General features: G+C 54.1%; 1 protein-coding gene across 1 annotated transcript; it reads left to right on the top strand.

The window, feature by feature from the left end:
- Positions 1–390: 390 nt before the first annotated feature.
- ZNF16 (zinc finger protein 16) lies at positions 391–44,119 on the top strand. Its single transcript, XM_055116165.2, has 3 exons — positions 391–584; positions 27,719–27,923; positions 41,939–44,119. The coding sequence occupies exons 2-3, from the start codon at positions 27,728–27,730 to the stop codon at positions 43,762–43,764; spliced, it is 2,022 nt and encodes a 673-aa protein (XP_054972140.1). The 5' UTR covers positions 391–584; positions 27,719–27,727; the 3' UTR covers positions 43,765–44,119.
- The last annotated feature ends 10,831 nt before the right edge of the window (positions 44,120–54,950 follow it).

The raw sequence follows: 54,950 nt of genomic DNA, 5'->3' as shown, positions 1-54,950 counted from the left end.
CCAAGTGCTGGAATTACAGGCGTGGGACACCGTACCCAGCCTTATTTGTATTCTTTATGTCCAAGTGTACAATTCATTCCCGTATTAGAAATAATCCATGCACAATCTCACGAAAACATATTATCTACTGAAGGAATTTGAATTCTTCCATTTATCTATCTAATCACTTACTGATTGAATGATTCAGTTCTTCCAAAAAACGTATCCTTAGGTTTTTAGCAAACTACCATCTGTTCCCATTCTGGGGGCCTGTATATTAAAATCTCCCACTACAACAGTATATCTCATTCTCTCTGCATTTCTATTAGTGTCCCCTTTTCTTCAGTTGCCGCCTTGTTCAGTGCACGGGTCAACTCTGAAAAAAAGGGGAACAGAAGGGTCTCTGGCCTCAGGGCTAGCGGGACCAGGTCTGGGGCTGAACCACAGAGTCGCCCCGGCCTCCCGCCATCTAGAGAGGCTACGCTGTCCCAGATAGAACGAGCAGCGGGCCGGAATTCGGGGCGGGACTTCCGGGGGTCAGCCGGCGTTGGCTGAGACGTCTTCGTGCCACGGTGCTGCCTCCCTTCCAAGCGCGACCCGTTGAGGTTAGTTCCGCGAAGCTCCACGCCTCGGACCCTGCGTCTGGTTGTCCCTGATGCCCCCGTGGTTGGGGGGCCCAGGGGCCTCTCAGGGCTCAGACGGGGCGGGCAGCGAGATGGGGACCCCGGGCGGGGGCGGAGCCGCGCGGGGGGTTGTGGGAGCGCGGGGGGGGGCGGGGCGGGGGCAGCTTGGCCTGGGCTGGAGGTCAGAGCCTCTGGGGGCTGCCTCCGGTAGGGGGTCTCCGGAGAGACCCCGGGGTAAGGTCGCCGCGAGGGGCTGAGCCAGGACTCCGCCCACAGGCTGGTGGCGTTCCCGCCTGTCGGTGCCACCATTCGAGCTCGGGCGGAGCGACGGGGTGAAGGGGTGGCCTGCCCTTCCACACCTGTGGGATATCTCATCAGGTGGGACGAGAGACTGAGAAAAGAAATAAGACAAAGTATAGAGAAACAACAGTGGGCCCAGGAGAGCGGCACTCGGCACACTAAGGACCTGCACCAGCACCGGTCTCTGAGGGCTCTTAGTTTTTATTGATGATTATTTTCATTATCTCAGCAAGAGGAATGCAGTAGGAGAGCAGGGTGATAATAGGGAGAAGGTCAGCAAAAAAAGCATGTGAGCAAAAGAATCTGTGTCATAATTAAGTTTAAGGGGAGGTACTATGACTGGACGTGCACGTAAGCCAGATTTGTTTCTCTCCACCCAAACATCTCAGTGGAGTAAAGAAGAACAAGGCAGCATTGCTGCCAACATGTCTCACCTCCCACCATAGGGCGGTTTTTCTCCTAGCTCAGAATTGAACAAATGTACAATCGGGTTTTATACCGAGACATTCAGTTCCCAGGGGCAGGCAGGAGACAGTGGCCTTCCTCTATCTCAACTGCAAGAGGCTTTTCTCTTTTACTAATCCACCTCAGCACAGACCCTTTACGGGTGTTGGGCTGGGGGACGGTCAGGTCTTTCTCATCCCACGAGGCCACTTTTCAGACTATCACATGGGGAGAAACCTTGGACAATACCCGGCTTTCCAAGGCAGAGGTCCCTGCGGCTTATCGCAGAGCATTGTGCCCCTGGTTTATTGAGACTGGAGAATGGCGATGACTTTTACCAAGCATCTGCTTGTAAACATTTTGTTAACAAGGCACATCTTGCACAGCCCTAGATCCCTTAAACCTTGATTCCTACAACACATGTTTTTGTGAGCTCAAAGTTGGGGCAAAGTGGCTGGGGCAAAGTTACAAATTAACAGCATCTCAGCAAAGCATTTGTTCAAGGTACAGGTCAAAATGGAGTTTCTTATGTCTTCCCTTTCTACACAGACACAGTAACAGTCTGATCTTTCTTTTCCCTACATGGGGCAGCAGTGCGATGGGGTGGTTCCCAGCGCATGGGAGACAGGGTGGGTTCGCGGTTCCTGGTGTTCCATGAGAAGTCAGAGATGCACTGAGCAGAGCTGGGGGAGAAAGGGGGTTTCGCTCAGCCTCAGATGTCCTGCCTGGGAGGCCCAGTCAGTAGTGGGGTCGCTCTGCGTGTGGAGGAGGAACTCTGGGAGGGGAGGAGAGTTTGGGCCGGTTCTTCCCCACGGGGGAGGGTGCTGAGGGATCGGCCAGGGCCCATCCTGTGGCTGCTTGCTCTGGGAGGGTGGTGGCTGGCTCTTCCAGTTGTGTGACTCCTAAAGAGCGGGCTTAGCCTTTAGCCAGGAGACTCCACTTCCAAGCTTGTTCAGGCTGTTGGCCGAATCTGTTTTTCTTGAGGTTGGTCCTCAGAAGTGCTGGCTGCCAGCCTGAGTGGTCCTTAGCTCTCCGAGGTCCTTCCATGTGGCCCTCAGATCTTTCTCAGGCTTTTAAGGGCTCATTTGATTAGATTGAGTCCACCAGGGTAATTCATGTCCATAACCTTAATTCCCTCTGCAAAGTCCCTTTTGGTATGTAGTGTAACATAAGCACAAATTCCAGGGATTAGGATATGGACCTGGGGGAGAGGGGGCATTTATTTTGTGTCCTGGTAAGCAAGATCCCACACATAATGAAGTGAGAAAAATAAGGTGTGAAGCCATAGCATAGTTGGGTGTAATTTATCATTAAAAGGCAAACATATGTTTATATATTTGCTGTGTAAACCTAGATTAATCTGGAACAGTACACTAGAAACAAGGGAAACTGTGTGGCTGTTTGGGGAATTTTTCACCATAAATCCTTTTTACCTTTTAAATTTTGAGGTGACTATGCCCCTATTCAGAGACAATGAGAATTTAAAGTATTTTTAAATAAAATGAACTAAATAAATATTGCAGATTATTACGTCACCACTTGGATGGGGAGAGGTTTCCCTCGAGGAAACTGGGCATCTGCACTGTAAGGGCAGGCAGATGCAGTCACAGAGGGCCTTGTCACCCCCATCGCCCATGTCTCCTCCATTTCTGCTGCCACGTGGTAGGCACCTTAGTGCTGTACCTGCTTTGAGTCTCATCTCCCACCATTCCTCTGAGCACCCTGCCAAGTTAATCTTGAGATATTAGTTTTGTCTCTCCTGACACAGAAATGTGGCCAGTGTTTCATCTTCATCTGGCAGCCAAGGCCCCTTATCATTGGTCCATAGTAACCATCCCTGTGAGCTCTGTTCATATCTCCTTGCCTTCTCTCTCTAGCTTTTCCCTACACTTGTCCTCTGACCTTTTCACCCAGACCGCTAGTTGTGCATATTCCTCCTTGATGGTGATCCGAGTCCAGGAGCACCACCCCGCCCTTCTTTCCTCCCCACATGGCCTGCGGGTGACACCCGCCATCACGCTGACTCCCCGCACCACATGGCCTGCGGGTGACACCCGCCATCACGCTGACTCCCCGCACCACATGGCCTGCGGGTGACACCCGCCATCACGCTGACTCCCCGCACCACATGGCCTGCGGGTGACACCCGCCATCACGCTGACTCCCCGCACCACATGGCCTGCGGGTGACACCCGCCATCACGCTGACTCCCCGCACCACATGGCCTGCGGGTGACACCCGCCATCACGCTGACTCCCCGCACCACATGGCCTGCGGGTGACACCCGCCATCACGCTGACTCCCCGCACCACATGGCCTGCGGGTGACACCCGCCATCACGCTGACTCCCCGCACCACATGGCCTGCGGGTGACACCCGCCATGACGCTGACTCCCCGCACCACATGGCCTGCGGGTGACACCCGCCATGACGCTGACTCCCCGCACCACATGGCCTGCGGGTGACACCCGCCATCACGCTGACTCCCCGCACCACATGGCCTGCGGGTGACACCCGCCATGACGCTGACTCCCCGCACCACATGGCCTGCGGGTGACACCCGCCATCACGCTGACTCCCCGCACCACATGGCCTGCGGGTGACACCCGCCATGACGCTGACTCCCCGCACCACATGGCCTGCGGGTGACACCCGCCATGACGCTGACTCCCCGCACCACATGGCCTGCGGGTGACACCCGCCATCACGCTGACTCCCCGCACCACATGGCCTGCGGGTGACACCCGCCATCACGCTGACTCCCCGCACCACATGGCCTGCGGGTGACACCCGCCATCACGTTGACTCCCTGCACCACATGGCCTGCGGGTGACACCCGCCATCACGTTGACTCCCTGTACCACATGGCCTGCGGGTGACACCCACCATCACGCTGACTCCCTGCACCATCCTTCTGCCACCTTTCTTCACATCCCCTTTGCAGATCTCCTTGACCACACCCTCATTCTCAGCTGGTGCTCATGAAGGACAGAAGAGTCAATGTCAGTACAATGTGAGTGAAGGGCTGAGGTATATCAGTGCTCCCAGTGGGCACCCGGGCAGGGTATGGTGCATTTACACAGTGAGGGGGTGGGGGAATCAGTAACGTGGTCCATGTGAAGAGCCCGTCATGCCTCCACATGGGAGTGTCCTCTCTCCTGCTCACAGGGAGTAGTTAGGACTGGAGATGAGCCCAAGTTTGTGAATCTTAACAAGGGTGTTGATGCCTCAAGACTGGACATAATCACCAAGGAAGTTGGTGGCAGTGCAGAAGTGCACACTGGGGTGCCAACATGAAATGGGGAATGAGAGGCTAGGAGGGAGTAGCTGGTGCAAGTAAAGATGGGAACACCTGCTGTGGATGCTGCCAGGATGGTGCAACTCAGATAGAACTGACCACTAGGATTGGTAGGCGTTGACACATCCTGATGACATGTGGGGCTGCAGCACAGGCTGCCCCTGGCTGTTCACCCTTTGGAGCTGCTGTTCTCCCACTCTAGGTGGGTCTGGCGTGCCCAGCTTCAGAGCATTGTGAATGTCAGCAACAAGGAGTGAGAAGAGTGGTCACAGCAGGATACAGGCCCACAGCAGGACACAGGCCCACAGCAGGACACAGGCCCCACAGCAGGACACAGGCCCACAGCAGGATACAGGCCCACAGCAGGGTACAGACCCACAGCAGCGTACAGCATGGTACAGGCCCCACAGCAGTACACAGGCCCACAGCAGGATACAGGCCCACAGCAGGACACAGGCCCAACAGCAGGACACAGGCCCAACAGCAGGATACAGGCCCACAGCAGGACACAGCCCCACAGCAGGACACAGGCCCAACAGCAGGACACAGGCCCAACAGCAGGATACAGGCCCACAGCAGGACACAGCCCCACAGCAGGATACACGCCCAGCAGCAGGACACAGGCCAAACAGCAGGACACAGGCCCAACAGCAGGATACAGGCCCACAGCAGGACACAGGCCCAACAGCAGGACACAGGCCCAACAGCAGGATACAGGCCCACAGCAGGACACAGCCCCACAGCAGGACACAGGCCCACAGCAGGATACAGGCCCGCAGCAGGGTACAGGCCCCACAGCAGGACACAGGCCCAACAGCAGGATACAGGCCCACAGCAGGACACAGCCCCACAGCAGGATACACGCCCAGCAGCAGGACACAGGCCAAACAGCAGGACACAGGCCCAACAGCAGGATACAGGCCCACAGCAGGACACAGGCCCAACAGCAGGACACAGGCCCAACAGCAGGATACAGGCCCACAGCAGGACACAGCCCCACAGCAGGACACAGGCCCACAGCAGGATACAGGCCCGCAGCAGGGTACAGGCCCCACAGCAGGACACAGGCCCAACAGCAGGACACAGCCCCACAGCAGGACACAGGCCCACAGCAGGGTACAGTAGGGTACAGGCCCACAGCAGGGTACAGACCCAACAGCAGGGCACAGCCCCACAGCAGGACACAGGCCCACAGCAGGACACAGACCCACAGCACGGTACAGGCCCACAGTAGGACACAGGCCCAACAGCAGTACACAGGCCCCACAGCAGGACACAGGCCCCACAGCAGGACACAGACCCAACAGCAGGATACAGGCCCACAGCAGGACACAGCCCCACAGCAGGACACAGGCCCAACAGCAGGACACAGGCCCAACAGCAGGATACAGGCCCACAGCAGGACACAGCCCCACAGCAGGATACAGGCCCAGCAGCAGGACACAGGCCCAACAGCAGGATACAGGCCCACAGCAGGACACAGCCCCACAGCAGGACACAGGCCCACAGCAGGACACAGTCGCAACAGCAGTACACAGTCCCCACAGCAGGACACAGTCCCCACAGCAGGACACAGACCCAACAGCAGGATACAGGCCCACAGCAGGACACAGCCCCACAGCAGGACACAGGCCCACAGCAGGACACAGTCGCAACAGCAGTACACAGTCCCCACAGCAGGACACAGTCCCCACAGCAGGACACAGACCCAACAGCAGGATACAGGCCCACAGCAGGACACAGGCCCAACAGCAGGACACAGGCCCAACAGCAGGACACAAGTCCACAGCAGGACACAGGCCCAACAGCAGGACACAGGCCCACAGCAGGACACAGGCCCACAGCAGGACACAGGCCCAACCCCAGGACACAGCCCCACAGCAGGACACAGGCCGACAGCAGGACACAGGCCCATAAGCAGGAAACAGGCCCACAGCAGGACACAGGCCCAACAGCAGGACACAGGCCCACAGCAGGACACAAACCCCACAGCAGGACATAGGCCCACAGGAGGACACAGGCCCACAGCAGGGTACAGTAGGGTACAGGCCCACAGCAGGACACAGGCCCAACAGCAGGACATAGGCCCACAGCAGGACACAGGCCCACAGCAGGGTACAGTAGGGTACAGGCCCACAGCAGGACACAGGCCCAACAGCAGGACACAGGCCCAACAGCAGGATACAGGCTCACAGCAGGACACAGCCCCACAGCAGGACACAGGCCCAACAGCAGGACACAGGCCCAACAGCAGGATACAGGCCCACAGCAGGACCCAGCCCCACAGCAGGACACAGGCCCAACAGCAGGACACAGGCCCAACAGCAGGACACAGGCCCAACAGCAGGACACAGGCCCACAGCAGGACACAGCCCCACAGCAGGACACAGGCCCAACAGCAGGACACAGGCTCACAGCACGGTACAGGCCCACAGCAGGACACAGGCCCAACAGCAGTACACAGGCCCCACAGCAGGACACAGACCCAACAGCAGGATACAGGCCCACAGCAGGACACAGGCCCACAGCAGGACACAGCCCCACAGCAGGACACAGGCCCACAGCAGGATACAGGCCCAACAGCAAGACACAGGCCCACAGCAGGACACAGACCCAACAGCAGGACACAGACCCAACAGCAGGACACACACCCAACAGCAGGATACAGACCCACAGCACGGTACAGGGCCACAGCAGGGTACAGTAGGGTACAGGCCCACAGCAGGACACAGCCCCACAGCAGGACACAGGCCCAACAGCAGGATACAGGCGCACAGCAGGACACAGCCCCACAGCAGGACACAGGCCCACAGCAGGACACAGGCCCAACAGCAGGACACAGGCCCACAGCAGGACACAGGCCCAACAGCAGGACACAGGCCCAACAGCAGGACACAGGCCCAACAGCAGCGTACAGCACGGTACAGGCCCACAGCAGGACACAGGCCCACAGCAGGATACAGGCCCACAGCAGGACACAGGCCCAACAGCAGGACACAGGCCCACAGCAGGACTCAGGCCCAACAGCAGGACACAGGCCCAACAGCAGGACACAGGCCCAACAGCAGGACACAGGCCCACAGCAGGACACAGGCCCAACAGCAGGATACAGGCCCACAGCAGGACACAGGCCCACAGCAGGACAAAGGCCCACAGCAGGATACAGGCCCACAGCAGGACACAGGCCCAACAGCAGGACACAGGCCCAACAGCAGGACACAGGCCCAACAGCAGGACACAGGCCCACAGCAGGACACAGGCCCAACAGCAGGACACAGGCCCAACAGCAGGACACATGCCTAACAGCAGGACACAGGCCCACAGCAGGACACAGGCCCAACAGCAGGATACAGGCCCACAGCAGGACACAGGCCCAACAGCAGGACACAGGCCCAACAGCAGAACACAGGCCCCACAGCAGGACATAGGCCCACAGGAGGACACAGGCCCACAGCAGGGTACAGTAGGGTACAGGCCCACAGCAGGACACAGGCCCAACAGCAGGACACAGGCCCAACAGCAGGATACAGGCCCACAGCAGGACACAGTCCCACAGCAGGACACAGGCCCAACAGCAGGACACAGGCCCAACAGCAGAATATAGGCCCACAGCAGGACACAGTCCCACAGCAGGACACAGGCCCACAGCAGGACACAGGCCCACAGCAGGACACAGGCCCACAGCAGGACACAGCCCCACAGCAGGACACAGGCCCAACAGCAGGACACAGGCCCAACAGCAGGACACAGGCCCAACAGCAAGACACAGGCCCACAGCAGGACACAGACCCAACAGCAGGACACAGACCCAACAGCAGGACACACACCCAACAGCAGGATACAGACCCACAGCACGGTACAGGGCCACAGCAGGGTACAGTAGGGTACAGGCCCACAGCAGGACACAGCCCCACAGCAGGACACAGGCCCAACAGCAGGATACAGGCGCACAGCAGGACACAGCCCCACAGCAGGACACAGGCCCACAGCAGGACACAGGCCCAACAGCAGGACACAGGCCCACAGCAGGACACAGGCCCAACAGCAGGACACAGGCCCAACAGCAGGACACAGGCCCAACAGCAGCATACAGCACGGTACAGGCCCACAGCAGGACACAGGCCCACAGCAGGATACAGGCCCACAGCAGGACACAGGCCCAACAGCAGGACACAGGCCCACAGCAGGACTCAGGCCCAACAGCAGGACACAGGCCCAACAGCAGGACACAGGCCCAACAGCAGGACACAGGCCCACAGCAGGACACAGGCCCAACAGCAGGATACAGGCCCACAGCAGGACACAGGCCCACAGCAGGACAAAGGCCCACAGCAGGATACAGGCCCACAGGACACAGGCCCAACAGCAGGACACAGGCCCAACAGCAGGACACAGGCCCAACAGCAGGACACAGGCCCACAGCAGGACACAGGCCCAACAGCAGGACACAGGCACAACAGCAGGACACAGGCCCAACAGCAGGACACAGGCCCACAGCAGGACACAGGCCCAACAGCAGGATACAGGCCCACAGCAGGACACAGGCCCAACAGCAGGACACAGGCCCAACAGCAGGACACAGGCCCCACAGCAGGACATAGGCCCACAGGAGGACACAGGCCCACAGCAGGGTACAGTAGGGTACAGGCCCACAGCAGGACACAGGCCCAACAGCAGGACACAGGCCCAACAGCAGGATACAGGCCCACAGCAGGACACAGTCCCACAGCAGGACACAGGCCCAACAGCAGGACACAGGCCCAACAGCAGAATATAGGCCCACAGCAGGACACAGTCCCACAGCAGGACACAGTCCCACAGCAGGACACAGGCCCACAGCAGGACACAGGCCCACAGCAGGACACAGCCCCACAGCAGGACACAGGCCCAACAGCAGGACACAGGCCCAACAGCAGGACACAGGCCCAACAGCAGGACACAGGCCCACAGCAGGACACAGCCCCACAGCAGGACACAGGCCCAACAGCAGGACACAGGCCCAACAGCAGGACACAGGCCCACAGCAGGACACAGCCCCACAGCAGGACACAGGCCCAACAGCAGGACACAGGCCCCACAGCAGGACACAGGCCCACAGCAGGGTACAGGCCCACAGCAGGACATAGCCCCACAGCAGGACACAGGCCCACAGCAGGGTACAGTAGGGTACCGGCCCACAGCAGGGTACAGGCCCAACAGCAGGGCACAGCCCCACAGCAGGACACAGGCCCACAGCAGGACACAGACCCACAGCACGGTACAGGCCCACAGTAGGACACAGGCCCAACAGCAGTACACAGGCCCCACAGCAGGACACAGGCCCAACAGCAGGACACAGGCCCACAGCAGGACACAGGCCCACAGCAGGACACAGGCCCCACAGCAGGACACAGGCCCACAGCAGGAAACAGCCCCACAGCGGGACACAGCCCCTCAGCAGGACACAGGCCCAACAGCAGGACACAGGCCCACAGCAGGACACAGCCCCACAGCAGGACACAGGCCCCACAGCAGGACACAGGCCCCACAGCAGGACACAGGCCCACAGCAGGATACAGGCCCACAGCAGGGTACAGGCCCACAGCAGCGTAGAGCACGGTACAGGCCCCACAGCAGGACACAGGCCCAACAGCAGGACACAAGCCTAACAGCAGGACACAGGCCCAACAGCAGGATACAGGCCCACAGCACGACACAGCCCCACAGCAGGACACAGGCCCAACAGCAGGACACAGGCCCACAGCAGGACACAGCCCCACAGCAGGACACAGGCCCAACAGCAGGACACAGGCCCACACCAGGACACAGCCCCATAGCAGGACACAGGCCCACAGCAGGACACAGCCCCACAGCAGGACACAGGCCCACAGCAGGACACAGCCCCACAGCAGGACACAGGCCCACAGCAGGGTACAGGCCCACAGCAGGACATAGCCCCACAGCAGGACACAGGCCCACAGCAGGGTACAGTAGGGTACAGGCCCACAGCAGGACACAGGCCCAACAGCAGGACATAGGCCCACAGCAGGACACAGGCCCACAGCAGGGTACAGTAGGGTACAGGCCCACAGCAGGACACAGGCCCAACAGCAGGACACAGGCCCAACAGCAGGATACAGGCTCACAGCAGGACCCAGCCCCACAGCAGGACACAGGCCCAACAGCAGGACACAGGCCCAACAGCAGGATACAGGCCCACAGCAGGACCCAGCCCCACAGCAGGACACAGGCCCAACAGCAGGACACAGGCCCAACAGCAGGACACAGGCCCACAGCAGGACACAGCCCCACAGCAGGACACAGGCCCAACAGCAGGACACAGGCTCACAGCACGGTACAGGCCCACAGCAGGACACAGGCCCAACAGCAGTACACAGGCCCCACAGCAGGACACAGACCCAACAGCAGGATACAGGCCCACAGCAGGACACAGCCCCACAGCAGGACACAGGCCCAACAGCAGGACACAGGCCCAACAGCAGGACACAGGCCCACAGCAGGACACAGCCCCACAGCAGGACACAGGCCCAACAGCAGGACACAGGCCCAACAGCAGGACACAGGCCCACAGCAGGACACAGCCCCACAGCAGGACACAGGCCCAACAGCAGGACACAGGCCCCACAGCAGGACACAGGCCCACAGCAGGGTACAGGCCCACAGCAGGACATAGCCCCACAGCAGGACACAGGCCCACAGCAGGGTACAGTAGGGTACAGGCCCACAGCAGGGTACAAGCCCAACAGCAGGGCACAGCCCCACAGCAGGACACAGGCCCACAGCAGGACACAGACCCACAGCACGGTACAGGCCCACAGTAGGACACAGGCCCAACAGCAGTACACAGGCCCCACAGCAGGACACAGACCCAACAGCAGGATACAGGCCCACAGCAGGACACAGCCCCACAGCAGGACACAGGCCCAACAGCAGGACACAGACCCAACAGCAGGATACAGGCCCACAGCAGGACACAGCCCCACAGCAGGACACAGGCCCAACAGCAGGACACAGACTCAAAGCACGGTACAGGCCCACAGCAGGACACAGGCCCAACAGCAGTACACAGGCCCCACAGCAGGACACAGACCCAACAGCAGGATACAGGCCCACAGCAGGACACAGCCCCACAGCAGGACACAGCCCCACAGCAGGACACAGGCCCCACAGCAGGACACAGGCCCACTGCAGGATACAGGCCCACAGCAGGGTACAGGCCCACAGCAGCGTACAGCACGGTACAGGCCCCACAGCAGGACACAGGCCCACAGCAGGGTACAGGCCCACAGCAGGACACAGGCCCAACAGCAGGACACAGGCCCAACAGCAGGACACAGGCCCACAGCAGGACACAGCCCCACAGCAGGACACAGGCCCAACAGCAGGACACAGGCCCAACAGCAGGACACAGGCCCACAGCAGGATACAGGCCCACAGCAGGGTACAGACCCACAGCAGCGTACAGCACGGTACAGGCCCCACAGCAGGACACAGGCCCACAGCAGGATACAGGCCTACAGCAGGACACAGGCCCAACAGCAGGACACAGGCCCAACAGCAGGATACAGCCCCACAGCAGGACACAGCCCCACAGCAGGACACAGGCCCAACAGCAGGACACAGGCCCAACAGCAGGATACAGGCCCACAGCAGGACACAGCCCCACAGCAGGACACAGGCCCACAGCAGGACACAGGCGCAACAGCAGTACACAGTCCCCACAGGAGGACACAGACCCAACAGCAGGATACAGGCCCACAGCAGGACACAGGCCCACAGCAGGACACAGGCCCAACAGAAGGACACAGGCCCAACAGCAGGATACAGGCCCACAGCGGGACACAGCCCCACAGCGGGACACAGGCCCACAGCGGGACACAGGCCCAACAGCGGGACACAGGCCCACAGCGGGACACAGGCCCAACAGCAGGACACAAGTCCACAGCAGGACACAGGCCCAACAGCAGGACACAGGCCCACAGCAGGACACAGGCCCAACACCAGGACACAGGCCCAACACCAGGACACAGCCCCACAGCAGGACACAGCCCCACAGCAGGACACAGGCCCACAGCAGGACACAGGCCCATAAGCAGGACACAGGCCCAACAGCAGGACACAGGCCCACAGCAGGACACAGGCCTAACAGCAGGACACAGGCCCACAGCAGGACACAAGCCCCACAGCAGGACATAGACCCACAGGAGGACACAGGCCCACAGCAGGGTACAGTAGGGTACAGGCCCACAGCAGGACACAGGCCCAACAGCAGGACATAAGCCCACAGCAGGACACAGGCCCACAGCAGGGTACAGTACGGTACAGGCCCACAGCAGGACACAGGCCCAACAGCAGGATACAGGCCCACAGCAGGACACAGCCCCACAGCAGGACACAGGCCCAACAGCAGGACACAGGCCCAACAGCAGGATACAGGCCCACAGCAGGACCCAGCCCCACAGCAGGACACAGGCCCAACAGCAGGACACAGGCCCAACAGCAGGATACAGGCCCACAGCAGGACACAGCCCCACAGCAGGACACAGGCCCAACAGCAGGACACAGGCTCAAAGCACGGTACAGGCCCACAACAGGACACAGGCCCCACAGCAGTACACAGGCCCCACAGCAGGACACAGACCCAACAGCAGGATACAGGCCCACAGCAGGACACAGCCCCACAGCAGGACACAGGCCCACAGCAGGATACAGGCCCAACAGCAGGACACAGGCCCACAGCAGGACACAGACCCAACAGCAGGACACAGACCCAACAGCAGGATACAGGCCCACAGCAGGACACAGCCCCACAGCAGGACACAGGCCCAACAGCAGGACACAGACCCAACAGCAGGATACAGGCCCACAGCAGGACACAGCCCCACAGCAGGACACAGGCCCAACAGCAGGACACAGACTCAAAGCACGGTACAGGCCCACAACAGGACACAGGCCCAACAGCAGTACACAGGCCCCACAGCAGGACACAGACCCAACAGCAGGATACAGGCCCACAGCAGGACACAGCCCCACAGCAGGACACAGCCCCACAGCAGGACACAGGCCCCACAGCAGGACACAGGCCCACTGCAGGATACAGGCCCACAGCAGGGTACAGGCCCACAGCAGCGTACAGCACGGTACAGGCGCCACAGCAGGACACAGGCCCACAGCAGCATACAGGCCCATAGCAGGACACAGGCCCAACAGCAGGACACAGGCCCAACAGCAGGACACAGCCCCACAGCAGGACACAGCCCCACAGCAGGACACAGGCCCAACAGCAGGACACAGGCCCAACAGCAGGACACAGGCCCACAGCAGGATACAGGCCCACAGTAGGGTACAGACCCACAGCAGCGTACAACACGGTACAGGCCCCACAGCAGGACACAGGCCCACAGCAGGATACAGGCCCACAGCAGGACAGAGGCCCAACAGCAGGACACAGGCCCAACAGCAGGATACAGGCCCACAGCAGGACACAGCCCCACAGCAGGACACAGGCCCAACAGCAGGACACAGGCCCAACAGCAGGACACAGGCCCACAGCAGGACACAGCCCCACAGCAGGATACAGGCCCAACAGCAGGACACAGGCCCAACAGCAGGACACAGGCCCAACAGCAGGATACAAGTCCACAACAGGACACAGGCACAACAGCAGGACACAGGCCCAACAGCAGGATACAGGCCCACAGCAGGACACAGCCCCACAGCAGGACACAGGCCCACAGCAGGATACAGGCCCGCAGCAGGGTACAGGCCCCACAGCAGGACACAGGCCCAACAGCAGGACACAGCCCCACAGCAGGACACAGGCCCACAGCAGGGTACAGTAGGGTACAGGCCCACAGCAGGGTACAGACCCAACAGCAGGGCACAGCCCCACAGAAGGACACAGGCCCACAGCAGGACACAGACCCACAGCACGGTACAGGCCCACAGTAGGACACAGGCCCAACAGCAGTACACAGGCCCCACAGCAGGACACAGGCCCCACAGCAGGACACAGACCCAACAGCAGGATACAGGCCCACAGCAGGACACAGCCCCACAGCAGGACACAGGCCCAACAGCAGGACACAGGCCCAACAGCAGGACACAGGCCCACAGCAGGACACAGCCCCACAGCAGGACACAGGCCCACAGCAGGACACAGGCGCAACAGCAGTACACAGTCCCCACAGCAGGACACAGACCGAACAGCAGGATACAGGCCCACAGCAGGACACAGGCCCACAGCAGGACACAGGCCCAACAGCAGGACACAGGCCCAACAGCAGGATACAGGCCCACAGCGGGACACAGCCCCACAGCGGGACACAGGCCCACAGCGGGACACAGGCCCAACAGCGGGACACAGGCCCACAGCGGGACACAGGCCCAACAGCGGGACACAAGTCCACAGCAGGACACAGGCCCAACAGCGGGACACAGGCCCAACACCAGGACACAGGCCCAACACCAGGACACAGCACCACAGCAGGACACAGCCCCACAGCAGGACACAGGCCCACAGCAGGACACAGGCCCATAAGCAGGACACAGGCCCAACAGCAGGACACAGGCCCACAGCAGGACACAGGCCCAACAGCAGGACACAGGCCCACAGCAGGACACAAGCCCCACAGCAGGACATAGACCCACAGGAGGACACAGGCCCACAGCAGGGTACAGTAGGGTACAGGCCCACAGCAGGACACAGGCCCAACAGCAGGACATAGGCCCACAGCAGGACACAGGCCCACAGCAGGGTACAGTAGGGTACAGGCCCACAGCAGGACACAGGCCCAACAGCAGGATACAGGCCCACAGCAGGACACAGCCCCACAGCAGGACACAGGCCCAACAGCAGGACACAGGCCCAACAGCAGGATACAGGCCCACAGCAGGACCCAGCCCCACAGCAGGACACAGGCCCAACAGCAGGACACAGGCCCAACAGCAGGATACAGGCCCACAGCAGGACACAGCCCCACAGCAGGACACAGGCCCAACAGCAGGACACAGGCCCACAGCAGGACACAGGCCCAACAGCAGGACACAGGCCCAACAGCAGGACACAGGCCCACAGCAGGACAGAGGCCCACAGCAGGACACAGGCCCAACACCAGGACACAGCCCCACAGCAGGACACAGGCCGACAGCAGGACACAGGCCCATAAGCAGGAAACAGGCCCACAGCAGGACACAGGCCCAACAGTAGGACACAGGCCCACAGCAGGACACAGGCCCAACAGCAGGACACAGGCCCACAGCAGGACACAAACCCCACAGCAGGACATAGGCCCACAGGAGGACACAGGCCCACAGCAGGGTACAGTAGGGTACAGGCCCACAGCAGGACACAGGCCCAACAGCAGGACACAGGCCCACAGCAGGACACAGGCCCACAGCAGGGTACAGTAGGGTACAGGCCCACAGCAGGACACAGGCCCACAGCAGGATACAGGCCCACAGCAGGACACAGGCCCAACAGCAGGACACAGGCCCAACAGCAGGACACAGGCCCACAGCAGGACACAGGCCAAACAGCAGGACACAGGCCCACAGCAGGACACAGGCCCAACAGCGGGACACAGGCCCAACAGCGGGACACAGGCCCCACAGCACGACACAGGCCCACAGGAGGACACAGGCCCACAGCAGGACACAGGCCCAACAGCAGGACACAGGCCCAACAGTAGGATACAGGCCCACAGCAGGACACAGGCCCAACAGCAGGACACAGGCCCAACAGCAGGACACGGGCGCACAGCAGGACACGGGCCCAACAGCAAGACACGGGCCCAACAGCAAGACACGGGCCCAACAGCAAGACACGGGCCCACAGCAGGACACAGGCCGAACAGCAGGATACAGGCCCACAGCAGGACACAGGCCCACAGCAGGACACAGGCCCAACAGCAGGACATAGGCCCACAGCAGGACACAGGCCCACAGCAGGGTACAGTAGGGTACAGGCCCACAGCAGGACACAGGCCCAACAGCAGCACACAGGCCCAACAGCAGGATACAGGCCCACAGCAGGACACAGGCCCAACAGCAGGACACAGGCCCAACAGCAGGACACAGGCCCACAGCAGGACACAGCCCCACAGCAGGACACAGGCCCAACAGCAGGACACAGGCCCACAGCAGGACACAGGCCCAACAGCAGGACACAGGCCCAACAGCAGGACACAGGCCCACAGCAGGACACAGGCCCACAGCAGGACACAGGCCCCACAGCAGGACACAGGCCCACAGCAGGACACAGCCCCACAGCAGGACACAGCCCCTCAGTAGGACACAGGCCCAACAGCAGGACACAGGCCCACAGCAGGACACAGCCCCACAGCAGGACATAGGCCCCACAGCAGGACACAGGCCCCACAGCAGGACACAGGCCCACAGCAGGATACAGGCCCACAGCAGGGTACAGGCCCACAGCAGCGTAGAGCACGGTACAGGCCCCACAGCAGGACACAGGCCCAACAGCAGGACACAGGCCCAACAGCAGGATACAGGCCCACAGCACGACACAGCCCCACAGCAGGACACAGGCCCAACAGCAGGACACAGGCCCACAGCAGGACACAGGCCCAACAGCAGGACACAGGCCCACAGCAGGACACAGCCCCACAGCAGGACACAGCCCCACAGCAGGACACAGGCCCACAGCAGGACACAGCCCCACAGCAGGACACAGGCCCACAGCAGGGTACAGGCCCACAGCAGGACATAGCCCCACAGCAGGACACAGGCCCACAGCAGGGTACAGTAGGGTACAGGCCAACAGCAGGGTACAGGCCCAACAGCAGGGCACAGCCCCACAGCAGGACACAGGCCCACAGCAGGACACAGGCCCACAGCACGGTACAGGCCCACAGTAGGACACAGGCCCAACAGCAGTACACAGGCCCCACAGCAGGACACAGACCCCACAGCAGGACACAGGCCCACAGCAGGACACAGGCCCACAGCAGGGTACAGGCCCACAGCAGCGTATAGCACGGTACAGGCCCCACAGCAGGACACAGGCCCACAGCAGGACACAGGCCCACAGCAGGATGCAGGCCCACAGCAGGACACAGGCCCAACAGCAGGACACAGGCCCAACAGCAGGATACAGGCCCACAGCAGGACACAGACCCACAGCACGGTACAGGCCCACAGTAGGACACAGGCCCAACAGCAGTACACAGGCCCCACAGCAGGACACAGGCCCCACAGCAGGACACAGACCCAACAGCAGGATACAGGCCCACAGCAGGACACAGCCCCAGAGCAGGACACAGGCCCAACAGCAGGACACAGGCCCAACAGCAGGATACAGGCCCACAGCAGGACACAGCCCCACAGCAGGACACAGGCCCAACAGCAGGACACAGGCTCACAGCACGGTACAGGCCCACAGCAGGACACAGGCGCAACAGCAGTACACAGGCCCCACAGCAGGACACAGACCCAACAGCAGGATACAGGCCCACAGCAGGACACAGCCCCACAGCAGGACACAGGCCCAACAGCAGGACACAGGCCCAACAGCAGGATACAGGCCCACAGCAGGACACAGCCCCACAGCAGGACACAGGCCCAACAGCAGGACACAGGCCGACAGCAGGACACAGGCCCAACAGCAGGACACAGGCCCAACAGCAGGACACAGGCCCACAGCAGGACAGAGGCCCACAGCAGGACACAGGCCCAACACCAGGACACAGCCCCACAGCAGGACACAGGCCGACAGCAGGACACAGGCCCATAAGCAGGAAACAGGCCCACAGCAGGACACAGGCCCAACAGTAGGACACCGGCCCACAGCAGGACACAGGCCCAACAGCAGGACACAGGCCCACAGCAGGACACAAACCCCACAGCAGGACATAGGCCCACAGGAGGACACAGGCCCACAGCAGGGTACAGTAGGGTACAGGCCCACAGCAGGACACAGGCCCAACAGCAGGACACAGGCCCACAGCAGGACACAGGCCCACAGCAGGGTACAGTAGGGTACAGGCCCACAGCAGGACACAGGCCCAACAGCAGGACACAGGCCCAACAGCAGGATACAGGCTCACAGGAGGACACAGCCCCACAGCAGGACACAGGCCCAACAGCAGGACACAGGCCCAACAGCAGGATACAGGCCCACAGCAGGACCCAGCCCCACAGCAGGAGACAGGCCCAACAGCAGGATACAGGCCCACAGCAGGACACAGCCCCACAGCAGGACACAGGCCCAACAGCACGACACAGGCTCACAGCACGGTACAGGCCCACAGCAGGACACAGGCCCAACAGCAGTACACAGGCCCCACAGCAGGACACAGACCCAACAGCAGGATACAGGCCCACAGCAGGACACAGCCCCACAGCAGGACACAGGCCCACAGCAGGATACAGGCCCAACAGCAAGACACAGGCCCACAGCAGGACACAGACCCAACAGCAGGACACAGACCCAACAGCAGGACACACACCCAACAGCAGGATACAGACCCACAGCACGGTACAGGCCCACAGCTGGGTACAGTAGGGTACAGGCCCACAGCAGGACACAGCCCCACAGCAGGACACAGGCCCAACAGCAGGATACAGGCGCACAGCAGGACACAGCCGCACAGCAGGACACAGCCCCACTGCAGGACACAGGCCCACAGCAGGACACAGGCCCAACAGCAGGACACAGGCCCACAGCAGGACACAGGCCCAACAGCAGGACACAGGCCCAACAGCAGCGTACAGCACGGTACAGGCCCACAGCAGGACACAGGCCCACAGCAGGACACAGGCCCAACAGCAGGACACAGGCCCAACAGCAGGAGACAGGCCCACAGCAGGACACACGCCCAACAGCAGGACACAGACCCAACAGCAGGACACAGGCCCAACAGCAGGACACAGGCCCACAGCAGGACACAGGCCCAACAGCAGGATACAGGCCCACAGCAGGACACAGGCCCAACAGCAGGACACAGGCCCAACAGCAGGACACAGGCCCCACAGCAGGACATAGGCCCACAGGAGGACACAGGCCCACAGCAGGGTACAGTAGGGTACAGGCCCACAGCAGGACACAGGCCCAACAGCAGGACACAGGCCCAACAGCAGGATACAGACCCACAGCAGGACACAGTCCCACAGCAGGACACAGGCCCAACAGCAGGACACAGGCCCAACAGCAGGATATAGGCCCACAGCAGGACACAGTCCCACAGCAGGAGACAGGCCCACAGCAGGACACAGGCCCCACAGCAGGACACAGGCCCCACAGCAGGACACAGGCCCACAGCAGGACACAGCCCCACAGCAGGACACAGGCCCAACAGCAGGACACAGGCCCACAGCAGGACACAGCCCCACAGCAGGACACAGGCCCAACAGCAGGACACAGGCCCCACAGCAGGACACAGGCCCACAGCAGGACATAGCCCCACAGCAGGACACAGGCCCACAGCAGGGTACAGTAGGGTACAGGCCCACTGCAGGGTACAGGCCCAACAGCAGGGCACAGCCCCACAGCAGGACACAGGCCCACAGCAGGACACAGACCCACAGCACGGTACAGGCCCACAGTGGGACACAGGCCCAACAGCAGTACACAGGCCCCACAGCAGGACACAGACCCAACAGCAGGATACAGGCCCACAGCAGGACACAGCCCCACAGCAGGACACAGGCCCACAGCAGGATACAGGCCCAACAGCAGGACACAGGCCCACAGCAGGACACAGACCCAACAGCAGGACACACACCCAACAGCGGGACACACACCCAACAGCAGGATACAGACCCACAGCACGGTACAGGCCCACAGCAGGGTACAGTAGGGTACAGGCCCACAGCAGGACACAGCCCCACAGCAGGACACAGGCCCAACAGCAGGATACAGGCCCACAGCAGGACACAGCCCCACAGCAGGACACAGGCCCACAGCAGGACACAGGCCCCACAGCAGGACACAGACCCAACAGCAGGATACAGGCCCACAGCAGGACACAGCCCCACAGCAGGACACAGGCCCAACAGCAGGACACAGGCCCAACAGCAGGATACAGGCCCACAGCAGGACACAGCCCCACAGCAGGACACAGTCCCAACAGCAGGACACAGGCTCACAGCACGGTACAGGCCCACAGCAGGACACAGGCCCAACAGCAGTACACAGGCTCCACAGCAGGACACAGACCCAACAGCAGGATACAGGCCCACAGCAGGACACAGCCCCACAGCAGGACACAGGCCCACAGCAGGATACAGGCCCAACAGCAGGACACAGGCCCACAGCAGGACACAGACCCAACAGCAGGACACAGACCCAACAGCAGGACACACACCCAACAGCAGGATACAGACCCACAGCACGGTACAGGCCCACCGCAGGGTACACTAGGGTACAGGCCCACCGCAGGGTACACTAGGGTACAGGCCCACAGTAGGATACAGGCCCAACAGCAGGACACAGGCCCAACAGCAGGACACAGCCCCACAGCAGGACACAGGCCCACAGCAGGATACAGGCCCAACAGCAGGACACAGGCCCACAGCAGGACACAGACCCAACAGCAGGACACAGACCCAAGAGGAGGACACACACCCAACAGCAGGATACAGACCCACAGCACGGTACAGGCCCACAGCAGGGTACAGTAGGGTACAGGCCCACAGCAGGACACAGCCCCACAGCAGGACACAGGCCCAACAGCAGGATACAAGCCCACAGCAGGACACAGCCCCACAGCAGGACACAGGCCCACAGCAGGACACAGGCCCAACAGCAGGACACAGGCCCACAGCAGGACACAGGCCCAACAGCAGCGTACAGCACGGTACAGGCCCACAGCAGGACACAGGCCCACAGCAGGACACAGGCCAACAGTAGGATACAGGTCCAACAGCAGGATACAGGCCCACAGCAGGATACAGGCCCACAGCAGGACACAGGCCCAACAGCAGGACACAGGCCCACAGCAGGACACAGGCCCAACAGCAGGACACAGGCCCACAGCAAGACACAGGCCCAACAGCAGGACACAGGCCCACAGCAGGACACAGGCCCAACAGCAGGACACAGGCTCACAGCACGGTACAGGCCCACAGCAGGACACAGACCCAACAGCAGGATACAGGCCCACAGCAGGACACAGCCCCACAGCAGGACACAGGCCCAAAAGCAGGACACAGGCTCACAGCACGGTACAGGCCCACAGCAGGACACAGACCCAACAGCAGGATACAGGCCCACAGCAGGACACAGCCCCACAGCAGGACACAGGCCCACAGCAGGATACAGGCCCAACAGCAGGACACAGGGCCACAGCAGGACACAGACCCTACAGCAGGACACAGACCCAACAGCAGGACACACACCCAACAGCAGGATACAGACCCACAGCACGGTACAGGCCCACCGCAGGGTACACTAGGGTACAGGCCCACCGCAGGGTACACTAGGGTACAGGCCCACAGCAGGATACAGGCCCACAGCAGGACCCAGCCCCACAGCAGGACACAGGCCCAACAGGAGGACACAGGCCCAACAGCAGGATACAGGCCCACAGCAGGACACAGGCCCAACAGCAGGACACAGGCTCACAGCACGGTACAGGCCCACAGCAGGACACAGGCCCAACAGCAGTACACAGGCCCCACAGCAGGACACAGACCCAACAGCACGATACAGGCCCACAGCAGGACACAGCCCCACAGCAGGACACAGGCCCACAGCAGGATACAGGCCCAACAGCAAGACACAGGCCCACAGCAGGACACAGACCCAACAGCAGGACACAGACCCAACAGCAGGACACACACCCAACAGCAGGATACAGACCCAGAGCACGGTACAGGCCCACAGCAGGGTACAGTAGGGTACAGGCCCACAGCAGGACACAGCCCCACAGCAGGACACAGGCCCAACAGCAGGATACAGGTGCACAGCAGGACACAGCCCCACAGCAGGACACAGGCCCACAGCAGGACACAGGCCCAACAGCAGGACACAGGCCCACAGCAGGACACAGGCCCAACAGCAGGACACAGGCCCAACAGCAGGACACAGGCCCAACAGCAGCGTACAGCACGGTACAGGCCCACAGCAGGACACAGGCCCACAGCAGGATACAGGCCCACAGCAGGACACAGGCCCAACAGCAGGACACAGGCCCAACAGCAGGACACAGGCCCACAGCAGGACACAGGCCCAAGAGCAGGACACAGGCCCAACAGCAGGACACAGGCCCAACAGCAGGACACAGGCCCACAGCAGGACACAGGCCCACAGCAGGACACAGGCCCAACAGCAGGACACAGGCCCCACAGCAGGACATAGGCCCACAGGAGGACACAGGCCCACAGCAGGGTACAGTAGGGTACAGGCCCACAGCAGGACACAGGCCCAACAGCAGGACACAGGCCCAACAGCAGGATACAGGCCCACAGCAGGACACAGTCCCACAGCAGGACACAGGCCGAACAGCAGGACACAGGCCCAACAGCAGGATACAGGCCCACAGCAGGACACAGTCCCACAGCAGGACACAGGCCCACAGCAGGGCACAGGCCCACAGCAGGACACAGGCCCCACAGCAGGACACAGGCCCACAGCAGGACACAGCCCCACAGCAGGACACAGCCCCACAGCAGGACACAGGCCCAACAGCAGGACACAGGCCCAACAGCAGGACACAGGCCCACAGCAGGACACAGCCCCACAGCAGGACACAGGCCCAACAGCAGGACACAGGCCCAACAGCAGGACACAGGCCCACAGCACGACACAGCCCCACAGCAGGACACAGGCCCAACAGCAGGACACAGGCCCCACAGCAGGACACAGGCCCACAGCAGGGTACAGGCCCACAGCAGGACATAGCCCCACAGCAGGACACAGGCCCACAGCAGGGTACAGTAAGGTACAGGCCCACAGCAGGGTACAGGCCCAACAGCAGGGCACAGCGCCACAGCAGGGCACAGGCCCACAGCAGGACACAGACCCACAGCACGGTACAGGCCCACAGTAGGACACAGGCCCAACAGCAGTACACAGGCCCCACAGCAGGACACAGGCCCAACAGCAGGACACAGGCCCACAGCAGGACACAGGCCCACAGCAGGACACAGGCCCCACAGCAGGACACAGGCCCACAGCAGGACACAGCCCCACAGCAGGACACAGCCCCTCAGCAGGACACAGGCCCAACAGCAGGACACAGGCCCACAGCAGGACACAGGCCCACAGCAGGACACAGGCCCCACAGCAGGACACACGCCCACAGTAGGATACAGGCCCACAGCAGGGTACAGGCCGACAGCAGCGTAGAGCACGGTACAGGCCCCACAGCAGGACACAGGCCCCACAGCAGGACACAGGCCTAACAGCAGGACACAGGCCCAACAGCAGGATACAGGCCCACAGCACGACACAGCCCCACAGCAGGACACAGGCCCAACAGCAGGACACAGGCCCACAGCAGGACACAGCCCCACAGCAGGACACAGGCCCAACAGCAGGACACAGGCCCACAGCAGGACACAGCCCCATAGCAGGACACAGGCCCACAGCAGGACACAGCCCCACAGCAGGACACAGGCCCACAGCAGGACACAGCCTCACAGCAGGACACAGGCCCACAGCAGGGTACAGGCCCACAGCAGGACATAGCCCCACAGCAGGACACAGGCCCACAGCAGGGTACAGTAGGGTACAGGCCCACAGCAGGGTACAGGCCCAACAGCAGGGCACAGCCCCACAGCAGGACACAGGCCCACAGCAGGACACAGACCCACAGCACGGTACAGGCCCACAGTAGGACACAGGCCCAACAGCAGTACACAGGCCCCACAGCAGGACACAGACCCAACAGCAGGATACAGGCCCACAGCAGGACACAGCCCCACAGCAGGAAACAGGCCCACAGCAGGACACAGGCCTACAGCAGGGTACAGGCCCACAGCAGCGTATAGCACGGTACAGGCCCCACAGCAGGACACAGGCCCACAGCAGGATACAGGCCCACAGCAGGACACAGGCCCAACAGCAGGACACAGGCCCAACAGCAGGATACAGGCCCACAGCAGGACACAGACCCACAGCACGGTACAGGCCCACAGTAGGACACAGGCCCAACAGCAGTACACAGGCCCCACAGCAGGACACAGGCCCCACAGCAGGACACAGACCCAACAGCAGGATACAGGCCCACAGCAGGACACAGCCCCACAGCAGGACACAGGCCCAACAGCAGGACACAGGCCCAACAGCAGGATACAGGCCCACAGCAGGACACAGCCCCACAGCAGGACACAGGCCCAACAGCAGGACACAGGCTCACAGCACGGTACAGGCCCACAGCAGGACACAGGCGCAACAGCAGTACACAGGCCCCACAGCAGGACACAGGCCCCACAGCAGGATACAGGCCCACAGCAGGACACAGCCCCACAGCAGGACACAGGCCCAACAGCAGGACACAGGCCCAACAGCACGATACAGGCCCAACAGCAGGACACAGGCCCACAGCAGGACACAGGCCCACAGCAGGACACAGGCCCAACAGCAGGACACAGGCCCAACAGCAGGACACAGGCCCACAGCAGGACAGAGGCCCACAGCAGGACACAGGCCCAACACCAGGACACAGCCCCGCAGCAGGACACAGGCCGACAGCAGGACACAGGCCCATAAGCAGGACACAGGCCCACAGCAGGACACAGGCCCAACAGTAGGACACAGGCCCACAGCAGGACACAGGCCCAACAGCAGGACACAGGCCCAACAGCAGGACACAGGCCCACAGCAGGACACAAACCCCACAGCAGGACATAGGCCCACAGGAGGACACAGGCCCACAGCAGGGTACAGTAGGGTACAGGCCCACAGCAGGACACAGGCCCAACAGCAGGACATAGGCCCACAGGAGGACACAGGCCCACAGCAGGGTACAGTAGGGTACAGGCCCACAGCAGGACACAGGCCCAACAGCAGGACACAGGCCCAACAGCAGGATACAGGCCCAACAGCAGGACACAGGCCCAACAGCAGGACACAGCCCCACAGCAGGACACAGGCCCACAGCAGGATACAGGCCCAACAGCAGGACACAGGCCCACAGCAGGACACAGACCCAACAGCAGGACACAGACCCAACAGGAGGACACACACCCAACAGCAGGATACAGACCCACAGCACGGTACAGGCCCACAGCAGGGTACAGTAGGGTACAGGCCCACAGCAGGACACAGCCCCACAGCAGGACACAGGCCCAACAGCAGGATACAAGCCCACAGCAGGACACAGCCCCACAGCAGGACACAGGCCCACAGCAGGACACAGGCCCAACAGCAGGACACAGGCCCACAGCAGGACACAGGCCCAACAGCAGCGTACAGCACGGTACAGGCCCACAGCAGGACACAGGCCCACAGCAGGACACAGGCCCACAGCAGGATACAGGCCCAACAGCAGGATACAGGCCCACAGCAGGATACAGGCCCACAGCAGGACACAGGCCCAATAGCAGGACACAGGCCCACAGCAGGACACAGGCCCAACAGCAGGACACAGGCCCACAGCAAGACACAGGCCCAACAGCAGGACACAGGCCCACAGCAAGACACAGGCCCAACAGCAGGATACAGGCCCACAGCAGAACACAGGCCCAACAGCAGGACACAAGCCCAACAGCAGGACACAAGCCCCACAGCAGGACATAGGCCCACAGGAGGACACAGGCCCACAGCAGGGTACAGTAGGGTACAGGCCCACAGCAGGACACAGGCCCAACAGCAGGACATAGGCCCACAGCAGGACACAGGCCCACTGCAGGGTACAGTAGGGTACAGGCCCACAGCAGGACACAGGCCCAACAGCAGGACACAGGCCCAACAGCAGGATACAAGCCCACAGCAGGACACAGCCCCACAGCAGGACACAGGCCCAACAGCAGGACACAGGCCCAACAGCAGGATACAGGCCCACAGCAGGACACAGCCCCACAGCAGGACACAGGCCCAACGGCAGGACACATGCCCACAGCAGGACACAGCCCCACAGCAGGACACAGGCCCGACAGCAGGACACAGGCCCACAGCAGGACACAGGCCCACAGCAGGACACAGGCCCAACGGCAGGACACAGGCCCAACGGTAGGACGCAGCCCCACAGCAGGACACAGGCCCAACAGCAGGATACAGGCCCCACAGCAGGACACAGGCCCAACAGCAGGATACAGGCCCACAGCAGGACACAGCCCCACAGCAGGACACAGGCCCACAGCAGGGTACAGGCCCACAGCAGGACACAGCCCCACAGCAGGATACAGGCCCGCAGCAGGGTACAGGCCCACAGCAGCGTACAGTAGGGTACAGGCCCACAGCAGGACACAGGCCCAACAGCAGGACACAGGCCCAACAGCAGGATACAGGCCCATAGCAGGACACAGCCCCACAGCAGGATACAGGCCCACAGCAGGACACAGCCCCACAGCAGGATACAGGCCCACAGCAGGACACAGCCCCACAGCAGGATACAGGCCCGCAGCAGGGTACAGGCCCCCAGCAGGGTACAGTAGGGTACAGGCCCACAGCAGGACACAGGCCCAACAGCAGGATACAGGCCCACAGCAGGACACAGCCTCACAGCAGGACACAGGCCCACAGCAGGACACAGGCCCAACAGCAGTATACAGACCCAACAGCAGTATACAGACCCACAGCACGGTACAGGCCCACAGCAGGACACAGGCCCAACAGCAGTACACAGGCCCCACAGCAGGATACAGACCCTGTGGGGGCTGCCTTCCTATCATGGCAGGTCTGGGCACCATGACCCACTTTACCTTAGGGTCAGCATCTTGCCCCTTTGTACCTGTAGCCCTGGCTTTTGAGTCTGTGTCTCCATGGCTGACTCCCTCTTTTTAGGTCCAAGATCAGGGAACATAGCATCAGCCCCTGAGACCTGGCAGCACCAGGCCCTCTTCAGGTCTTGGGCTGTAGGAGTGGAGGAAGAGACCCCGGCCTGATGGGAGGATGAATCCCTAGAGCTAGCCTGTCTGTAGACTCACCTGTGTTCTTGCCGGTTTTCAGGTCCTTGTCATGCCCAGCCTCAGAACTCGCCGTGAGGAGGCAGAGATGGAGCTCTCAGCTCCAGGACCATCCCCTTGGACCCCTGCACCCCAGGCCCGTGTGAGTGATGCTCCTGCTGTGACCCACCCTGGATCTGCAGCCTGTGGTACCCCCTGCTGTAGTGATACTGAGCTGGAAGCCATCTGCCCTCACTATCAGCAGCCAGGTACTTTAAGAACAGTTCTCCGCTGGTGCCCTTATTCTGGGGAAGTGATGTCCATGGAACCCTGTGCTTACCCCTAGGAGACATCTGTGTCATCACAGGTGGGGAGGGTGAGGGGGTACTCTGACTCAAGGAGCCAAGGCTGGATGTCAGCAAGGAAGTTAACCTAGCCTGGCCCCTGGCACCTTGAGCAGAACTGTGATTTCCCCACTTGACACAAAGAGGTATGACATGATGGCCACCAGCGTCCTTTGATTTGCCCTATACTCCTGACCCCTTCCCAATTCAACAAACAGGCTGGTGGCAGCCCTCTCCCCTCAGGACTCTACTCTGGTCCAGGGCTTTGTACTGTGGTTACCCATACAGTTGGCCATCTAAAGCCTAGGAAGAAAAGCTGAGGAGTTTCTTGTGGGGAAATAAAGGCATTCAAAAGCACCCTTGGCCCGGGTGTGGTGGCTCATACCTATAATCTGAGCACTTTGAGAGGCCAAGGCAGGAGGATTGTATGAGGCCAGGAGTTCAGGACCAGCCAGTATAACGTGGCAAGACCCTATCTCTACTAAAAAATTAAGAAAGGCTGGGTGTGATGACTCTCGCCTGTAATCCCAGCACTTTGGGAGGCCGAGGTGGGTGGATTGCTTGAGGCCAGGAGTTCGAGACAAGCATGGCTAACATGGTAAAACCCTGTCTCTACTAAAAGTACAAAAATTAGCCAGGTGTGGTGGCACATACCTGTAATCCCAGCTACTTGGAAGGGTGAAGCACAAGAATTGCTTGAACCTGGTAGGCAGGGGTTGCAGTGAGCTAAGATCATGCCACTGCACTCTAGCCTGGGCAACTGGAGTGAGGCTCTGTCTCAGAAAAAAATAAATAAATTTGAAAAAAAAAAAAAAGCACCTATATATTTTGGGGAATCCAGGAAGTCACATGCATGCCCAGGACTGGGTGTGTGCTCAGAAAAGACCTGTTAAGACCATAAGCTTTCTCAAGAACTTTGTCTAATCTCTAGGCTCAGTGAAGGCAGTCAACTCAGAAAGAGTTGTAAACAGTGTTTAAAAAGTACCCCAACACACAGTCAATCCACAAAGACTGGGAGAAGTGTTTTGTTTTGGTTTTTCTCTTGATAAAATCTCTGTCAAAACACTAGTTGAACACAAGCTAAAGAAAAAGACTTCAGTGACTGTACTCGACAAACAATAGTCTTTGCAAAAATAGTTTGGAAAAGTCACTAAATGAACATGTGACTCTAGTCTTCAACAATCAAAAACAGCAAAGCCTGGTGGGGGGATACCACGTTTTAATATTCAGTTGTGCAGTTTTTAACAAAGCAAAAATCATGAAGCATATAACGAAGCAAAAAAATATGTCCCATTCAAAGGAAAAAAGTAAACTGACAGAAAGTGTCCTGGAGAAAGCACAGACATTGGACTTAAGTAGACAAAAACTTCAAATCAACTGTCTCAAATATGCTCAGAGAGGTGAAAGAAACCATAGAGAACTAGGCTGGGCATGGTGGCTCACACCTGTAACCCAGCACCACGGTGGCTCACACCTGTCATCCCAGCACCACGGTGGCTCACGCCTGTAACCCAGCACCACGGTGGCTCACGCCTGTAACCTAGCACCACGGTGGCTCACACCTGTCATCCCAGCACCACGGTGGCTCACGCCTGTAACCCAGCACCACGGTGGCTCACACCTGTCATCCCAGCACCACGGTGGCTCACACCTGTCATCCCAGCACCACGGTGGCTCACGCCTGTCATCCCAGCACCACGGTGGCTCACGCCTGTCATCCCAGCACCACGGTGGCTCACGCCTGTCATCCCAGCACCACGGTGGCTCACGCCTGTAACCCAGCACCACGGTGGTTCACGCCTGTCATCCCAGCACCACGGTGGCTCACGCCTGTAACCCAGCACCACGGTGGCTCACACCTGTCATCCCAGCACCATGGTGGCTCACGCCTGTCATCCCAGCACCACGGTGGTTCACACCTGTCATCCCAGCACCACGGTGGCTCACGCCTGTAACCCAGCACCACGGTGGCTCACACCTGTCATCCCAGCACCACGGTGGCTCACGCCTGTAACCCAGCACCACGGTGGCTCACGCCTGTCATCCCAGCACCACGGTGGCTCACGCCTGTCATCCCAGCACCACGGTGGCTCACACCTGTCATCCCAGCACCACGGTGGCTCACGCCTGTAACCCAGCACCACGGTGGCTCACACCTGTCATCCCAGCACCACGGTGGCTCACGCCTGTCATCCCAGCACCACGGTGGCTCATGCCTGTCATCCCAGCACTTTGGGAGGCTGAGGCAGGCGGATCACGAGGTCAGGAGATCAAGACCATCCTGGCTAACATGGTGAAACCCCATCTCTACTAAAAATACAAATAAATTAGCTGGGCATGGTGGCGGGCACCTGTAGTCCCAGCTACTCTGAAGACTGAGGCAGGAGAATGGCATGAACCCAGGAGGCAGAGCTTGCAGTGAGCTGAGATCACACCACTGCACTCCAGCGTGGGTGACAGAGTGAGACTCCGTCTCAAGAAAAAAAAAAAGAAAAAAAGAAAAAAAAAACCATAGAGAACTAAAAGAACCAGGAAAATGATGTGCGAACAAAATGAAAATATCAATAAGAAATACAAATTGTAAAAGAAACATAGAAAGTCTGGAACTAAAAAATGAAGTGGAAATTTTGCTAGAGGGTTTCAGCAGTAGATTTGAGCAGGCAGAAAAATCGGGAAACTTGAAGATAGGATAATTGAAATCATTCAGTCTGAGGAGAAAAAAGATCTAAGAAAAGTGAACTTAATGGCTGGGCGTGGTGGTTCACGCCTGTCATCCCAGCACTTTGGGAGGCTGAGGCAAGCAGATCACTTGAGGTCAGGAGATCGAGAGCATCTTGGCCAACGTGGTGAAACCCTGTCTCTCCTAAAACTACAAAAATCAGCTAGGCGTGGTGATGCATGCCTGTAGTCCCAGCTACTCTGGAGGCTGAGGCAGGAGAATCGCTTGAACCCAGGAGGCGGAGGTTGCATTGAGCCGAAATCGTGCCACTGTACTCCAGCCTGGGTGATGGAGTGAGACTCTGTCTCAAAAAAAAAAGAAAAAAGAAAAGTGAACTTAATGGACCATGAGACACCATCAAGTAGACCAACATGCATAGTAGGGATGTTCAAGAAGGAAAAGAGTAGAGAAGGGGATGGAAAAAATATTTGAAGAAATAATGGCTGAGAGTATCCCCAATGTGATGAAAGACATGTCTACACACACAAGCAGTTCAACAAACTGAGTAGAGTCTATTTAAAGAGATCCACACCAGGTCTCTTTCTAATCAAACTGTTGAAATACAAGGAATCTTGAAAGCAGCAAGAGAGGAGACCTATCCCTGAACAAGGGGTTCTGGGTAAGATTTCTAGCCAGTTTTTCATCAGAACCCATGGAGGTCAGAAGGCAGTGGGACGGGTTAGTTAAACTGCTAAGAGGGGGAAAAAAACCTGTCAACTAAGAATTCTGTTATCTGGCAAAATTATTCTTCAAAATGAAGGAGAAATTAAAACATATCCAGGTAGATAAAAGCTGAGGAAGCTTGTTACAAAGAGACTGTCCCACAAGGAGTGCTTTTAAAGGGAGTCCTAAAGGTTGAAATGAAAGAACACTAGACGGGGACTCAAAGCCATACAAAAATAAAGACCTCCAGTAAAAGTAACTACACAGGTAAGCATAAAAGTTAGTATCCCTATATTTTGGTTTCTAAGTACACTTTGTATTAAGTTGGTGCAAAATTAATTGTGGTTTTTGCCATTACATATTTCCTAAGTGATCTAAAGAACAAATGCATAAAAGGTCTGCATTATAAGTCTATGTTTTTTACCCCACTATGTATAAAGATGTAATCTGTGATGACAACAACATAAGGGGGGTAACATCTGTAGAGAAGCAGAGATTTTGTGTTACTGAGACTAAACTGGTATCAGTTGTTTTAGGATGTTAGAACGTTCATTGCAATCATCATGGTAATCAGTAAGAAAATATCTTAAAAATGGGCTTGACGCAGTGGCTCACAGCTGTAATCGCAGCACTTTGGGAGGCCAAGGCAGGCAGATCACCTGAGGTCAGGAGTTCGAGACCAGCCTGGCCAACATGGTGAAACCCTGTCTCTACTGAAAATACAAAAATTAGCTGGGCATGGTGGTGGGCACCTGTAATCCCAGCTACTCAGGAGGCTGAAGCAGGAGAATTGCTTGAACCCAGGAGGCAGAGGTTGAACTCAGGCAGAGGCATGAGATTGTGCCACTGCATTCCAGCCTGGGTGACAGAGCAAAACTCCACCTCAAAAAAAAATCTTAAAAATGGGCCAGGCATGGTGGCTCACGCCTGTAATCCCAGCACTTTGGGAGGCTGAGGCGGGCAGATCACAAGGTCAGGAGATCGAGACCATCACGGCTAACACAGTGAAACCCCGTCTCTACTAAAAATACAAAAAAATTAGCCAGGCATGGTGGTGGGCACCTGTAGTCCCAGCTACTTGGGAGGCTGAGGCAGGAGAATGGCGTGAACCCAGGAGACGGAGCTTGCAATGAGCCAAGATCGCGCCACTGCACTCCAGCCTGGGAGACAGAGCGAGACTCCGTCTCAAAAAAAAAAAAAAAAATCTTAAAAATGGACACAAGAGGCCAGGCGCGGTGGCTCACGCCTGTAATCCCAGCACTTTGGGGGCTGAGGTGGGCAGATCATGAGGTCAGGAGATTGAGACCATCCTGGCTAACACAGTGAAACCCCATCTCTACTAAAAATACAAAAAATTAGCCGGGCACGATGGCACCCAGCTGTAGTCCCAGCTACTTGGGAGTCTGAGGCAGGAGAATCCCTTGAACCTGGGAGGCAGAGGTTGCAGTAAGCTGAGACCATGCCACTGCACTCCAGCCTGGGTGACAGCGAGACTGTCTCAAAAAAAAAAAAATGGACACAAGAAGTAAGGCAAGAATTAAAATGGTACACTACAAAAAAGGTAATACATAAGAATACAGCAGTAGAGGAACTGAGAAACAAAAAGGTAAAAGATTTATCAAAAATAAATAAAATGGCAGAAGTCCTTCCTTTTCAGTAATTACATGTGAAGTCTCCAGTCAAAAGGCAAATATTGACAGAATGTGTAAGAAAGCATGGTCCAACTATATGCCACAAGAGGCTTTAGATTCAAAGACACAATAAGTTTAAAGTGAAAGGTGGAAAAATATTCCATGCAGAGAATAACCAAAAGACAGTTGGGGTGACTATACCAATATTAGACAAAATAGATGACAAATAAGGACAGTATGTATTTATAAAAGGGCAGAGTCATCAAGAAGATATGGCAATTATAAGCAGATGCACATCAAAAAAAAGAGCTCCAAACTGTCTGAAACAGACATAGACAGATTGGAAGGGAGAAATAGCTCTATAGTCATAGAGACTTCAGTACTCCACTTTGAAAAGTGGATAGAACATCTCAACAGAAGATCATTAAGGAAACAGGGGATTTGAATAGCGTTATAAACTGACTAGACCTAATGGACATCACTGTGATCTAAACGTGCCCCTCCCCCAACCACTCCCCTCTCCATTCACATCTTGAAATCTAATCTGCAGTGTGTTGTTATTAAGAGGTGGGGCCTTTGGGAGGTGACTGGGTCATGAGAGCAGAGCCCTGTGAATGGCATTATCTCCTTATAAGAGGCCTGAGGGAGCTTGTTAGCTTCTTTTCTTGCCCTTCTACCATGTGAATACACATAGAAGACAATACCTAGGAGGAACCAGCTCTCATCAGGCAGTGAATCCACTGGCGCCTTGATCTTGAACTTCCCAGCCTCCAGAACTGTGAGCAATAAATTTCTGTTGTTTATAAATTACCCAGTCTAATGTATCTTGTTACAGTAGCCCAAATGGGCTAAGACAGAAGTATATAAAATACTCCATTCAGAAAGAAGATATACATTCTTCTCAAGTGTACATGTAACACAAACCATATGTTAGACCACAAAACAAGTCTCAATAAATTTAAAAAGATTGGAATTACACAAAGTGTCTTCTCTGACCAGCAACAGCGGGGAAACTGGAAAGTTTACAAATGTATAGAAATAAAACAACCAATGGATCAAAGATGAAATCAGACAGTTAGACAATACCTGCAGATGAATGAAAACACAACATACCAAAACTTATGGGATGCAGTGAGGGCAATGTCAAAAGGGAAATTTATAGCAGCAAACACCCTTGTTGAAAAGGAAGAGAGAGGCCAGGTGTGATTGGGAGGCTGAGGTGGGTGGATCGCTTAAGCCCAGAAGTTCGAGACCAGCCTGGGCAACATGGTTGAGACCCCGTCTCTACTAAGAATACAGAAAATTAGCTGGGCGTGGTTGCTTGTGCTTGTAGTCCTAGTTACTTGGGAGGCTGAGGTAGGAAGATCACCTAAGCTTAGGAAGTTGAGGCTGCAGTGAGCTGAGATCATGCCACTGCATTCCAGCCTGAGCAATGAGAGTGAGACCCTGTCTCAAAAAAAAAAAAAAAAAAGGAAAGAAAAATATAAGTCAGATTTAAAAGTATAAATCTTTTAAAGGACTATAAAAGAAGAGCAAATAAAATCCAAAGCTAGCAGCAGGAAGAAAAAAGAAGGATTAGAACAGTGTTAAATGAAATAGAGTAGAAAATAGAATCAACAAAATCAAACGTTGCTTTTGTGAAAAGATAAAGTTGATAAACCTTTACTTAGATTGATTAAATAAAAAGACACAAATAACTAAAATCAGAAGTGGAAGTGGGAACATTACTAGTGACTTTTTATTTTTATTTACAAAAATAAAAAATATTGTGACTAATTGTACACCAACAAATTAGATAACCCAGATGAAAGGGACAAATCAATAGAAACACACAAATTCCTAAAACTGACTCAAGCATAGGTAGAAAATCAGAACAGACCTCTAACAGAGATTGAGTTAGTAATAAAAACTCCCAATAAAATAAAGTCCAGGACCACAATGGCTTTTTTTTTTTTTTTGAAACGGAGTCTCACTCTGTTCCTCAGGCTGGAGTGCAGTGGCACAATCTCAGTTCACTGTGACCTCTGCCACCTGGGTTCAAGCAATTCTCCTGTCTCAGCCTCCTGAGTAGCTGGGACTACAGGCACGTGCCACTATGCCCAGCTAATTTTTTGTATTTTTAGTAGAGACCGTGTTCCCCAGGCTGGTCTCAAACTCCTGAGCTCAGGCAATCCACCCGCCTCGGCCTCCCAGAGTGCTAGGATTACAGACTGAGCAACCGCGCCTGGCCCACAATGGATTTAAAGGTGAATTTAATGAATTAATACCAAACCTTCGCAAACTCTTGCAGAGGAGGAGAGAACACTTCCTAATTCTACAAGGTCAACATTACACTGATTCCAAAGCCAGACAAAGATATGGCTTGAAGACAAGAAAGGAAAATTACAAACCAATATCCTTTATGGCTAGAGATATAAAACTCCCAACAAAGAAATAGAAAACTGAATCCAATAGCATATGACCAAGTGGGATTTAACCCAGGATATAAGGGTGGTTCAACATAAGAAAACCTAGTGTTGTAATTCATCACATTAATAGAACGAAGGAGAAAAACTATGATCATCTCAATTTATGCAAATAAAACATTTGACAAAATCTAACACTTCCACAGTTAAAAAAAAAAGCATTCATAAAACTTGTAATAGAAGGGGACCTCCTGAACATGATAAAGGGCATTTGTGAAAACCCTCAAGCTGACATCATACACAGTAGTGAAGAACAAAACTTTTCCCCTAAGGTCAGTAACAAGACACACATGCCACTCTGCAGCCTTGTATTGCAAGTTCTAACCAGAGCAGTTAGTCAAGAAAAAGAAGTAAAAGACATCCAGTTGGGAAATGAAGTAAAATTCTTTTTCCATAAGATGTGACTCCGTATATATGAAATCCCAGAGAATCCACAAAAAAAGCTACTAGAGGTAATAAACAAACCCAGCAAAGTTGCAGCAACTGATCAACACACAAAATCAGTTGTTTCTGTATACCAGCCATGAACAGTGTGAAAAGGAAATTAAGGAAGGAATTCCATATACAATAGCATCAATAGGAAAAATTAAAACCTAGGACTAAATTTGACCAAGGAGATTTAAGACTTGTTCACTGAAAACTGCAAAATATTGTGGAAAGGAATTAAAGAAATCACAAATAAATAGAAGGCATCATGTGTTCATGAATTGGAAGACAATATTAATCATCAAAACTACCTAGAGTGTTCTACAGATTCAACGCCATTCCTATCAAAATTACAATGGCCATTTTTTGCAGAAACAAAAGACAATCCTCAAATTCATATGAAGTTACAAAGAGCCCTGGGTAGCCAAAACAATCATGAAAAATAACGTCAGAGGACTTAGACTTTCCACTTTCAAAACTTGCTACAAAGCTGCAGTAATCAAAACAATGTGGTACTGGCACAAAGACATACAGACTAGTGGAATCAGATTGAGAGTCCAGAAATAAACACATACATATGTGGCAGGTGGATTTTCAACAAGGGTACCAAGTCCTTTCAATCAATGAGAAAAGATAGCCCTTCTGCAAATGGTGCTGGGACAAGTAGATATCCAAATGTAAAAGAATGAAGTTGGGGCCAGATGTGGTGGCTCATGCCTGTAATCCCAGCACTTTGGGAGTCCAAGGTGAGAGGATCGCTTGAGGCCAGGAGTTTGAGACCAGCATGGGCAACATAGCAAGACTCTGTCTCTACAAAAAAATACAAAAAAAAAAAATAGCCAGGTGTGTTGGTGCCTACTCCAGGGGTGCTGAGGCAGGAGGATCACTTGAGCCCAACAGCTCAAGGCTACAGTCAGCTGTGATCACCACTGCACTCCAGCTTGAACAGCAAAGCAAGACCCTGTCCCAAAAAATGAGTGAAGGTGAACCCCTACCTTATGCCATATACAAAAATTAACTCCAAATAGATCAACAAGCTAAATATAAGAGCTAACAACTCTAAAATTCTTAGAAGAAAGTGTAGGGGTAAATCTTCCTAATCTTGGATTTGGCAGTGGATTCCTAGATATGGCACCAAAGCATGAGCAACAAAAGAAAAAAATAAATAAATTGGACTTCATCAAAATTTAAAACTTGAATATCAAAATATTATCAAGAAAGTGAAAAGAAGCCAGGTGTGGTGGCTCAGCCTGTTATCCCAGCATTTTGGGAGGCCAAGGCAGGCAGATCACCTGATGTCAGGAGTTTCAGACCAGCCTGGCCAATATGGCGAAACCCCATCTCTGCTAAAACTACAAAAATTAGCTGGGCATGGTGGCATATGCCCGTAGTTCCAGCTACTCTGGAGGCTTTTGCTTGAACCCAGGAGGCAGAGGTTGCAGTGAGCCAAGATCGCACCAGTGTACTCCAGCCTGGGTGACAGAGCAAGACTCTGTCTCAAAAAAAAAAAAAAAAGAGAGAGAGAAAGAAAGTGAAAAAAGCATCCTGCAGAATGGGGGGACATCTGCAAATCATATTTTTTATAAGGGTGTAGTATGTAGAATATATAAAGAAGTCTTAATTCTCAAAAACAAAACACAAGCAACCAAATTTAAAAATGGGCAAAGGCTGGGCACGGTGGCTCACAACTGCAGTCCCAGAACTTTGGGAGGCCAAGGCAGGTGGATCACTTGAGGTCAGGAGTTCAAGACCATGCTGGCCAACGTGATGAAACCCTGTCTCTACTAAAAATACAAAACTTAGCCGGGAGTGGTGGCATGCACCTGTAATCCCAGCTACTCAGGAGGCGGAGGTTGCAGTGAGCCGAGATCATGCCACTGCACTCCAGCCTGGGTGACAAAGCAAGACTCTGTCTCATAAATAAATAAATAAAGGGCAAAGAACTTGAATAAACATTTCTCCAAAGAAAACATATGAATGGCTAACAAGCAAAAGAAAAGATGCTTAACATCATTAGTCATTAGAGAAATGCAGATCAAAACCATAATGAGATTACTATTTCACATTCATTAGGATGTCTATAATCAAAAAACCAAAAGATAAAAGAGGATGTGGAGAAACTGGTATCCTCATACATCGCTGGCTGGAATGTAAAATGGCATAACTACTCTGAAAAACAATTTGGTGGTTCCTCAAAAGTTTGAACATAGTACTACTCCTAGATATATACTCAAAATACTTGAAGACACATACTCAAGTACATGCATATCATGTTCACAGCAGTAGTATTCATGATAGCCAAAAGGTACAAACAGCCCAGATGTCTGTCAATGGATGAATGATTAATTGTGGTGTCTACATACAAATGAATATAATTTAGCCATGAAAAGGAAGCACTGCTACACGTGGATAAACCTCTGAGATGTGCCGAGTGAAAGAAGCCAGACGCAAAAGGTCACATACTATATAATTCCATTTGTACAAAATATCCAGAATAGGTAAATTCGTAGACACAGAATACAGATGAGTGGTTGCCAGGGCCTGGAGGGAGAGGAAGATGGGGATAAACTGCTTAATGGGTAAGAGGTTTTACTTTGGAGTGATGGGAATGTTTTGAAAATAGAGGTGGTGGTTGCATAACATTATAGATGTACTAAATGCCTCTGTTTGTTTTAGAATGATTTTATGTTATGTTAATTTCACCTCAGTAAATTTTTAAATCAAATGAAAACAACTTGCTGTAGGAGACGAAGAAGTAAGGAGCACCCCATCTGAGTGTGAGGTGCCTCTGGGGTTTGTTCAACACACAGCCCAGCCGAGGCTCTGAGGGAGGTCGTGGTGCAGCCACTGATGCGTCACAGCCACACGTGGCATTCACACAAGCATGGTTTATGACTTGGGTAATTATCCAAGCTGTTCCACAAACCTGGAGGTCACTCATCGTAAAAGTCTTTAATCATAAAGATGTGTTTCCTCTTCACAAAAGGTGTGTTTTGTTCTGGAAGGGTTCAGAGTCCTTGTCCTTTTTTCCAACTGGGTGTCAGAGTACAGTGTAAGCAACTGTATTTGCTTTCAAATCTTTTTCTTCACCTTTAAGCCCAAATTTTACTGACTTTTTAAAAAGATTTTCTTTGGCCGGGCATGGTGGCTCACACCTGTAATCCCAGCAGTCTGGGAGGCCGAGGCGGGTAGATCACCTGAGGTCAGGAGTTCGAGACCAGCCTGACCAACACAGAGAAACCCTGTCTCTACTAAAAATACAACAAAATTTAGCAGGGCATGGTGGCACATCCTTGTAATCCCAGCTACTCGGGAGGCTGAGGTAGGAGAATCACTTGAACCCAGGAGGCAGAGGTTGTGGTGAGCTGAGATGGCACCATTGCACTCGAGCCTGGGCTATAAGAGCCAAACTCTGTCTCCAAAAAAAAAATTTTTCTTAAAGGAAAATAAAATTTTTTATTTTATATTTCCTTTCTGTAGAGGAACTCATTTTTTCCCCACAATTCTTATATTACAGAGAAGAATTACATTGAATTTAATCAGTCCAAAAAGTGATCTCTCACCCTTCTCACCTACAGAATTCACCTTTAGTTCCTGTCTCAATAAAAGACTTTGATCTATCTAAACAGTGGCTCGGACTAGACAACCCGTTCCGCATGGTCGCCATCTCCTCATCCACACCAGTGACATCTCATCTCAGCCAGAGGTCACCAAATACAGCTAGTGGGCTGGTTTTTATGTCCTGCAAGCTAAGAATGGTCTTGAGGTGTTTTTTAAGGGTTTTAAAAACAACAAAGAAGACCATATGGCAGAGATCATACAGCCGTAACACCTAACACAGCTCCTCTCTGACCCTTCACAGAAGTACCTTCCTGACTCCTGTCTGTGTTGTTGCCAGAGCCTTCTTCATCCTTCCTTGGGTCACTTCTCCACACAGCCAGAAGAGGGCAAGGGTCTCCCAAGTCAGGGTCTTGGCAGGGGTGGAGGATGGGGGACAGCGAGTCTGTCAGGGCTGAAGACTTCTGTTCAGACCTCACCTGTCCCAGCAGCCCCCATTCCTCATTGCTCCTGGGAGCCCAGCAGCATGTAGATGCCACATTTCCCAGACACCCTCTGGAGCCAGGGCTGGGGCTTCTGACATGGAGAGCTGAAGCTCATGGGGGACATTGGGGAATCCCCTGCAGCCCATGTGGAGTGTATAACAGCAGGCCTGCCAAAGGGCAGCAGGGTGGTAAAGAAAGGCACCCACATCTGTGTGCTGGCACGTAGGGCAGCTCTGTGGGAGAGGAGAGGCCTGATCCCAGACTCCAGGAAGCAGGGAGCTGCAAGAGAGTGTTCTGGCTGAAAGTGGCACAGCACGATGTGTCTGCACCACAGGTGTCCTGTGACCCAACATGAAGTGTCACCAAGAGACACGTGGGTGCAGTGGGTAGAGGGGCAAGTCCCAGGAGGGTCGTGGTGAGAGCTGGGCCGGTTTGGATCTTCGTTGACACCACAGCTCCTTGGGAACAGGCAATTCCAGACTGGAGGTGGAAATGGAATGCTGTTATGGCAGATTCTGGAAGTCCCAGACAGGGAGAGGCAGGGAGGGAGCAGAGTGGACGCCGCAAGGTGGGAGGGGCATTGGAGGGGCATCCTTCACACCCACTCAGCACTACCGACTACAGCTAGACCAGAGGTCTTCCACTTTGGGGGATGCAGTCCTGTTTCAGGGAGTGATCCAGGCTGTGGGTGACAGCCAGGGTGGGGGCGAGGAAAGTAGGTGGGGTGCTGGCATTTATGATCAGGGAAGGGCTCTCCAGCAAGGCCTGTGCAAGGGAAGTGGGTAGCACGAGGGCCATGTGGAGAGTGCTCTGGGCAAGGCAGACCCAAAGGTGGACACATCTGCCCTGCTCAGAGTATAGCAGGAGCAGAGGTAGAGGTGGGGTCTAGGAGGGCCCAGGAGGCACTGAGAGGATGTTTGAGTGCATGACGGTGCTAGGTCCGATGTCACCAGGCTGTGGGCAGGAGGGGAGGTTGGGGGCCAGGGAGGCTGCTCAGCATCCAGGTGGCAGTGTGGCCTGGGATGTCAGTTTGAATGAGAGACTTGTGACATCTTCATTTGAGTAAGGGACACAGGGACATGAGGGTTTCTTTGTTCTGCAGGTGTGAAAAGGGGAGAGGGAGATGCTGAGGCCTTTTCTGGCAGACACGGAGCTTTGTGTGCATTTCTGTCTGCAGAAAGATGACGCACATTGTTACGAGGCCAGAAGTCATCAGCAAACACCAGTCAGAATTGTGGGTTTTCAGAGGTACAGGTGGCTTTGACAGGACACAGCAGTCTCTAAAGGGTCCTCTGTTGAACAGGATGGAATCTGACATTCCACACAGGTCCCTGCCGCACAGGAGTGGTTGAATGATGCCTCCATGCAACTCAACTTACCAGGCCCTGAGAGCCAGCTGGGTTTCTTCTCTGTGTACAACGGGGTCTCTCTCCACACTAGTGACTCCTAAGACCAAGCTCAGTGCCATCAGCATGCACTGACAGAACTGGAGATAGGCTGGTAAGGCTCACACCTGGCAGTGTGGACAGAAAAAAGGGTGAAATATGTAACAGTGTAAGGAGTGGTGTGAGACGTTTTTCTGGTACAGGTGGGAGAAGTGAGAAGCACCTGGATTTGGGCTGCACTCTGAGGTAGAGCTGACAGGACTTGCCAGTGGTTTGGTGTGGGTGTCGAGGAAGAGGGGAGTCAAGGGACAGCCAGGATTTTGGCCTGAGCCAGAAGGTAGACCGCAGTAACGTTTGCTGAGATGTGGAGTCCCAGGGAGGGTGGGTCCGTGGTCATCAAGAGCTCTCACTCATCTGCAGCCCCATGCAGCCTAGTCACCCAGTGCTCCTCCCACCCCTCCCTGATGCCCTCTGATCTGGACTGCCACCCCAGAGGGTCCCCTGCTCCCCTTGCCTCCTCCACAGTTAGTGGGTGCAACTGTGACTGTCTATGTTCCTGCTCCTGCTGCAGCACTGCCTTCCAAGTGATATTCTATTTATTGTTTCAGATTGTGACACCAGGACTGAAGACAAGGAGTTTCTTCACAAGGAAGACATTCATGAAGATTTGGAATCACAGGCAGAAATATCAGAAAACTATGCTGGTGATGTTTTCCAGGTACCCAAGCTTGGAGATCTGTGTGATGATGTATCAGAAAGAGACTGGCGAGTCCCCGAAGGCAGGAGGCTGCCACAGTCCCTCTCCCAGGAGGGGGACTTCACACCAGCTGCCATGGGGCTCCTTAGGGGCCCCTTAGGGGAGAAAGATCTGGACTGTAACGGTTTTGACAGTCGCTTCAGTCTGAGCCCAAACCTGATGGCATGTCAGGAAATCCCTACAGAAGAGAGGCCACATCCATATGACATGGGTGGCCAGAGTTTCCAGCACAGTGTGGACCTAACTGGTCATGAGGGGGTTCCCACAGCTGAAAGTCCACTCATATGTAATGAGTGTGGGAAAACCTTCCGAGGAAATCCTGACCTTATTCAGCGTCAAATAGTCCACACTGGGGAGGCTTCCTTTATGTGTGATGATTGTGGGAAAACCTTCAGCCAGAACTCAGTTCTTAAAAACCGTCATCGATCTCATATGAGTGAGAAAGCCTTCCGAGGGCACTCAGACTTTTCTAGGCATCAGAGTCACCACAGCAGTGAGAGGCCTTATACGTGTACTGAATGTGGAAAAGCCTTCAGCCAGAACTCGAGCCTTAAAAAGCACCAAAAGTCTCACATGAGTGAGAAGCCCTATGAATGCAATGAATGTGGGAAGGCTTTTAGGCGGAGCTCAAACCTCATCCAACATCAAAGGATCCATTCTGGGGAGAAACCGTATGTGTGCAGTGAGTGTGGGAAGGCCTTCAGGCGAAGCTCAAACCTCATCAAACACCACAGGACTCACACAGGAGAGAAGCCTTTTGAGTGTGGCGAGTGTGGGAAAGCCTTCAGCCAGAGTGCACACCTGAGGAAGCACCAGAGGGTCCACACTGGAGAGAAGCCTTATGAGTGTAATGATTGTGGCAAGCCCTTCAGTCGGGTCTCCAACCTCATTAAGCACCACAGGGTTCACACTGGAGAGAAGCCCTATAAGTGCAGTGACTGTGGGAAAGCGTTTAGTCAGAGCTCCAGCCTTATTCAGCATCGGCGAATTCACACTGGAGAAAAGCCTCACGTGTGTAATGTATGTGGAAAAGCCTTTAGTTATAGCTCAGTGCTCCGAAAGCACCAGATCATCCACACGGGAGAGAAGCCGTACAGATGCAGTGTCTGTGGGAAGGCCTTCAGCCACAGCTCAGCCCTCATTCAGCACCAGGGCGTGCACACAGGCGACAAGCCCTACGCCTGCCACGAGTGTGGGAAGACCTTTGGTCGCAGCTCCAACCTCATCCTTCACCAGCGAGTCCACACTGGAGAGAAGCCCTATGAATGTACTGAATGTGGAAAAACCTTCAGCCAGAGCTCAACCCTCATTCAGCATCAGAGGATTCATAATGGGCTGAAGCCCCACGAATGTAACCAGTGCGGTAAAGCCTTCAACCGAAGCTCAAATCTCATTCACCACCAGAAAGTTCATACTGGGGAAAAACCCTACACCTGTGTTGAATGTGGTAAGGGCTTCAGCCAGAGCTCACACCTCATTCAGCATCAGATAATCCACACTGGCGAGCGCCCCTACAAATGCAGTGAGTGTGGGAAAGCCTTCAGTCAGCGTTCTGTCCTCATCCAGCACCAGAGGATTCACACTGGGGTGAAGCCCTACGACTGTGCTGCTTGTGGGAAAGCCTTCAGCCAGCGATCAAAGTTGATCAAACACCAGTTGATTCACACCAGGGAATAGGCTGTTGGGCTGGCAGGAGTGAAACTGAGCATAGTTTCCTCTCCAGCTCCTCTGTGGCCATTGTCTCAGCCTCTGCCACTTCCCAGACCGAAAGCCTGGACTCAGCTCACTGCCTACATCCAGTGGCCACATAGCCTGGGACCCTCCTTTGAAACATCCTTTACAGGCTCCCTTCTCACTGCCACTGCTCTTGCCTCTTGTGATGTCTTGGGTTTGGGCTTGTTTTTACAGCTTGTGAACGGACTGCACGTTTGTTACAAGGGAGAAGATTATGGAGGCTGCATATTCATGAATAGAGTTTATTATTATAACCAAAAGTTACCAAAAAAGTAAAGTGACATTTGGTTTGAGATAACCATAGTAGTTTTTTTGATTGGTAATGAGTTGTGTGGGGTGAATTCTTTGTCACTGGCTGTAATTGATATTTTAGGTAAGTCAAGAGTTTTTCAGGTCCAATTGCTCTGTCATCTTCCCCAGAAGTGGTACCTACTCATCACCACCAATTCCCTGCCCTTCTTTGTCCCTCCTGTTCCAAAATTTGAACCCAAGGCTCCCCCACCACCCTACTTTTCCTTATACAGATCTGCAATCTGAGGTCAGCTTTCTCCTCTCACTGGTCTGCTGTGACTTAGGCCCCCATATCCTGTTCTGGGCTGCTGCACAGTTCCACATGGCTGTTCCAGCTTCTAGTTTCTGGGCCACAGAGGAAGCTCTCTCCATGCACCTCATTTTCATGCCCATGAGCTTCCAGGCTGTTTTTTCCACCTAGTAAGTGCCCTGCCTTGAGGGCCTAGCTCACTTACCCCCATCCTTAGTTCTCAGAGCTGTGCTCCTGTTCCCTGAGCAAGGAGAAAGCCCAGATGCTGAGAGGCCCCTCCCTGCTGGCCAGCAGGTCTGGCGGTGTCAGGACACAGTTTCATGGAAAACCTAGCCCTGACCTGTTTTAGATAAAAGTTTTGTTGGAACACAGCTATGCCCATTTGTTTACAGATAGCTGTGGCAGCTTCTGTACCACAGAATCGAGCAGTTGTGATAGATTCCATATGGTGCACAAAGCCAAAGTATTTACTTCTGGTCCTTGATAGGAAAGTTTGCTGACCCTGCCTTAGGATGCTCCCTGTGACCTAAGTTGCCTCTTGGGACTCAAGAGTTCTTGCAGGAGTTAAAGTGTGTTTTGTGACCAAGGGACTATTCTGTACTGTGGAGTGGTTGGCGTGTGCAGGTGGGTGATTGCTGCAGATTTCCCACAGCCACAGAGCATCCATCCTCTTTACCACTCCCCAACACACAGTACGCCCTCTGGAGAGACGCAAGACCTAAGTGTTGACTGAGTTCTTACTGCAGTTAAGAGTTTTGTGAAGACTGAATAAAATGGTATGTGTAAGTGTTTTATTTTATTTTTTTTGAGATGGAGTTTCGCTATGTCACCCAGGCTGGAGTGCAATGGCGCCATCTCAGCTCACTGCAACCTCCACCTCCCGGGTTCGAGTGATTCTCCTGCCTCAGCCTCCCAAGTAGCTGGGACTGCAGGTGCCCACCACCATACCCAACTACTTTTTGTATTTTTAGTAGAGACAGGATTTCACCATGTTGGCCAGGCTGGTCTCAATCTCTTGACCTCGTGATCCACCCGCCTCAGCCTTGCAAAGTGCTGGGATTACAGGCGTGAGCTGCCATGCCCGGCCGTGTAAAGTATTTTTAACTGTACCTAGTCCTTGGCAATCTCTGCTAGGCATTACTAACATTAACCAAAAATTAGTATCTCACAGAAACACTAAGAGAGCTGATGAAATAGACTGGAGTCCGAGATTCCAGGAAAGAATCCAGAATCATCCCATGGAGCTCCCCTGCCAAGGGAACTGCTGACTACTTAGGAATCCCACGGCTCTGCTGTGACCTAGGTGAGCATGCGGAAGTCCAATTTTCCTATTTAACTCTGCTTTAAGTCTCATGCAGACAGATCTGAGCACTTGAACCAATTCTTATTCTCCACCAGCAGCAAGGGAGGCCAGGAAGTGTCGATGGTGGCTTCTGTGTTGGAAAGGCTGCAGAGAGCTTCTAAAACATGAGGTTCTATGAGATTTTGAATAGTCATAAATGATATATGTCCACTATAAGCTACGTTTTTGTAGTTTTTAAATTGTGAAATAATTTCCCACACAAAAGTATTATGAGTACCGTAAAGAACACCCAAATATCTTCACTCAAATTCCCCAGTTAGCATTTTGCCACGTTTGCCATATCATCATCTTCTCCCTCGCAGTAGATGACTTTTGCCCTGAGACTAAGTTGCAGATGTGATGCACCTTACCCCTAAATACATCAGCACGTGCTTCCTAAGAACAAGGGTGCTGTCTTTCGTGACCACAGTATTCGCTGGAAAATGAATTGGGTTTTTTTGAGGCAGGGTCTTGCTCACCCTGGCTGGAATGCAGTGGTGCAGTCACAGCACACTGCAGCCTCAACCTCCTGGGCTCAAGCAACCCTGCCACCTCAGCCTCCTGAGTAGCTGGGACCACAGGTGTGTGCCACCACCCCCGGGGAGGTTACTTTTGTTTTTTGTAAAGATGGGATCTTTCTATGTTGCGCAGGCTGGTCTTGAACTCCTGGCCTCAAGTGATCCAACCAAAGTGCTGGGATTATAGACATGAGCTATTGTGCCTGGCCAGAAAGTGAGTGTTGGTGACATGCTCTAATCTATAAACCTTGTAAAAGTGCTGGGATTGTAGACATGAGCTATTGTGCCTGGCCAGAAAGTGAGTGTTGGTGACATGCTATAATCTATAAACCATATTAATGTTTTGCCAGTTGTCCTGGTAATGCCCTTTATAGATTTCTTTTTTTTGAGATGGAGTTTTACTCTTGTTGCCCAGGCTGGAGTGCAATGGCGTGATCTCGGCTCACTGCAACCTCCGCCTCCCGAGTTCAAGTGATTCTTCTGTCTCAGCCTCCCAAGTGGCTGGGATTACAGGCATGCACCACCACGTCCAGCTAATTTGTATTTTTTTTAGTAGAGACAGGGTTTCTCCATGTTGGTCAGGCTGGTCTCAAACACCCAACCTCAGGTGATCCACCTGCCTTGGCCTCTGAAAATGCTGGGATTATAGGCATGAGCCACTGCACCCAGCCTATAGAAATTAAAAAAAAGAAAAATTTCCTGGCTGAGGATCCAGTCTGAGATCACCCATATGTAGTTGTCATGTCCTTCCATCTGGAGTACTTCTTTAGTCTCTTTTTCCTTTTTTTGAGACAGAATCTCGCTCTGTTGCCCAGCCTGGAGTGCAGGGGTGTGATCTCGGCTCACTGCAACCTCCACCTCTCGGGTTCAAGCAATTCTCATGCCTCAGCCTCCTGAGTAGCTGGGACTACAGGTGCATGCCACCATGACTGGCTAATTTTTTTATTTTATTTATTTATTTTGTGTGTGTGTGTGATTTTCAGTAGAGACAGGGTTTCACCAAGTTGTCCAGGCTGGTCTCGAACTCTTGACCTCAAGTGATCCTCCCACCTCAGCCTCCCAAATTGCTGGGATTACAGGCATGAGCCACCATGCCCGGCCAGTCTCTTGTCTTTCAAAGATAAATATTGCCATCTTGGAAGAGCATGAGGCAGTTATTCTGTAGAGTGTACTTCACCTTGGGTTTGTCCAGTGTTTCCTGATGATTTTGCCAGGAACCATGGAAGAGATGTGCCCTTGGTATGTCGTATCAGGAGGTCCATGATGGGTTTTTTGGTCCCTTCAGGTGATGTGATCTTCATCACTTGGTTAAGACTGTGACTGCCAGGCTTCCCCATAGTAAAGGCCCAGCTGTGGAGTAAGTTCTTTTCCCAGAAGCCCAGTGCCTTTCTGTGAAGAATAGTTTTTAGAAAACAAGATCTGGGTGTTAGGTGTGCTCACTGTCATGAGGGTGTCACTGCTTCTGGGCCCTCTCAGCAGGGAGCTAGAAAATAAATGTGTGTGTATCTATGTAAACACACCATCTTGTATCAATTTCCATAGCCATCAATGTATTTAAAACCATGAATTCATTCCAGTGCCACCAATTCCAGTCCAGTACCACAGGGTTCAATCTAGCCTTCCCTTTCTCCATACGTGTAGCCCCCAACACCCCCTTTTTTTAAAACAAAAATATGGTCCCTGTTATCCTCAGTATATTTACACAATAAGATTTTCTCGATCTTGGAATATACGAAAAGTAGTTTTTGAATTGCTGATCCATAACCACTGTGTAACAACAACCTATTCATGGTCCAATATCTGTCTGCTGGCTTTTGCACTTTGATTTGAGGCTATATAGTCAAAATACTGCACCCAAAAGATACTTGAGTCTTGGTTTTGTCTTGGTTTTTTTCTCTTTCATGGTGGCTGTGTTATTCACATGCAACAATTAGTTGTATTTGTTTTTGTTGTGTTCCTTATTAGTGGTTTCCCTCATCCTTGTTGATTTCCTTTTTATATAGGTAAGTGATCTCCCTTTTTAAACCATAAAATTCTTCAGAGGGACATTAGGAAAAGAGCGACATGAATAAATACTGAAGTCTATCTTGTTTGTTCATAGACTCAATATCATGAAGATGAAAATTTTTCTTAAATTGATCTGTGAATTCAGTGCATCCCCAGTCAAAATCCAAATAGGAAGCATTTGGGAACTAGTCCAAATTATCTCAAAGTTCACGCAGAAAAAGACTCATGTAAGTAGCAGGTGTCTTAATGTTTGTTTGGTGGCAAATAAAGACATCCGCTCAACTAGCGTAAGTTAGAAGGGCATTTCTTGTCATGGGGAACAGGAAGTGAGTGCCGTCAGGAACAATTGCAAGCTCTTTGTTCCTCTGCATCCATTTCATTCTTTTCTCTTTAGATGTGGCAAGGAAATGGCTGCCCCACAGTCTGCTCCCCAGTTCACTTGTCCTCACACGTCTAGGGACAGAACCAATCTGTGAAAGTTGCTGTGTCCTCAGTTCATGGCCTCTAGGAGAAAGTCTGACAGGGCCAGCCTCAGTCAGGTAACCCAGTTCAGTCACCTCTCTAGGACAGCAGGGTGTGGGTCTCGGCCCGCAGGCCAGTGCCAGTGGGTGGAAATCAAGATTTCTCTTTTGGGCATGTTAAACTTGAGGTGTCTGTGAGAAACAAGAGAAGTTGAGATCTCAGTTAACTATTAATCTGGAGCTTAAAGACAGATTTGGGATGGAGATGTAAATTTGGGAGTCATTAGCATTTTTCTTAAATGAGATATGCATCTTTGGGAAAGCATGAGTTACCTTGGGAAGATCATTAGAGGACTCGGGACAGAGGCCTAAGATTCCCCAGCTTTGAACATTCTGGTGGAGGAAGAGAAGCAACAAAGGCGCTAGAAGGGAAGAGACAGAGGTGACCAGGAGAGGAACCATCTCATCAAATGCTGAGGAGGAGGGAGTTGAGACTTGACTTCAGGGAAATGGCTGGTGGTCCTGCCAGGGCCCATCTCAGTGTAACAGAGGGACAGAAGCTGGGTGGCATGTGAGGGTGGCTGAAAGGTCTGCACAGTCAAGGACAGCAAAGGTGGTGGGGGCTGGTGGAGCTGAGAGGGAGGGAGAAGGAACAAAGATCCCCTAGAGGGTGAGGGGTTAGTCTTGGATAGACAGACACCTCCTGCATTTCCAAGAAGAAAGGAGAAAAATGGGGCAAATGTAGTCAGTTTGTAGGTTTGGTGGGATGGTTTCAAGGATGCAGGAGGCAAAGTCCTCAGTTGCAAATGGGGAGGGAGAGGTTGTGAGAAATTTGAAGAGAGAAGAAAGTGTGGAAGTGTCGACTTGAAGATGGGAAGGTCGGTCCCACAGGCTTGAGCCTGTGCTCACCTCAGAGGCCGGCACTCCACCCACAAGGTGTTGGCTGCCCACACACCCCACCCCAGGTCTCACCGTCACCTCCACTACAGCGCCCTTTCCCAAGGCAACACCCAGAATTTCAACAGCAGCATGGCCCTGTTACCCTCCTAACTCGCCTGCCCAGTCTTTCAACATCATGCTGGCCAATCTGCTGACACGTGCCTCCTCAGTCAGGCTCCTCTCTGGCCTCATGTTTCTCCCTTTCTAGCCTGGATTTGATTACTCATTGTTCCAGTAAACACTTGTTGAATGCTTTCTATCTGCCAGGCGTGAGGTGCCAAGGTGCAAGGATACAACAGGAACAAGAGAGGCATAAGTGTCTGCCTTGTGGAGTTTAGGTGCCAGTGGGAAGAGAAAATGACCTGATGGTGATGATTGCTGGAAAGCAACACTAAAGCAGGGAGGGATTGGGGTCCATGTGGGGTCCAGGAGGGGTTTGGTTTTAAATGGGGACAATCAGGGAAGGTCTCACTGAGATGACATTTGAGCAGTGACGCAAAGCACGTGAGAGAGTGTCAAATGAAAATAAAAGGATATTCACGTATCAGGCAGAGAGAATAGTTCATGGGACACCAGGCCTGAGACCTGGAGTGTTTCAGGGCAGCATGGCTAGGAGTAGAGTGAGCAAAGGAGAGAGGTGCTGGGGTGTGTCATGAAGGTCTGTGGCCATGACAAAGACTGGCTTTTACTCTGTGTGAGATGGGGAGATCCTGGAGGGTTCTGAGCAGAGGAGGATGACCTGACTTGCATCTGAATATGATCACTGCTGTGTGGAGAAGAGACTGTGCATTCCTGACTGTGTTTGCTCCCTTCTAACTCCGTTTGTTCCCGTGAGTCCGCCCTTCCCCTCACCTCAATGCCACTGGGAGACGGCCACCAGGACACCCACTGCAGCTGAGGCACAGGGTAGCGGCCACACTGATGGATGCAGTGGACTGTGCAGGGGCCACAGGAAGGCGCTGCCTAGGACAAGTAAATGACCAGCTCCTCCTGGTCTCTGGTGCTGCCCAGCATCCAGCCAGATTTGACACATGTTGGGGTGCTTCATCCAAAGCCTAGGGAATTTTAATTTCAGTACGTCATCACGTTTCCAAAGAGAAATAGTCTTGAAATCTCTGTCAATCACAAATTTGTTTCTTCCTTTTGACCTTGGTGATGTCCTCGGCAATGTGTTTCTCAGGGAACAAATACCAAGTCCATATGATGGAGAAAGCCTAGGTCATACATTTACTGACTCCATGAGCCTGAGATGTCTCTGTTTAGTGGGGGCTGGGGCATGAGGAAGATAATAGGAAAGCTCTTTTTTTTTTTTTTTGAGATGGAGTCTCACTCTGTTGCCCAGGCTGCAGTGCAGTGGCGCGATCTCCACTCACTGCAAGCTCTGCCTCCCGGGTTCATGCCATTCTCCTGCCTCAGCCTCCCAAGAAGCTGAGACTACAGGCACCTGCCACCATGCCTGGCTAATTTTTTGTATTTTTAGTAGAGACGGGGTTTCACCATGTTAGCCAGGATGGTCTCGATCTCCTGACCTTGTGATCCGCCCACCTCGGCCTCCCAAAGTGCTGGGATTGCAGGGGTGAGCACCTGGCCTTTCTTTTTTAAAATAAAAATCTTAGTAGACTAATTATTTTTCTGAAAAGACCCTTAATTATTTAGATAAGTACTTAATATCATAATTACTTACCAAATACTGGGCTTTCATGATCATGAAACAGAGAAATTGGAGAGAGGAGAAGAGAAACAAAAAAGGAGGGGAGGGTGGAGAGAAGAGACACTCATTCCATCTGCTGGGACTGACAGTCTGAGTATTGACCCCCAAACCTTCCACCGTAAAAGGTCCTTCCCTTTCTCCCAGCAGCGGCCATGTGGCCCCTGCCATGCACTCGTTGCCCTAGCTGCTGCATGTGTCTCAGAATGGTATTCGTAAAACGGCTTGAAACTGCCCCTATAAACTTTATCAAATTAATCCGGGAAGAAGGGGGGGAAATGAAAATAAACAAAGCTTGCAGCACATTCAGCATTCATCATTAGGTCAGCTACTCCCTGACATGCCTCCACATAGTCGTTTGGTGCCGATGCCCTAGAATCACATAGGCCCTAGATTATAGTTCCCTTGAACTGCTCTGTAGATAACAACTTCAACATCATGAAATGTTAAGTTTTCCCTTTGAGATACGCCTTCAGGTCCTGCACACTTTTAAGACCACCGACTGAGCTGGTCTGAAGGATGCCACGAGGAGCTGACCACACCAAAGAATGCAGTTTCCACGTCCTGATGATGTCATCCCCTTTGCCCTGGCCAATCAACTACCCCCATTTTCCAGCCCCTCGCCCTCCATGAGCCCCTTAAAAACCCCAGATGGATTTGAGGGTCTCCTCCCATCTCCTTACTTGGTGCCCTGCAATAATTAAACTCTCTGCTGCATCCCTGTTGTGTCAGTGTCATCGGGCTGTTACTGTGCAGCCAGCATACAAACCTGTTGGTCCTATAACAGGCTTAATCAGTGAACAAGTGACAACTGGTGCCCACCCCCACCCCTGCCCACTCTGGTGCTGCCAATCCTCAACTGTCATGTGTGATCCCTTCTCACCTCATGCAGGCGCTGGGGCCTACCCAGGACTGCAGCACTGAGGTGGTGTCATCACATGCTGTACAGAAGCCCTTGAAAGGGTTGTGGCCCAGATTTCAAATGTGACTTGCCCAATTTAATTTTTTTTAATTTTAAAATCAACATAATTCTAGAAAATGCAGATTTGAAAAAGGGAAAATATGCATCACATGTATTTCCACCACTTAATACGTTCCCTAGGGACAACACTTCCAAACTGAGACTTAATGTCTGTTAAGCTCTCTCTAGGACCATTTTTGGCAGGAGCATGAAAGAATCCTTAGCAAGTTTAGATGGACAGAAAAATACAAGTGAGCAAGGAGGAAGGATTACACATTGTATCCAGAGATATACCCTTTATACTGTATGGAGGAAGGATTACACATTGTATCCAGAGATATGCCCTTTATACTGTATGGAGGAAGGATTACACATTGTATCCAGAGATATACCCTTTATACTGTATGGAGGAAGGATTACACATTGTATCCAGAGATATGCCCTTTATACTGTATGGAGGAAGGATTACACATTGTATCCAGAGATATACCCTTTATACTGTATGGAGGAAGGATTACACATTGTATCCAGAGATATGCCCTTTATACTGTATGGAGGAAGGATTACACATTGTATCCAGAGATATGCCCTTTATACTGTATGGAGGAAGGATTACACATTGTATCCAGAGATATACTCTTTATACTGTATGGAGGAAGGATTACACACTGTGATTCTACTGTAGGAAAACAGCCTGTTGCACAGCAGGAGTGGTGTCATCTTCAAGCAAAATCACCATAATGGCCAATGGTTGACTCCTGCACCAAGGTCTTTACACAATGCCTGTAGCATAGATAACCCCTCAAAGATGCTTACCTAACTTCTCCAGCAGTCATGAATTTTGCAAGAAAGTCTGAGATGTGACAGCTGTACATGTTTTACCAAAAAAGCTTGCTCTATAAACAATACTTTCTGGAGGACAGGTGTGGGGATCCACTATCTCCAAGCCTCCTGAAACCACTTCTGTTTGCAAATTCCTATTGTTTATTTTCTGAGGAACTGGATTTGTCAGCCTCTTTCTTCAGCCTCTCAGCTTTTGGGGGTAGGTTTGCATAGACCTGCTTACCATGGAACATTTGGCAATCCCAGCTGAGAGACCAAGAAATGGGTGGGGGAAACCCCAGAGTGGCAGTCACTTCCACGTGCAGTGCTGCAGCTCACTTTTTAGATACTTGTGGACAACCTCATGAGTGTGAGGACTCCCTGAAAATGCCAGCGGCTTTAGAGGGATTGGGAATAGAGAGCCATCTGTCATACTGTGGTAAGGAAGGGTGGTGAGCTATGCTGCAGTGCGGTGGCCACTTCTGTGGGCTGCCCATTTGGCAACAGAGCCCAGCTAGCAGCAGAAGTTAATGTAAAATGGCTTGAGGAGGAATTGTCATTAGAGAAAAGATCTTTTTAAAGGAGCTCTGTGGTCAGAAGTCAGCTTAATTAAAAGCAGATATTAAGGCTCTTATATATTTTGCAGTGGGGGAGAAGACCTTTCTGCTTTTTTCTATTTTGGACGCTGTTTCTGGGAATTTTTTTTTCAGTCAGCTGAAACACCCTCTGCCTTTTTCATATTATATGTTTGGCCCCTCTGGTTTGATGTTGGCATGACTGTTGCCTTCTGGAAGGCTGAAGAGCTCCTGCCTTTTGCCTTCTGGAAGGCTGAAGAGCTCCTGCCTTTTGCCTTCTGGAAAGCTTAAGAGCTCTTCAATTTGGCTCCTCTAAGACTTGTTCTTCCATTTCCTCCCACTTCTGCTTCTCCTTCCCTTTGCCATCTTTGATACCACATGCAGAAATCTAGAGACTTTTAGCAGTCCTGAGACCCCCTGAAGAAGACAGAAAAAGGCATCACACATCCCCTTTTGGGAGTCCTCTGCCTTCCTTGTAGAGTCCCAAGTCACGAGAAGGCTTCTCTCAAGTGTAAAGTTCTGCTGTCTTTGGCATTGAGTTCCTGATCCCTTTAGCTTTGGGGGATACCGGAAATTATTTTATACTGTGAGATAACAGGACCTTTGGATGTATGGTGGTTGACAAGTCCCTGGTGAGGGCTGCAGTTTTGGAGATGGCTGACAGTGTTTGTAATGAGTGGTTATTACTGTAGGGAGCTACTCATTTCCTTATGTGTTTGATAAGAAAAACATGGTTTGGACACATAGAAGCCATGGAAACACTCACCACTGAGAGATAAGCCTCCTGTGGGGGATGGGCCATGGTTTGGACACATAGAAGCCATGGAAACACTCGCCACTGAGAGATAAGCCTCCTGTGGGGGATGGGCTGATTGGTGATCGGCCACTCTGCCTCAGGGAATGTCTTTGCTGTGAGGTGCACTGTGGAAGCATCACTCTATCCCATCCCGTGGCATTGCCCTCTTTTGGGGGACGCAGGATTCTGTGTAAAATGGAATCCTTGATTTTGGGAGATCTAAGTGTTTTGCCTTCTAGTTGCACCTGCTTTTCACATATACAAGTATTAGAGCCAGGAAACTGCAAGTGCCTTCTTGGCCCTATTAGTTAATGGGCTCTACCCTGAGCTCAGCGGTCCAGTTGGAAAATGGAGGCTCAATTTGAAGCTACCTATCTAAATGAAATTAGTTTCCTTCTAAAATGCTATGGTGAATTCCTATGATTTTGTGTTACCTTGGCATCCATTTTCTGCCATCCT

Source organism: Pan paniscus, chromosome 7, assembly GCF_029289425.2.
Source record: "Pan paniscus chromosome 7, NHGRI_mPanPan1-v2.0_pri, whole genome shotgun sequence".
Lineage (NCBI taxonomy): Eukaryota > Metazoa > Chordata > Mammalia > Primates > Hominidae > Pan > Pan paniscus.
Note: the sequence above shows the minus strand (reverse complement) of the source record. Positions and strands in the feature narration are given on the sequence as shown.

Bases quoted from the DNA above. Each gene is read 5' to 3' on its own strand.
- ZNF16 (XM_055116165.2), top strand. From the start codon at position 27,728: ATGCCCAGCCTCAGAACTCGCCGTGAGGAGGCAGAGATGGAGCTCTCA. The intron at 27,924-41,938 runs GTACTTTAAGAA...TTATTGTTTCAG, and splicing joins CCCTCACTATCAGCAGCCAG to ATTGTGACACCAGGACTGAA.